The 72,089-nt window shown below is 38.4% G+C and overlaps 2 protein-coding genes and 2 long non-coding RNA genes across 7 annotated transcripts; all 4 read right to left on the reverse strand.

Annotated features, from left to right (window-relative positions):
- Positions 1-15,811: 15,811 nt before the first annotated feature.
- LOC138886882 (uncharacterized) lies at positions 15,812-26,483 on the reverse strand. 2 transcript variants are annotated; one of them, XR_011405822.1, is made up of 4 exons: positions 26,390-26,482; positions 26,047-26,103; positions 23,042-23,103; positions 15,812-15,928 (listed from the first exon to the last, which is right to left on the reverse strand). It is a non-coding gene; the product is annotated as an uncharacterized lncRNA (long non-coding RNA). The 2 variants fall into 2 exon arrangements; XR_011405821.1 differs by lacking the exon at positions 26,047-26,103 and having other exon boundaries at positions 26,390-26,483.
- A 1,570-nt stretch (positions 26,484-28,053) lies between these two features.
- On the reverse strand, positions 28,054-37,334 carry LOC104212279 (uncharacterized). 3 transcript variants are annotated; one of them, XR_011406093.1, is made up of 8 exons: positions 36,987-37,334; positions 35,982-36,071; positions 31,563-31,872; positions 31,355-31,449; positions 28,919-29,668; positions 28,640-28,842; positions 28,368-28,454; positions 28,054-28,278 (listed from the first exon to the last, which is right to left on the reverse strand). It is a non-coding gene; the product is annotated as an uncharacterized lncRNA (long non-coding RNA). The 3 variants fall into 3 exon arrangements; XR_707317.2 differs by lacking the exon at positions 31,563-31,872 and having other exon boundaries at positions 28,919-29,657; positions 36,987-37,333; XR_707315.2 differs by lacking the exon at positions 31,563-31,872 and having other exon boundaries at positions 36,987-37,333.
- Positions 37,335-40,992: 3,658 nt separating this feature from the next.
- Positions 40,993-45,579, reverse strand: LOC104212280 (probable protein phosphatase 2C 74). The gene is made up of 5 exons (XM_009761501.2): positions 44,846-45,579; positions 44,255-44,431; positions 42,035-42,208; positions 41,767-41,946; positions 40,993-41,402 (listed from the first exon to the last, which is right to left on the reverse strand). Exons 1-5 carry the CDS (start codon positions 45,425-45,427, stop codon positions 41,229-41,231), a joined length of 1,287 nt encoding a protein of 428 aa, XP_009759803.1. The 5' UTR covers positions 45,428-45,579; the 3' UTR covers positions 40,993-41,228.
- Positions 45,580-69,782: 24,203 nt separating this feature from the next.
- Positions 69,783-70,259, reverse strand: LOC138887607 (uncharacterized mitochondrial protein AtMg00810-like). The gene has a single exon (XM_070169373.1). The coding sequence runs from the start codon at positions 70,257-70,259 to the stop codon at positions 69,783-69,785; it is 477 nt and encodes a 158-aa protein (XP_070025474.1).
- Between the last annotated feature and the right edge of the window lie 1,830 nt (positions 70,260-72,089).

The raw sequence follows: 72,089 nt of genomic DNA on the forward strand, positions 1-72,089 counted from the left end.
CTCCAGCCGACACAACACTCACCTTAACCCTTTAAGCATTAAGAGTCATTTTTAAGTCTTTAAATTAGACAATGTTTCATAATAAAATCCTAGAATAACAGTGCGGAATAAAATACCAGCCCGACATCGGGGTGTCACTAGTCATGAGCAACTATCAAGGTCTGAATACAACAAAAGTCTAAAAATGTACTAAATACAGTAACACCAATGAGGGGAAGGAAGCGGTGCTGCGAACGTCATGCAACCACCTTGCTAACTCTGATGACTCCGCGGCTGAGCTATCAACACCAGCTACCGGGTTCCGATATACCTGAATCTGCACACGAGGTGCAGGGAGTAATGTGAGTACTCCAACCCAGTAAGTAATAAGAGTAAATAAAGGCTGAGCAGTAGGAAATAATGAATTTACATTTATGTTGGGTTCAATAAACACAACAGGCTTTCAAATCATAATACGAGTCAATCTTCCCTTTTAAAATCCAGCTTTTAGTAAAAATCATCTTTGAAATACCTTCCAACAGTTTCAGTAGGGGTTCAATACCATTTAAAATAATAATAGAGATTAAAGTCATAATCGGCCCCCCGGGCAAAGCATAGATCGTAAAACAGCCTCTCGGGCAAAACAGTAATCATAAACACATCATAACTTGAAAATCTCAGTGGAAATAACCCATGTCAAATCAGTGATTAATTTCTGAACATCTCATAAACCCCAGTTTAAATAAAAGTTGTTTTAAAATATTTGTGCAACTTTCCGACAGAGGCTCAATATAAAGATGAGTGAAAACAGTCAATAAATCAACATATTCGATAGAAACTCATTTTAAGAGGAGTGAAATCAATAAGTCCATAAACAGGCCTCTCAGGAAAAACACCACTCATATGCATGTATATATCTATCGCCCCTTGGGATAGCCTCTCTATCACTCGTGACTCAACTCTTACCAATCAGTACTCGCACTCAGCATTCACGCTCAATTGGTACCATATAGTAACCGCTGCGGCGTGCAGCCCGATCCGTATATCTCTAAAAAAAACTAAAATCAAAGTAACCGCTGCAGCGTGCAGCCCGATCCATGCATCGTTGTGGCGCACAGCCGATCCATATAAATAGTCGACTGTACTCACTGGGGGTGTGCAGACTCCGGAGGGGCTCCTACAGCCCAAGCGCTATATTGTTGCGGCGTGCATCCCGATCCATATAAGTATCGTTGTGGCGTGCAGCCCGATCCATATACTTATATATATATATATATATATATATATTGTTGCGGCGTGCAGCCCGATCCATAGATATATAATCCTCACAACTAGGCCCTCGGCCTCTCTTAGTCATTAACCTCAACATCAGACTCTCAGTCTATCTCAGTCATCAATCTTACAATCAGACCCTCGGTCTATCTCAGTAAAATAGGGAACTCAGCCCAAAACAATTTTCACATGTTAAGAATATAGTGATAAAGCCAGATTTGAGCAATAAACAGGTAAAACATGACTGAGAATATGCTTTCAAACAAATAGAGTGAGGAAAGATAGTAAAAATGCCCCTAAGGGTCTCAACAAGTCGGCACAAGGCCCCAAACATGGCATACAACCCAAAAATATAATAATGTCAAACAATTAACTATCAAATACGCATTAAAATATTCGTTCGGGATGGACTAGGTCACAATCCCCAGCGGTGCTCTACCCCACGCTCGTCATCCAGCTTGCAAGTCACCTCAAAGTAACACAACGACGTATAATCCGGGGTTTCAAACCCTCAGGACAGTATTTACAATCATTACTTACCTCGAACCGGCTAATCCTCTAGCTCGTGATGCCTTTGTCTCTCAAATCGACCTCCGAATGCCTCGAATCTATCCACAATAATTCGATTCTGTTAATAAAAATTATAGGAATTAATTCCATATGAAATTCTACATTTTCCATTAAAAATCCGAAATTGCACTCAAAATTCGCCCGTGGGGACCACATCTCGGAACCCGACAAAACTTACGAAATATGGAACCTCATCCACCCACGAGTCGAACCATACCAATTTTACTAAAATCCGACATCAACTAGACCCTCAAATCTTCAAATTAAACCAAGATTTCAAGATTTTCCCAACTAAAATCACCAATTAAATGCCAAAACTAGTAATAGATTCGGGTAATCTAACCAAAATTAAGTTAAGAACACTTACCCCGTGGTTTTCTCTTAAAATCTCCCTAAAATTGCCTCTCCCCGAGCTCCAATTTGGTAAAAATGGAAAATGGGATTCGTCCCATTTTCCATAACTTAACATTCTGTCTGGTATTGTTCACACTGCTCACACTATTCACGACTGTTCACCGGGTACTGTTTATGGGGTATTGTACATGGGGTACTGTTCAAGATATTGTTCATGGGGGTACTGTACACGGTACTGTTCACGGGGTACTGTTCATGGTATTGTTTGTCACACCTCCTTTTTGAGCGCCCCCGCCCCGAAGGGTTAGATGCGCGGGTGGAGTTTTTCCAATTTAAGTGACAATATTCGAAATGGGATTATTTATTTAATTCAGAGTCGCCACTTGGGAAAGGTTTGATTTTTGGTGTCCCAAGTCACCGGTTTATCTTGAGTCCCAAATCGAGGAAATTTTCGACTTTTCCGAATGAAGTCTGCGAACTAGAAATTCTAAGTAAGGAATTCTGTTGACCCGAGGGAAGGTGTTAGGCACCCTCGAATCCCGTGGTTCTAGCACGGTCGCTTAAATTGTTATAATGGCTAAATATCTGATTTAAATACATGTTATGACTTACGTGCTTTTATTAAGTTTAAACCGCTTTTATCATTATCACTTATTTTTATAGAATTGCAACGTCGTGAAAATGCATCTCGAACCACGTCACAATCAATGCGCCCGTGATCGTCAACACATTTTGACTTCGTTGAGATTTGGATTTGGGTCACATCAATGTGCACCCGAATTTAAGAATATGATTTAATTAAGCCGCGCCTAAAGAGTCTAACGCGTTATTATTTTTTGAGAAGGCCATGAGATTCACTAAACGGCCTAGCCTGAATTCTAAATATTATGATTAGTTGTTGAGGGCCCCGCAATTTGCATTTTTATTTGGCGAGGCTCGTCTCATTATTTTAGAAGAGTATCCTACAATGACTATATTTCTAGTGCATTTGTCTCTAAATCTAGAAGAAAAGGTATGTGCTAATTCAATTATATGCTTTGGCCTGATCCGGATTCTTATGATTAATTATCTATAAAGTTAAGAAAACATTATACTTTAATGGAACAATGCTTTTATTTGACAAGGAATCACATACGAGCTAACGAAATATAACACTTAATCTGAACATTTCTTGAGCTGAACTTAACCAAACTTATTTAGACTAGATTAAAGGATTTAGTTATTGGACATTGTTACTAATGGGACTTTGAGCGTGACCCTATGTACTGCCTAACGGAACCAAAAAGATTAAATGAAACAAAAACAGCATTGTATAAGATTGGAGTATACATACCCCGTATTAACAAACAACTACCAAACTAAAACACAAAGGGCTAACCCAGTCGAGTGCCAGTACATGCTTTCAAACTATTGAATTATAAACTAATCAAATTTTTTACAAACCCGTTAATGTACCATAAATATCACAACAAATACTTGAACTTCTTCAAACCTTTTCATTTCATGCTTTCGAACTGTTTTAGTTACATCAATACGGGACTCGAAATGTGTACCTGGAAGGCTGAAATGCAAAGAAGAAGAGGAGAATAACAGGGAAGATCAGCAGCAACAGGAATCAGAGTAACAGCAGCAGCAACAGATGAAACAATTGGGGTAGAATCTAGATCCCAGCTAGACCAAATCTCAGAATAGACCAACAAACGACCAACAGACTCAGTTGGATTTAGAAGGAATCAGTGTTGGACAACATATCAAGACCAGTGAAATCAAAACAGCAACTAAGAATGCAATTTCTAGTTTTTGTCTGTCTGTGTTATCAAACAGAGTTCTTTCCCAGCTTTTCTGTTTGTGTGTGTATATCTATCTCTCAATGTGTATTCCCCTCCCTCTTTCCAATTCTCCTATATGCTCTGTGTGTATCTATTTGTATGTATTTCAGCTCTCTCTTTCAAAAATTCCTCACAGTCTCTGTATTTTCTTTCTCCCCTCTAATTCTGTATATGTCTATCTCCTAATTCTGTATCTCTCCTCCTCTTTTTTTTTGCTCTCCTCCTCTTTTATAAGCCTAAACCTCAGCCCTTTATCACCCTGTTGGATTAATCAAATACCCCTCCCATATGCTGCCCCTTTTCAGTTTCCACTCAGCTATTTTAAGTATTAACCCCCATCAACATTCCCTGGCAGGCTCATTTTTTAAAAGGTTTAATACTTCTTAAACTAAAACAAAGCATGGGCAGCAGAATATATCTGACAGCATATGCTGTCAAACCATTTTTAACTCAAAATCCCTTTTATGCAGGAAACAGGCTGTGCACAAAGCACATGAGGTGCACCAATGCACATGCTGTGCATGAGTGCACATGCCCTCCAATTCAAAGTTTAAACCAAACATCCCTTTTACATTACTGATCTAAATCAACAGCTATAAGTAAGCAAAACTGGTTCTTAATTGATTCAGGCAAATGTTCAACAGAAGCAAATCGATTTATTTTGTTCAGACAGTTGAAACTAATTGACGACACATGTCGACTCGACTATATTAGCATTAACATACACAATCGTAACCAAAAATCCGACATTTAACAGTATCGATACATGGTTTGAATTATACTGACTAAGCAGAGATGCACTTGAGGAGTTAGCTAGTCAGTACAAACTCGAAACACAACCAATACACATGCCTTATCAGAATAAGAGGGGGGGATTTAGACAAACACAGAGGTTTAAGCGCAGTGGACAAGCAAAAATCAAAACAAATATGAACAGAACCCTTTTTAAAAAACAAATCACACGAAATAAAACAAAAATAAAGAAAAGAAAACAAGACTCACCTCAAATCTTTTTAAGGAACAAATCAGAAAAATCCACTGGTGTTTGAACAGACCTTCTTTAAGGTTGAATGGACTTTTAAACGAAGTGTTTCTCGGATGAGAAACACCTCGATTAAGGTCCATTAGACCTTAATCTCTTCGTTTTGAACAAAACACGGAACATGCACAGGGAAAACTAGAGTTCAAAAACTTAGATCTGGGATTCGTGTTTCCCTGGTTAGATTCGGACCAAACCAAGTATGGTTTGGTCACGAGGAGGGTCCGGGGAGTGTCTGGTATGAAACTGGGGTTGGTTGGGTTAGATCGAGTTTTGACTCGAATCTTCAAATGAAGATTCGAGGACCTGAGGGGTGATTCGAACCAAACGGTTAACAGGTCTATGTTCAGGGTGGTGAGAGGGTTCTATGGTGTTCAAGTGGAGGTCACCGGCGTTCAGGCCGCCGGGTTTCTGGTGAAGGTGTGCAGGGGCGGCTAGGGTTTGAAAGGGATGGGTTCGGTGAAGGCGAAGGCAGGGGTGTTAGCTAGGGGGGGCAGGGTATGGTGAAGGGCTTATATAGTTAGTGGGTGGATGAACCTCGACCGTTAGATCAATCTAGATCTACGGTCTGGATCTGAAGGCTTAAATGGAACGGTGTCGTTTTGAGGGTTTGGGTTCGGTCCGGATGAGATGGGTCGGGTTTGTTAGTGGGTACGGGGTGTGAGATCTTGGACGTTGGATCAGTTTGGTTTGAATGGTTGAGATGGATCGGCCTTGAAACGACGTAGTTTTGGTGTTAAACTACGTCGTTTTGTGTCCTGGGGTGGGCTGTTCGGACTGGGGGTTTGGGCTGTTCAATTGGGCTCCAGATTTTGAAATGGGCACGGCCCAAATTCATTTTACAACAAATTTTGTCTTCTTTTTCTTTATTTCTAATTTCCTAAATACACAAACTAATTAAATAAAACCAAGCACCACTAATTAACACTTAACATATTTATTTCACGCGGATAAAATGTTAAAGGTAGGCAAAATTAAACACGGCAACAAATCAGGACAAAAGAAAAAATGCGTATTTTTGTAATTTTCCATCTAACAAACGGGTCATGGTTTAAATTACGCATGACACATACATTTTTTTAATTCTTTTGGAGCGATTGTCGCGTAAAACAAAAATCACGTGCTCACAGCTGCCCCTCTTTGTTCGGAAACACGAAGAGTTTTCGTGCAAAGACAAAGTGAGCGTGTATGAGCGATTTTTGCCTATGGACTACTCCGTATGAAGCATGTTTTTTTGAAAGATCTGACTGAATCTTGCTTCAAAGATTTCCTACATATCCTGGGCTAAACAGGAATCAGGTCAATGTAGTTCGGGAAGTTTTGGTAGCTGGGACTACCATGGGATTGCAATGCTTGCTGCTACTGCTGTTGTTGTTGTCACTGCTACGTCACTGACTGCTTTATTACAACCAAATGGAAATTGGAAACTGAGCTAACTACTTGTGTGTATGTCAACTGCTAGTTACAAGATTCCTATCTATGATTCTTTTACGACTTGATCTTGGGTCTTAGCTGATTCTGCTTGCAGACTCCGATCTGAATCTTGATGCTTGCGAGTTGTGGTGATCTGTTTAATCTCTGGGATACTGAGTGAGGCGCGACTGGCAGGGTTCAGGACCTTAATTAAATGCTGGAGTCAATCCGCCTTCCTTTTACTCCGAATCTTGGGACACCTCTTTTCTTCTTTGATTTTGAGTTGAGACTCATCTCGTGGGTCATTTCGATTCGTGTGGCTCGAGGTTAGACCTGCGGGAAAAACAAACAAACGAACGAAATTTTCTGCCCCAGTTTCACTAGGAAAATTTCGTTAATTATTCACCAAGAAGTTCATAAAATTGATGAAAGAGGATATGCATGCTCAGTTCAGGGTTGGAGCCCTAACACCGGCTAGCTGGGGAGAGGTTCGGTTTGGGGTTTAAAACCCTAACGCCGAACAAACGAAGAATTCAGTTTAGGGTTTAAAACCCTAATGCTGATTGCATGGAAAAGCTCAGTTTAGGATTTAAAACCCTAATGCTGGCTGGAAGGAAAAGTTCAATTTAGGGTTTAAAACCCTAATGCTGACTAAAAAGGAAAATTCAGTTTAGGGTTTTAAAACCCTAATGCTGATTGCATGGAAAAGAGTTCTCGGGTTATGCCGAAAAGATTCATCGAGTCATGCTGGGAGGATTCATCGGGTTATGCCGGGAGATTCGGGTTATGCCGAAAAGATTCGTCGGGTTATGCCGAGGGGATTCATCGGGTTATGCCGGGGAATTCATCGGATCATGCCGGGAAGGTTTATCGGGTTATGCCGAAAAGATTCATCGGGTTATGCCGGGAGGATTCATCGGGTTATGCCAGGAGGATTCATCGGGTTATGCCGGGAGGATTCATCGGGTTATGCCGGGAGGATTCATCGGGTTATGCCGGGAAATTCATCGGGTTATGCCGGGAAGATTCATCGGGTTATGCCGGGAAATTCATCGGGTTATGCCGGGAAGGTTCATCGGGTTATGCCGGGAGGATTCATCGGGTTATGCCGAAAAGATTCATCGGGTTATGCCGGGAAGATTCATCGGGTTATGCCGGGAGGATTCATCGGGTTATGCCGGGAAGATTCATCGGGTTATGCCGGGAGGATTCATCGGATTATGCCGGGAAGATTCATCGGGTTATGCCGGGAAGATTCATCGGGTTATGCCGAGGGGATTCATCGGGTTATGCCGGGAAGATTCATCGGGTTATGCCGGGAGGATTCATCGGATTATGCCGGGAAGATTCATCGGGTTATGCCGGGAAGATTCATCGGGTTATGCCGAGGGGATTCATCGGGTTATGCCGGGAGGATTCATCGGGTTATGCCGGGAGGATTCATCGGATTATGCCGGGAAATTCATCGGGTTATGCCGGGGAGATTCATCGGGTTATGCCGGGAAGATTTATCGGATCATGCCGAAAAGATTCATCGGATCATGCCGAAAAGATTTATCGGGTTATGCCGGGAAATTTCATCGGGTTATGCCGGGAGGATTCATCGGTTTATGCCGGGAAGATTCATCGGGTTATGCCGGGAATTTGGGTAGATAAAGCTCCTTGAGTTATGCTAGGGAGATCCATGGTTTGTACCGGGGATATTCGAGGAATAAGGTCCTACGCTACCATCGAAGCATTTTTTTTTTTTTTAATCAAAATGCATGAAAATATTATGGGAAACTTACCTTTGGTCGTTTTCTGCTGCAAGGTTGTTTCAATGCTTGTGTGCTCCATTTCTTTGGGCTACACCAGCTTCATGCATGGCTGATTTGGGTCGTACCTGTTTCAATTTCCTACACAAAGAAAACATTGTCAGTTTGGAAATGGCGGTTGGTTTTGGGGGCCTTGATCGTTCCAATTGCTTTGTCTTAGCCTGATTCTTGTTGACCAACTCTGCCATTGATGTGAAACCCTTTGGACTACTCAGACTTGCGTTCCCAGATTTGTGATGATTTGCCTTATAAGGTTTTGGTTTTCCCGTCCCGTTCCGCTTGGGGATTTTCTGTGGGGATTTCATTAGGGAGACTCTGTGGGGATTTGTACAAGGGAATCTCCGTGGGTATTTGCCCAATGCAAAATCTGTGAGGATTTTTTTTTTTTTTTTTTAGATTTTTGATTGTAGCAGACTTGCGGGGGATGTGCTGGGGTGGACCTCTTTGGGGAATTGTACCAGGGGGAGACTTCGTGGGGATTTGTAACAAGGGATACCCTGTGGGGATTTGTCGGTTTTGGAAGCAAATTAACTACCATGGCCAGTCGGGGTGGGACTGACGCGCCACTGAGGTCGTACATTTATTTGCCTCTTGCCAAACGGAGCCTTGTAAAACCGGTCCTGCCACCTTTCTTTGCGGTCATTATGGAATTAAGAGTTAGATCAAAGAAAACTATGTAAAGGAGAACATATGAGTTTAAAGAGAAAAGCCCCTTTCGGGGAAAAAAGAAGGACTTATCTGGAGTGTATGCCAGTTTCAAACTGACATGACATGCCTTTTGGACTGGATGCCCGACCTCCGAGAACTTGCATTTCCTCATGAATCAAAACAGACCTATATTTTTCAAAACCTGGGAACCTTGCCAGGACTTTCTGAGGTGGAATCATCTTTTTGGCCGACAACGCCTTTTGCGGGTTTTCGTTAGTCGACCTCTCTCATTTCTCTTCTTACTGTCGCCTGCTAGTACTCTTTGCGAGTTTTTACTAAACAAGCTCTCTCATTTTCGATTTCCCTTCTCGCGTCGCCTCACGGTGCCCAAAGGTTTTCACCGACAAGACTTTCTTATCTTCATTCTCCTCATTTGTTGTATCGGACCCAAATAATTCCGTCTTCCTATTTTGGAATACTTCGTTGATTGATCAGAAGGACTTGAAAAAGGTTTGGGGTGAAAAGAATTTGGATTGAACTACAACTTTGGAACCTTTTGGGTGGGATTATTGCTGAATCGTTATAACTTCTGCCCCAGTTTTACTTTCGGGGGAATTCCTGGATTTTATTGTTGGTGTGACTGAACCCCAAGGAGAGGTTGCCTACGTATCCTTTCGGAATCAAGTCAAACGTAGTTCATATTCTTTTTTTTTTTTATATTCTTTTTTTTTATATATATATATATATTTCCTCATTCTTCCAATTCTTTCTTCTTCTCATTTTTTTATTTTTCAATAATATTTTCAGGTTCCAAAAGAGGGTAATCAAAGAAGAGTAACCAGCTCAAATAGGTTTGCAAAGGGTTGATAGTGTTTGGGTAGCGAGAATGAAAGCCTTCGTCATCTCAAACTGTGCAAAGATATCGCCAGAGTGATTTAGACATATCACTGCACCTGCTTTCCAAGCAAGGCTGACGTCGTTTCTTCCGACGTCGCCCAGATACAAATGCTCCATTTGGTAACATTTTTCGATGACGTATGGACCCTTCTTTTTTGGTACAATTACTCGTGACAAACCGCAGTTATTAAGGTTATCATTCTGTACGGGTCTAAATCCATTTACTGCTCTCAAACTCTGCTTTAGTGACGGACATTTTCCAATCCATGAACCAATTTTCTTTAGTTGTTCCTACTTTTCAAATTCTTTATATCTCAAATTTTGACTCATTATTTGAAATCTGATCGGAGTTCTCGTGATCCGGGCATGAAGTCCGCAAACATATCATGTTATTTAAAGCTGCATTTATCAGAATTGAAGAGAACACAAAAGAAAACATAGAAGGAGAAAATGAGTAATGAAACATGATTTCATTTTTTGGCGTTTTGGGGAAGATAAGGAAAAAAAAAGGTTGACATTCAGGAAATTAAAAACATGAGAAATGACGAAAACATCTGAGTCACCCTCTGGAGTTACTCGTGATGCAGAGAAAGTGGCAAGACAGGTTCATTAGGACTTCTGTTTGATCAAGAAAGGCGTAGCCTTCTAGTTTTGAAACTAGGTGCTTGGTCCCATGTACGATACTTCAACGGTACTAGTGCCTTCTCCCGGCTGGACCATGTGTATTTCGCATAGCTTTTCCCTTGTCGCCTCACATATTCCCTTGCTCTCGTCGAGCGGGGACACCTTATCATCTCCTTCTTTGTTGCATTTTGGTTCCTGTGGTATGCGTCCGACAAACACTGGCTCGTTCGACCGAGGTTGTTTGATCGCCCCCCATACCATGGAGGCCTACTTGAATACATCACTTATTCCTTTTTCTGGCTCCGGAGTTACCCTGGGTCCTTTTTCTGTATCAGCAATAGCGATTATGGCTTTAAGTGCCGGATCAACTTCCTCGTCTTCACCAATCATCCCAACTATCGGCCCGTTGTTGTGGGCGGGCAACGGATTATTGGTCACATTTGGGATATCCTCATCTCTCAACACAATCTTCCCTTGGTCTAACAAATTCTCCACAGCTTGTTTCAATGTCCAACAGTCGTTGGTGTCGTGCCCTTCTACCCCTGAATGGTATGCACATCTGACACCCCGCCGATATGATGGTGATCCCGGGTTCTGCCCGTTCGGTGGTATGGGCTGCAACAAATTCATTTGGACAAGCTTAGGGAATAGGGTGGAATAGGGTTCACCGATTGGTGTGTAGTTGGGTCTCCTGGGTGGTTCCCGAGGGCGGAAATTATTTTGAGGAGGTCGAGGATTGTAGTGGTTTCGGTGAGGAGGCTGATTCCTAGGATGTGGGGCCTGCCCCCGATTGACTGGTTGTGTCCGCTGGATATAAGGCTGGGTGCTCATGACCATGTAGGGCTGAGGAGCGTAGGTCGCATTTTGGTGGGGGAAATAATGTTGTGAGGTTCTTTCCGAAGAACAAAGCCCGGGATCATGATATTCTCCCACCTCTGCCACTGTCATGGACGTTTCCTCTTTTTTCTTCCCTCTTGCCATTCCTCCAGACCCGCTTTGGACGGCTTGGGAGGTTGCCCTTATGGCTGCCTGACTCAAAATTCTTCCCGTTTTCAAACCGTTCTCCACCATCTCTCCAATCTTAATTCGCTTCTGCGAAAGGCTTTCCCATGGCCGACATCATGTTTTGGAAATAGTCGGACTCTTGAGCCTGGAGAAAAGTAGTGACCATCTCTATCTCGTCCATGGAAGGTTTTACCCTTGACGCTTGCTCACGCCATTTGATGGCGTATTCTCTGAAACTTTCCGAGGGTTTCTTCTTTAAGTTTGACAAAGCATTTCTGTCTGGTGCGATGTCGATATTATATTGAAACTGCCCTACGAAGTCTCTGGCAAGATCATCCCATATATGCCAGCGAGATATGTCTTGGTCCATATACCATTCCGAAGTGACTCCCACCAAACTTTCTCCAAAATATGCCATTAGCAGTTCCTCTTTTCCGCCGGCTCCCCGCAATTGATTGCAGTATTTTTTAAGATGTGCAATGGGGTCACCGTGCCCATCGTATTTCTCGAACTTGGGGGTCTTGAAACCCGTTGGCAGGTGCACGTGAGGGAACATGCACAGGTCGGCGTAAGAGACGCTCTTTTGTCCGCTCAATCCTTGCATATTCTTCAGACATTGTTCAAGGCTTCTCATTCTCTTGGCAATCTCATTTTGTTCTACAACTTTGGGGTTCTGATCCTGCCCTGGTGCGAGCTCGCACTGAGGCGGTAGCGGATTAGTACTGGTAGCGAACCTAGTTGGTTCCATTGAGAACGATGGTGCGTGGAATGTAAAAGAAGAGGAGTCAAAGCTTGGCTTGTATATGGCAGGCTGTGCCGTAGCCGGGCAAGGCGATGCAGTAAAGATGTTCATGCTTGCATCAGTGGCCGACATTCGGGGATGAGGCTCAGAAGGTGATCCGGCAGAGAAGGCGGAGGTGGCTGGGTAACCAAATGGGGTAGCAGGGTAATTTATGGGGACATTAGAAGTCCCACTTGACCTGGAGAATAATTCAGGGAATCCGGGGACGACACTTGGCGGCTCTTTCCCATTGTTCCAGTCATCCAGCATTTCCAACATGCGGAGCCGTAGGATTCTATTTTCCTCCGCAGTTGCGGATTCAGGTGTGAGGACGGCTGAGATTGAGCTCTCCTCAGAGACGGGGACTGTTTGCAATGGAATTTCCGAAGACATTTCCACACTTCCTTTTGACCTGGTGAAGTAAGTGTGAGTACTGCTTCTGGTCCTAACAATAGGTAGTTGAACACCTCTCCTTGACCTCGTGAAGTATGAGTGCGAGGCCAGACTTTCACCAAACCAACCGTCTTTTCAAAAACCCTGGGTATGCTCAATGACAAACGCACGGTTAATTTGCAGCAAATAACAGATAGTTAATCTCATGTTGGGCATGATGCACCTATTCAGTTAAGTGGATCACTATATGTTTGCTGCGAGAGCATGCGTCATTCCGGCGTTTTTTATTAGTTTTTTTTTCTTTTTTTTTTCTCTTTTGTTTTTCTATTATTTTATTTTTTTTAAATTTTTTTTTTTGCAGTAAAAGAAATGTGACCGGATCCGATGAGGATTGCCTACGTATCACGATGCCTACGTGAATCAGATCATTACGTAGTTCGAAACTAACAAAAATAAAGAAGCAAGTGCTCATCTAGCATAGGGCTCAAAAGATTTGGCTATTCTTTGTTTATTTACTCATTCAAGAATTTTATTTTATTTTTTTTGGAATTTTTGAAAGAAATACTTTAAAAGAAGAAAGAAAATTTTGTTTATTTTGATTTTTGTTTTATTTTTTTAAAGAAAGACTTCTAAAATTTATTTGCTTTTGACTTGAATTCTGGAAATTTATTAAGAAAAGAAAATATGTTTGGTTGATTTTTTTTTTCGTTTTGTTTTACCTTTTCTACGGAAGAAAGAATGTATATGATGTTGCCCCTTAAATTTTGAAAGAGGGACTTTTAAGAAAATGATGTGAAATTCTGAGTTTTATTTATTTACAAAATCACTTCTAAAGAAAAATCCTAATATTTCGAAATTCAATTTTTCAAATATATATATTTTTATTTTATTTAAAAAAAACATTTTACAAAAGAGAGACTAAAAGCAAAGAGTATTTTTTTGGATTTTTATTGCTGGTTTTTAATTCTTATTACATTATTTCACATGAAAGACTTCAGAAAGAAAGAGACTATTTTTATTTGAGTTTAAGAAAACTTCTATATTATTTTTTGTTTCTTTTTTTTTATATTTTCTAAGGAAAAATTTATAAAGAAAAAAACTAAAGGGAAATATATATTTTTTTTATTTTGAAAATTGGGGCCGGAACCGATGAGGTTTGCCTACGTATCTCACATCCGGTGAGAATCAGACCCGCGTAGTTCGGTCCAATTAACCGAATTATTTTAGAACAAAACTCTTTCCTTTTCAACAAACAACTTTCCAAAAAGACTATTTTTCTATCTTTTGTTGTTTTTTTTTCTTAGTAAATAAAACATTTTCACCTTTTATTATTGCAAAATTTCAAAAGCGTTTTGACGGTAATTGGGCATTGCTATTTTTCAAAGTAGAAAATTAGTCCTATACACTGATATTTTTTTATTTTTATTTTCAAATACTCCAAAGTCAGGTAACATGCATGTCCGAGACAAATAAATGCGCGGAAACAAATAGGATGCAACAAGATGGTCTTTTCATTTCAGGTTGCTAGTCCTAGACGGACCCAACCCCTGTGTTGAGTCCCCTAAGTCAAATGCAATATGATGCAAATAAGCGTTCCTACTAGGGATCCGGCATGAAGTTTCGTTATACTAGGTTTAAACCTTGGTATTTGTTCTAGACTGTGTACCCGAGCGGACAACTCGAGTCGAGGAGGGGGCTACGTACCGGGGACCCGCGAGATCGTCCGGCTTTGTAACTTGTCCGACCTCTTTCTTATTTCAGGTATTGACACTAACAGAATAGGGAGTCTCGACCAGCGAGCTTCTCCCCGGAGGTAAGAAAAGAAGGGTTTCGGCACAGTTTATATACAGTTCAGATAATATCAAAAGCGGTAAAAGACAACATTTAGCACTTTTATGCAAAACATGTAATAAAGATCAGATAATAAAGCCAAATATAACAATTATTCTAAGCTCGAATTCTTGGACCCTGAACCAGTGGTTCTGGGACAAGTCCCCAGCGGAGTCGCCAGAGCTGTCACACCTCCTTTTTGCGCGCCCCCGCCCCGAAGGGTTAGATGCACAGGTGGAGTTTTTCCAATTTAAGTGACAATATTCGAAATGGGATTATTTATTTAATTCAGAGTCGCCACTTGGGAAAGGTTTGGCTTTTGGTGTCCCAAGTCACCGGTTTATCTTGAATCCCAAATCGAGGAAATTTTCGACTTTTCCGAATGAAGTCTGCGAACCAGAAATTCTAAGTAAGGAATTCTGTTGACCCGAGGGAAGGTGTTAGGCACCCTCGAATCCCGTGGTTCTAGCACGGTCGCTTAAATTGTTATAATGGCTAAATAACTGATTTAAATACATGTTGTGATTTATATGCTTCTTATTAGATTTATACCGCTTTTATTATTATCATTTATTTTTATAGAATTGCAACGTCGTGAAAATGCATCTCGAACCACGTCACAATCAATGCGCCCGTGATCGTCAACACATTTTGACTTCGTTGAGATTTGGATTTGGGTCACATCAATGTGCACCCGAATTTAAGAATATGATTTAATTAAGCCGCGCCTAAAGAGTCTAACGCGTTATTATTTTTTGAGAAGGCCATGAGATTCACTAAACGGCCTAGCCTGAATTCTAAATATTATGATTAGTTGTTGAGGGCCCCACAATTTGCATTTTTATTTGGCTCGTCTCGTCTCATTATTTTAGAAGAGTATCCTACAGTGACTATATTTCTAGTGCATTTGTCTCTAAATCTAGAAGAAAAGGTATGTGCTAATTCAATTATATGCTTTGGCCTGATCCGGATTCTTATGATTAATTATCTATAAAGTTAAGAAAACATTATACTTTAATGGAACAATGCTTTTATTTGACAAGGAATCACATACGAGCTAACGAAATATAACACTTAATCCGAACATTTCTTGAGCTGAACTTAACCAAACTTATTTAGACTAGATTAAAGGATTTAGTTACTGGACATTGTTACTAATGGGACTTTGAGCGTGACCCTATGTACTGCCTAACGGAACCAAAAAGATTAAATGAAACAAAAACAGCATTGTATAAGATTGGAGTATACATACCCCGTATTAACAAACAACTACCAAACTAAAACACAAAGGGCTAACCCAGTCGAGTGCCAGTATATGCTTTCAAACTATTGAATTATAAACTAATCAAATTTTTTACAAACCCGTTAATGTACCATAAATATCACAACAAATACTTGAACTTCTTCAAACCTTTTCATTTCATGCTTTCGAACTGTTTTAGTTACATCAATACGGGACTCGAAATGTGTACCTGGAAGGCTGAAATGCAAAGAAGAAGAGGAGAATAACAGGGAAGATCAGCAGCAACAGGAATCAGAGTAACAGCAGCAGCAACAGATGAAACAATTGGGGTAGAATCTAGATCCCAGCTAGACCAAATCTCAGAATAGACCAACAAACGACCAACAGACTCAGTTGGATTTAGAAGGAATCAGTGTTGGACAACATATCAAGACCAGTGAAATCAAAACAGCAACTAAGAATGCAATTTCTAGTTTTTGTCTGTCTGTGTTATCAAACAGAGTTCTTTCCCAGCTTTTCTGTTTGTGTGTGTATATCTATCTCTCAATGTGTATTCCCCTCCCTCTTTCCAATTCTCCTATATGCTCTGTGTGTATCTATTTGTATGTATTTCAGCTCTCTCTTTCAAAAATTCCTCACAGTCTCTGTATTTTCTTTCTCCCCTCTAATTCTGTATATGTCTATCTCCTAATTCTGTATCTCTCCTCCTCTTTTTTTTTTTTGCTCTCCTCCTCTTTTATAAGCCTAAACCTCAGCCCTTTATCAGCCTGTTGGATTAATCAAATACCCCTCCCATGTGCTGCCCCTTTTTAGTTTCCACTCAGCTATTTTAAGTATTAACCCCCATCAACATTCCCTGGCAGGCTCATTTTTTAAAAGGTTTAATACTTCTTAAACTAAAACAAAGCATGGGCAGCAGAATATATCTGACAGCATATGCTGTCAAACCATTTTTAACTCAAAATCCCTTTTATGCAGGAAACAGGCTGTGCACAAAGCACATGAGGTGCACCAATGCACATGCTGTGCATGAGTGCACATGCCCTCCAATTCAAAGTTTAAACCAAACATCCCTTTTACATTACTGATCTAAATCAACAGCTATAAGTAAGCAAAACTGGTTCTTAATTGATTCAGGCAAATGTTCAACAGAAGCAAATTGATTTATTTTGTTCAGACAGTTGAAACTAATTGACGACACATGTCGACTCGACTATATTAGCATTAACATACACAATCGTAACCAAAAATCCGACATTTAACAGTATCGATACATGGTTTGAATTATACTGACTAAGCAGAGATGCACTTGAGGAGTTAGCTAGTCAGTACAAACTCGAAACACAACCAATACACATGCCTTATCAGAATAAGAGGGGGGATTTAGACAAACACAGAGGTTTAAGCAAAGTGGACAAACAAAAATCAAAACAAATATGAACAGAACCCTTTTTAAAAAACAAATCACACGAAATAAAACAAAAATAAAGAAAAGAAAACAAGACTCACCTCAAATCTTTTTAAGGAACAAATCAGAAAAATCCACTGGTGTTTGAACAGACCTTCTTTAAGGTTGAATGGACTTTTAAACGAAGTGTTTCTCGGATGAGAAACACCTCGATTAAGGTCCATTAGACCTTAATCTCTTCGTTTTGAACAAAACACGGAACATGCACAGGGAAAACTAGAGTTCAAAAACTTAGATCTGGGATTCGTGTTTCCCTGGTTAGATTCGGACCAAACCAAGTATGGTTTGGTCACGAGGAGGGTCCGGGGAGTGTCTGGTATGAAACTGGGGTTGGTTGGGTTAGATCGAGTTTTGACTCGAATCTTCAAATGAAGATTCGAGGACCTGGGGGGTGATTCGAACCAAACGGTTAACAGGTCTATGTTCAGGGTGGTGAGGGGGTTCTATGGTGTTCAAGTTGAGGTCACCGGCGTTCAGGCCGCCAGGTTTCTGGTGAAGGTGTGCAGGGGCGGCTATGGTTTGAAAGGGATGGGTTCGGTGAAGACGAAGGCAGGGGTGTTAGCTAGGGGGGCAGGGTATGGTGAAGGGCTTATATAGTTAGTGGGTGGGTGAACCTCGACCGTTAGATCAATCTAGATCTACGGTCTGGATCTGAAGGCTTAAATGGAACGGTGTCGTTTTGAGGGTTTGGGTTCGGTCCGGGTGAGACGGGTCGGGTTTGTTAGTGGGTACGGGGTGTGAGATCTTGGCCGTTGGATCAGTTTGGTTTGAATGGTTGAGATGGATCGGCCTTGAAACGACGTAGTTTTGGTGTTAAACTACGTCGTTTTGTGTCCTGGGGGTGGGCTGTTCGGACTGGGGGTTTGGGCTGTTCAATTGGGCTCCAGATTTTGAAATGGGCACGGCCCAAATTCATTTTACAACAAATTTTGTCTTCTTTTTCTTTATTTCTAATTTCCTAAATACACAAACTAATTAAATAAAACCAAGCACCACTAATTAACACTTAACATATTTATTTCACGCGGATAAAATGTTAAAGGTAGGCAAAATTAAACACGGCAACAAATCAGGACAAAAGAAAAAATGCGTATTTTTGTAATTTTCCATATAACAAACGGGTCATGGTTTAAATTACGCATGACACATACATTTTTTTAATTCTTTTGGAGCGATTGTCGCGTAAAACAAAAATCACGTGCTCACATTGTTCACGCAGGTGCGGTCACTGTTCGCACGTGCGAAAAATGCAGAAACTGCCCAGAAAATTGCAGCAGCTTTTCTTTTCACTAAAAAGGCTTTAACTCTATCATACGAACATGTAATTCGATGATTCTTGTTCCTATGAGTCACAAATAATAATACGAATATAGCCCTTCAGTCGAAACTCAACTCGGAGCTCATTTACTCAGTTCAATACCCATTGCGCTCGTTAAACAATTAACTCATATTTCGTGTCAAAAACCCAATCGCGACTTGATGAAATTAGACCAAACTTTCCAGATCAGTCCAATAATTCATTATCAAAATTCCTTAAGTCTCGAAATCAAATTTCGATCTCTAGAACTAAAAATGGATCTTTGGATCATTACATGTTTATGCTCAAAACGGCAAAATCTTCCAAAACCTCTTCCAAAACTTATCCGAGACTCATGGGACCCCGACCAAACATGCCAACACACCCCATAACATAATTCAAACTTGTTCCAACCTTCGGAAAGCTCAAAACAACATCAAATCACCCTCGGATTCAAGCCAAAGAATTCCAAAACTTCCGAAATACGAATTCGATCAAAAAGTCGACCAAACGACGTCCAAATGACCTGAAATTTTGCACACACATCACAAATGACATAACGAAGCTACAACAACTCTCAGAATTCGATTCCGACCCTTAGATCAAAATCTCACCTATCAACCGGGATTCGCCAAAATATTAACTTTGCCAATTCAAGCCAAATCCTTCCACGGACTTCCAAAATGCATTCTGATCGTGCTCCTAAGTCATAAATCACCCAACGAAGCTATCCAAATCATAAAATTTCCAATCCGAGCTCATATACAAATAAGTTAACTCTTAGTCAAACCTTTCAAATTTAAAGCTTTCAACTGAGACTGTTCCTTCAAATTTATTCCGATTTTTCCAAAAAACCAAAACCAACGATCTACATCAGTAATTATACGTTACACGAGGCAAGTCATGCCCGGGAACTGGCGATAAAAGTGCAAAAGTTCAAAACGACCTGTCGGGTCATTACATCCTCCCCCACTTAAACACACGTTCGTCTTCGAACGTGCCCAGAGTTGTTCCAGAAGCCAACCAATTGCTAAATAACATTACCATGCATATACCCGGGGCTGATCCCACGTTACCCTACCTCATATAGTTTCGATAACACAATATAACTGAAATTTCATAATCCATCCTAGTCCATAAACCATAGAACCACATTTCTGCTTCTAAAATCCTCAATACGATCAGAACCTCACACCTATACTTTGAATAGACCCGAACTAGCTGTAGTAACCCATGCCTGCAACCTCAAGTGCAGTTATCCGATATACCACGTAACTCAAATGCATGTAGCGATAACTTCCATTCACAGCAGCTGCACACAACACCCGAATACCGGTAGAAACCTCTTATCAACTAAAGTCTTATTCCAACACTTCCATATACTGCCAATGATAAATGAAACACGCAATAAATCATAACCATCTCTCAAATTAGTCATCCATAAGGTTACTTCTCCTTTGGCAAGGACCATAGCAAATTTTTGAACCGAACCTCGATATTTACCAATCAAACATGCTGAAATCGAATCAGTTTGTATTTATTAATGATCCCCAATGATCTCTTCTAATCTAACACATTACTATAGTGACATGACACATCCATACAGACCTAAGCCACAACTTGCACAATACACGCATCAATACGCAACAATCCGAACATACTCAAATCATGAAAATGACTCAAATGAAAGAGTTGAACCTCAAGTTCACTAGTACAACCACAACACAAGACTGAGAACCCGTATCACATCATAGGAACAGAACACACGATTCTAACCTGCAAGGTCATACCTCTACATATATTCACTGCAATGCGCGACCTTATTTAAACACTGCTCCACATTGAACCACCTTAAGTCACTATGCTCGAAATCGACAACCACGCACAATTTGATATCTGGAACCAAAGCAATTCATCATACTCACGGTGAAGCAAATAACATACACCACGCACACCCGATAGGACATGACCGATACGTTGTTCACCGAGCAACACCAAATTACTCTTCCCGCTCGACTTCCATTATGAAACTCCGATAGAACCGCACCATAGGTGCCTATAACCAACAGATCGTATCATCTCACAACCTCTAATACCCAATCATTCCACTATAGATACTCTAAAATTTCCCTGTGCCACCAAGCAAACCCGAATATCACCAGTCGATCTAAAAAGAAGGTGCCGCAATACTACCGAAGTGCTATCAACTTAATAACATTGCCCTTTTACTAAAACATAGACTCTCGTCAAATCATTTCCAATTAGCAGTACCATTTCCTTAATTATCTGAGGCTACCCGCTGCCTAAGAGTTTTATGAACTTCCTTTCAGAACTGAACTGTAACTCATCTAGCCAAGAACTTCCATTGATCCCATCTAGAAGAAAAATCATTACATATCCTATGCTTCTCACACTCGGAGAAATTGCACCTCTCCAACCACGGTAGAAATCAATAAGAACTCTCCCAATTCCATTTGCACAAATTCAACTGCCAGGACTGAATCCTTCTAACTAGACCAAGCTAAGCAAGCCATCAAAACCCAAGAGCATTATTGCAAGTAGCTATAGGAACTCATTACCTCGAACACACATAAGGAATTCATCATATCCTTACCATACCGATTTGGTCTACTATCAAGATACCCCATCTATCTAAATTTCTTCTAATTCATCTTCAACTTGATATTCCTTCTTGCTGTAGCACCACAATTTCCTCAACCTAGGCTTATCACACGAAACCCAAGCATAAAGCTACACCGTCTAAGGCTCCTAAGCCGCTGAATACTCTTTAAGTGTTCCCCAAAGCCATTACCTTCACCTTCCCGATACTGATATATAGAATCCCATAATTAATAGAGAAAATACCACAAGTCTTGCCATCTTCCACTGAAAACTCAGTTTCTATCCATAAGTACAACTTAGAAGCCTCAAATTATTGCATGTAGAGTTTTGAACACAATAGGACCATCCTCTAAAGTCATCCACACTACTCAAACCGTAGTTAGATTGATTAAACGAAGCGAACAACCTGTGCTTCATTAGCACTCCGACACTGCAGAATGTGACCTTATTCCAATATAACCAAGCAACTTCTTGCCCTATGCACTAGGCATTCCTTACCAACCACAACTCAAGTCATTCCCCGATTCTCCTACACCCATAAAGCATAACATAGCCTTTATTGAAATTTCCTTTACTCGAGCCATAACTGATTCACAAATGCGTCTCGAACTGGGACCATTAGAGCATATAACCGTGCAATCAACTATTCAATAGCGGACTCCCCCACTTGGCTCAAAGCCATAGGTCAAACACGCACCATAACTCATAACACATACGCTTTATTGCTTCCATAATACCATAGTGGGATTAACTCAATCCTTCATAAGCTCGTGGAACACAGACCATCTGGTACTTCATATCCTCTACAAATCTCGTATTTAATCTCATAACAATTAAACACACTCTCTTAAGCGACCTAAATTAAATTCACATATATATTTCACTTGTAAATGGGATCTTCTAACGGACAACATAAAGATCACACAACTCCAGAACACTTTGCAGGAGATAACCCACCTGCTCCGCCTTAACTAACATTTATGTATACCTTCCACCATCATAAACTGTACGCAATCGCGTAGTCTTCTTGAGTCTGAACTCATACCGCAACATGATTTTTTTTAATTCACTCAAACTGGGAAACATGAAAAGATTCTTCAACGCCGATAACTCGGGGCTATACCTCGAATCAAGATGGAATTCGAGCACCTAATAGTTCTTCTATCCTCCAGCAGACCCTTCTTGTCGTTTCCAAATCATATGAGTACATCTCGCAGTACTAACATACTCATCACATAGTTACTCAACCGTCACTTCCACTAAGAGGGACAATACCGAACATATAAGTTCAAAACACTTGCTCACACAATCAGCACCTCGGTGCTCAAGCCATAGGCAAAGATCCGGCCTCAAGTCCTTCAGATTGGCCCAACATCAACTTACAGAGATCACACCTCGCCCCTCAATCGGGAAATCACAAAACATCAAGGCACATCTGATACTGAGCGATCATGCGCGCATACGAATGCGTGGAAGGAATTCAAAGAGTTACATTTCAAGCTGAATCAAAGGACGCACGATAAGAATTCAAGAATGTGAAATTTTCCTAAAGGTTCTGCAGCCTCTCGAGGATAAATACAGATGTCTCTGTACCGATCCGCAAGACTCTACTAAACCTGCTCATGACTCGTGAGACTTATGTAACCTAGGCTCTGATACCAACTTGTCACGACCCCAAACCGGTCCGGTCGTGATGGCGCCTCTCGTGAAGACAAGGCCAGCTGACACAACACTCACCTTAACCCTTTAAGCATTAAGAGTCATTTTTAAGTCTTTAAATTAGACAATGTTTCATAATAAAATCCTAGAATAACAGTGCGGAATAAAATACCAGCCCGACATCGGGGTGTCACTAATCATGAGCAACTATCAAGGTCTGAATACAACAAAAGTCTAAAAATGTACTAAATACAGTAACAACAATGAGGGGAAGGAAGCGGTGTTGCGAACGTCATGCACCAACCTTGCTAACTCTGATGACTCCGCGGCTGAGCTATCAACACCCGCTACCGAGTTCCGATATACCTGAATTTGCACACGAGGTGCAGGGAGTAATGTGAGTACTCCAACCCAGTAAGTAATAAGAGTAAATAAAGGCTGAGCAGTAGAAAACAATGAATCCACATTTACGTCGGGTTCAATAAACACACCAGGCTTTCAAAATAATAATACGAGTCAATCTTCCCTTTTAAAATCCAGCTTTTAGTAAAAATCATCTTTGAAATACCTTCCAACAGTTTCATTAGGGGTTTAATACCATTTAAAATAATAGTAGAGATTAAAGTCATAATCGGCCCCTCAGGCAAAGCATATTTCGTAAAACAGCCCCTCGGGCAAAACAGTAATCACAAACACTTCATAACTTGAAAATCTCAGTGGAAATAACCAATGTCAAATCAGTGATTAATTTCTGAACATCTCATAAACCCTAATTTAAATAAAAGTTGTTTTAAAATATTTGTGCAACTTTACCACAAAGGCTCAATATAAAGATGAGTGAAAACGGTCAATAAATCAATATATTCGATAGAAACTCATTTTAAGAGGAGTGAAATCAATAAGTCCATAAACAAGCCTCTCAGGAAAAACAACACTCATATGCATGTATATATATATCGCCCCTCGGGATAGCCTCTCTGTCACTCGTGACTCAACTCTTACCAATCAGTACTCGCACTCAACATTCACGCTCAATTGGGACCATATTGTAACCGCTACGGCGTGCAGCCCGATCCGTATATCTCTCACAATAACTGAAATCAAAGTAACCGCTACGGCGTGCAGCCCGATCCATGCATCGCTATGGCGCACAGCTCGATCCATATAAATAGTCGACTGCGCTCACTGGGGGTGTGCAGACTCCCGGGGGCTCCTACAGCCCAAGCGCTATATTGATGCAGCGCGCAGCCCGATCCATATAAGTATCGCTGCAGCGTGTAGCCCGATCCATATATATATATACACACACACACACACATTGTTGCGGCGTGCAGCCCGATCCATAGATATATAATCCTCACAACTAGGCCCTCGACCTCTCTCAGTTATTAACATCACCATCAGACTCTCAGTCTATCTCAGTCATCAATCTCACAATCCGACCCTCGGTCTATCTCAGTAAAACAGGGAACTCAGCCCAAAACAATTTCCACATGTTAAGAATATAGTGATAAAGCCAGATTTGAGCAATAAACAGGTAAATCATGACTGAGAATATGCTTTCAAACAAATAGAGTGAGGAAAGATAGTAAAAATGCCCCAAAGGGTCTCAGCAAGTCGGCACAAGGCCCCAAACATGGCATACATCCCAAAAATATAATAATGTCAAACAATTAACTATCAAATATGCATTAAAATATTCGTTCGGGATGGACTAGGTCACAATCCCCAGCGGTGCTCTGCCCCACGCTCGTCATCCAGCGAGCAAGTCACCTCAAAGTAACACAACGACGTATAATTCGGGGTTTCAAACCCTCAGGACAGTATTTACGAACCGGCTAATTCTCTAGCTCGCGATGACTTTGTCTCTCAAATCGACCTCCAAATGCCTCGAATCTAGCCACAATAATTCGATTCAGTTAATAAAAAGTATAGGAATTAATTCCATATGAAATTTTACATTTTCCAATTAAAGATTCGAAATTGCGCTCAAAATTCACCCGTGGGGCCCACATCTCGAAACCCGACAAAAATTACGGAATATGAAACCTCATCCAACCACGAGTCCAACCATACCAATTTTACTAAAATCTGACATCAACTCGACCCTCAAATCTTCAAATTAAACCAAGATTTCAAGATTTTCCCAACTAAAATCACCAATTAAATGCCAAAACTAGTAATAGATTCAGGTAATCTAACCAAAATTAAGTTAATAACACTTACCCCGTTATTTTCTCTGAAAATCTCCCGAAAATCGCCTCTCCCCGAGCTCCAATTTGGTAAAAATGGAAAATGGGATTTGTCCCATTTTCCAGAACTTAACATTCTGTCTTGTACTGTTCACACTGCTCACACTGTTTACGACTGTTTACGGGGTACTGTTCATGGGGTATTGTACACGGGGTACTGTACATTGTACTGTTCACGCAGGTGCGGTCACTGTTCACATGTGCGAAAAATACAGAAACTGCCAAGAAAATTGCAGCAACTTTTCTTTTCACTAAAAAGGCTCTAACTCCATCATACGAACTTGGAATTTGATGATTCTTGTTCCTATGAGTCACAAATAATAATATGAACATAGCCCTTTAGTCGAAACTCAATTCGGAGCTCATTTGCTCAGTTCAATACCCATTTCACTCGTTAAACAATTAACTCATGTTTCGTGTCAGAAACTCAATCGCGAATTGATGAAATTAGACCAAACTTTCCAGATCAGTCCTATAATTCATTATCAAAATCCCTTAAGTCTCGAAATCAAATTTCGATCTCTGGAACTAAAAATGGATCTTTGGATCATTACATGCTTATGCTCAAAACGGCAAAATCTTCCAAAAACTCTTCCAAAACTTATCCGAGACTCGTGGGACCCCGACCAAACATGCCAACACACCCCATAACATAATTCAAACTTGATCCAACCTTAGGTATGCTCAAAACAACATCAAAACATCAAATCACCCTCGGATTCAAGCCTAAGAATTCCAAAACTTCTGAAATCCGAATTCGATCAAAAAATCGACCAAACGACGTCCAAATGACCTGAAATTTTGCACACGCATCACAAATGACATAACGAAGCTACAACAACTCTCGGAATTCCATTCCGACCCTTGGATCAAAATCTCACCTATCAACCGGAATTCGCCAAAATATTAACTTTGCCAATTCAAGCCACATCCTTCCACGGACTTCCAAAATGCATTCCGATCGTGCTGCTAAGTCATAAATCACCCAACGAAGCTATCCAAATCATAAAATTTTCGATCCGAGCTCATATACAAATAACTCAACTCTTAGTCAAACCTTTCAAATTCAAAGTTTTCAACTGAGACTGTTTCTTCAAATTCATTCCGATTTTTCCTGAAAACCAAAACCAACGATCTACATCAGTCATAATACGTTACACGGCGCAAGTCATGCCCGGGAACTGGCGATCAAAGTGCAAAAGTTCAAAACGACCGGTCGGATCGTTACAAGACGGCAAGGCTGTTATAGACAATTATACATCCAAAACTGAAAGCCGACAAGGCCACAAACAACCCAACTAGCATATTGTCTACAGACCTCTAACAGAAACATAACTGTACAAAGATGGGACTGAGCTACGTCATACCCATATACATATATATGTACAAACGTATCGTACCAATATCAAAAGCAGCTCCGGATCAAATGGAGCACGCCAACTCTCGTTGATCAGGGTTCCTAAGAAGCGGGACCGTCAACTTGCCTACCTGCACCTGCAAGCAAGAAATGCAAGCCCCGTGAAATAGGGAGTCAGTACGAAAAATGTACTGAGTATGTAAGGCATGGAAATTAGTACGTAAAAGACATAGATGAAACATGGATTACTGAAACACATCTTTAAATCTGAATAACTTTGTAAATTTTGGAATGTTTATAATGTCATGCACGTGCATGTAAATATCATGTCATGCATAGGTATGAGTATACATAATATCATCAAGCCACTGAGGGTATCCCATCATATCGTCTCGGCCACTGTGGGCAACATCATCAACATATACCAGCTGATCAGGTAGTGGTGCGTATATAATGCCATAACCTCTTCCCATATCCCATATACATATACATATACATACATATATATGCGTATATAACGTCGTTTGAATCATATTTCAGCCACTGTGGGCAACATCATTATCATATACCAGCTGATCAGGTGGTGGTGCGTATATAATGCTATAACCTTTTCCCATATCCCATATACATATATTTACATATATATGCGTATATAACGCCATCTTGTCATGAGTCAATGCACATGTATAAATGAGTGAAATACATGAAAAATACATAATAATCTCGATATTTCTTTCGAATAAACTTTTCCAACTGCATATTATTCTGAGACCCATGAACAGAAGATAATAATAATTCTCATGGGGAATCAAGAATATAGACACCCTACCATTTTTATGAATAGTGTAATTTATAGAAACTGTGTATTTGTTCGTTTCTTCAGTATAATTTGGACCATGCCAAAAGAAAGAAGGGAGGGCCTTAACATATCCGTTTCCTTGAAATTGGAACGAACTTGTTCTGCTTCTAACGTTTTTGTATACTAAAAGCAAAGATGGATTAAATCTTAAATGTTGAACTTGAACGTTTTCTTCAGCTTCTATTGTTTTGTGAATCAAAATGGGTCTAAGCAAAATTTTGCCCCAATGTTGGTTTTGAAGCTTCTGTTTCTTATTTGAACAGAATGTAACAATTAAATTTTTGTCTTTGAAATGAAATTGTTTATCTCATTTGATTTGATAAAGCCTACCACAAAGTCTTGGTAAGACTTTGATTTTAAATCTTGACACATGTAAAACATGAATTAATGACTCATCTTATACAAAAGGGGAGGGGGGGTGCCACGTTCCCCCTTGGTAATTGATTAAATTTTTATCTGCTTATTAGTTAACTGGGTAATGTTCTGTTACCAGTAACTAACCAATTACCCCCAAACTTTAAAAATTGCCCCGAATTACTTAAAATTCTATTTATTTTTATAAATACTTCATATATACTTTATATATTATACTACCATGGTCATATGGTGCCTTGCATGGTATTAGTTCCTAATTATAGGGTATTATCGCTCGACCCCGTATTTTATTCCAAATTAGCCACTTTTAATGAAACTCGTTTTCTTTAATCCATGTACTCCTTTACCCTTCATAACACTTGTTTATCGCTTGTTATAAATAGCGTAAATATGTTAACGTCAAGATGACCTCATTCCCGAATCTACATCAACTAACTAAAGACAAAACTTTTAACGTGCGAAAACGCGAGATGTAACAAAGACCGAATTGAGTAATTATTAAAACAGAAAGTATATGAAACTGAGTCAATAATTAAGAACAGACAAATGATAACAACAAACTTTAAATTAATAACTCGTACAATTTTATTAAGAGTATCCGCATACGAGGCTTTGTATACTCGATCAACTTTTCTTTTTCTTGTAGCCAGAAAGACGTCCCTGCTTGAAAGAGACTCAGAAGTTTCTTTCTTTTTTTCCTGATTATATAAAAAGTGGTATAAAAATATTGCGGATTAAAGTTAATAAGTTCATATTTAAAAGAATAACAAGAAAAAAAATATCAAACCTCACATATTCGAGCAAAACTTCTTTTGCCAGCAGTGTGTGGATATTTCAAATTTTTGCGATTCTCGGTATTGGTTTGGGACATTTTCTGCAAATCAGCCAATGAATACAGAGTTGTCAAGTTCAATTGTCCCAACAGATTCAAATCAAGCTTAAATTGTGCACTAGGTTATGTAACTTAAGTGCATTTGATATATAAAGATAGTTAAGTAATTTCTAATTAAACATAAACCAAACATTCTCAGCAAATCATGAGACAGTACTTAGTTTTACCTTGTAGGCATCAGAGTTCCAATAATTAAGAAGATCCCTAAATTGAGATTCAGGAATATCAACCGGCCTTTTCTCCATCCGAAGCTCGTCATTCTCATAGGCTTTATAATGGTCGTTAAGCAGTTGATTCTTATACTTTCTCCAAGCATTCTGAATTGATTCAAAAACCCACTTTTTGCAGCATCAGGAATATCATATTTTCCCTACAAATTTAATTTGCTACAGTTAGGTTAGTGTAAAAATATGAAATATCTACACAGAATATTGCGAACATCAAACCTTGATATATTTCCACATATTTTCTTTTGTTTAAAGTTTCCTCCAATTAAACACATTAAGAGGACAAAAGGCCGCATTCCTTGCTAATGTGCCGAGGTAGCTACCCAACTCTGCTACAACATCATCAGTAGGACCTATGGGTTGATTGTTCTCGTTTAGCACAATTAGCTTGCGCTCTTTCCTACCATGAAACACTTGGCATCAGAGTTTTTCTTCTTTTTCATTTTTCGGCAGAAGGACCTGCATTAATATTAAGTAAGAATAATCACCATATATCACGTCCATATTGTTTGTTAATTTAATGAAATAAAATTTATATGTTCTTGATTTGTTCCTCGGATTGTTCGTTTGTTTCATGATTGGAAGAATCCTCAAATTGTTCATGTATAATTTGTGAAGTACGAGTGGTGGAATCCAGTGGCAGTTGCTGCAATTGTTCACGCATTGCTTGTGATGCAAGAGAGGTAGAGTTCTGTGACTTTTACTGCACATGTTCATGTACAGTTTGTGTTGGAGGAGAAGCAGAAGGCTGAGGCAGTTGCAACAATTGATATTCCACTTGAGCTCCTAATCGCGGAAGTTGTTTTTCAATTAAATTCAGATGATGCTTGTCATTTGTCCTTGTAGCTTGAACAACTCTTTTTGTTTTCAACGATGAAACTTTTTGGTTCAGCAAAGATGCAAGTGATCTGGCTGCAATGCAATTTTTAGCTTTTTTGTTTTTACTTGAGTGCCCTTCCTGATTCATGACTATTCAAATTCCAGTCAAATTCAGAAAGTAAAATAAGAAATAAGTTTATTTGATATAAGTAATGCTGGTATACAATTTGATGCTTCCTTTGACATTGATGTAACTACAAATACTTTAAAATCAAAGGAGCTAAAACAGAGTTGTCAACCAGTAATCAAAGGAGCTAAAACGGAGTTAAGCAGTATATGCTCATAAGGCCAGTTCTGTAATAAATGATCTTCAAAAATGTAAAACAGGTACACAATTCTAATCACCTTATTTCTTTCTCTAGAATGCAACTCTTAACTTTCATCGAAATTCAAACAACATAGTAACATATAATATCTAGCTTACATAACAGAGAGGCACTAGCCAAAAACTCAGCAACATCTCAAGGGACTATTGCAATTCTTATTATGCCCACAGGGCAAAGATATTATTACTATATATATATTATGAATAGATGAGTTGTGTTGATTGTGTGCCTTATCTTATGCTTTGAATAAGGGAGAGTTGATTGACTGGACCAATCTATTATGCAGTTCCATATGAGAGAACCACAGATGTGCAATCTTGTATGCCGTACTGTTCTTAATGCAAAAACTGCAAAAGAGTTAAAGGAGAAGATTGAAGATGAATATCGGGTCAACATGTGAGAATTATCCTATGAAATCTCTATATATTGAATTTGTTTCCTCTTTTCTGGTTGTATAGTATTGCATCTAACATGCGGTGTGACGTTTTAACAGGATTTTGGATAATATTCCTCTTGTTATGCCCATAAAAAGGCCTGACCTGGACACTACAGTCTATCAGCATGGTTTTCATGTTGGTCTAAAGGGACAATATGCTGGAGTATGTATCAGATTATTTCAATTTTTGCTTTGGTGGTTTCGGTTTGTAAATATGGAGGCATTGTGAACTTATTTCCTCTGCATTTTCTCGTTCCTTCAGAGCAATGAGGAGAAGCATTTTATCCATAATCATCTGACATTCGCTGTCAAGTTTCACAAGGATCCACAAACTGATGTGGCTAGAGTTGTAGGTTTTGAAGTGAGACCATTTAGGTAATAATGTGTTGTATGATTGCTATTGATGAGCAAAACTTCACTGTCATTCCCATTTAGTAAGGCGAGTTATCTAGGGAAATATCATTAAACAGATACCAATTGATCTCCCTAAAAACAAGACTAACAGGAACAGAAGACTACCCGATTCAAACTAGGTGAAGCATGTCAAAATTCATGGATGAGCACTTCTCAAAACACGACAAGAAAGGAAAGAATTTCACTATGACACCTAAATTAGATTAATTTACTACTCAAACAGTATGGAATCCAAACTGAAATCGCTAATACACGACATGACCAAAATTGAGCAAAATCTCGCAACAGCTTCAAAACATTAAACTAAACTATCCTAAACAACAATAGGCAAGGAACATCGATGAATAACTCCAGGAAAATGCAAGTAATTGAACAGATAAATTAAAAGGCAAGAAAAAACTGAGCTTTAGTCCATTGAGGTCGGAGAATCGGACAGAGATGAAATGAGGAACAGATAAAGACATTGTTTTGGAGGTTTTATGTAATAATAGGCTTAATTAACACAGAAAGTGTTCAATTTCAGGCAATAATAAACAAAGTGCAGTGCACTGCTGGAGTCAGAAAATTAAATTTAGATTTCTTAATGACGAATTCACCTACCTCTATCTAACAGAAATGAAGAATTCTGATTTTCTGATTTGCTGATGTATATTAACGTCACCAAGAGCTGCTAAAATATTAGAAGATCCCAAATCCTGCAAAATTGAACCATGTTAGACTAAAATACTAAAGAAATAAAATAAAAAATTATTAAAATTATATAAACAAGAGTAATTATAAAATATTGATAAAAAATATTATTACTCACACTAAACAGAATATATTTAAAAGAATATAAGAAGTTTCTTCTTTAATCATCTGATACCATCCAGTCCCAATCAGTATCATCAAACTCATTCTCCTCTTCCGATGTTTCTATAATTGTATCATGTGAATGTTGTGCATTAGATGGAATATCAACGACATCAACGGGTACATCGTTTCTTAAGCATCCAACGTTAACATCAACTAATCCACTTAAGGAAACAATGTCATCATTAGGCTCCCTCCAAAATACGTCTTCAATATTGGAGCAATTCTCTTCCAAAGAATCATATAAATCAACAGGGACTTTATTCCTTGCATAATAAACATCTTTCTCAATAGGATACTCCACAAAAAAAAAACTTGATAAACTTGTGATGCTAACACAAAAGGGTCATATGTACTACATAATTTCTTAAAGTACACACGGGTTAACCCATATTCATCTATTTCATTACGAAACCAATCACATCTAAATAGTACAACACTAAAACAACCCCAATAATCAATCTCAATGATATCCTAAATAGCTCCATAATAGATAACCTCACCATGGATGGGAATTTGGTCCCTAGAGCTAGCAAAGCTATCGGTTGTTGCCGATAAAGTCACTCCATTGTTTTGAGTCTTGCATCGGAAATCCCGTTCTATGGTATGAAATCAGTATCCGTTAATGAAATATGCAATATATCTTTTGGCGATCGCATTAGGCCCTTTAACTAGCCATCTTACATAATCGAGCACTTCAATATTTTTAACTTTCTCAGCAAACCAATTGTTGAATTCCCGACTATGATTTCTTGCCCTTTCCCATGCATTTGATCTATTGTGATTACCAATTAAATTCTTATGTTCCCTGCAATGATGAATATTTCAAGATCAATCATATCATTAAAAAATGAAGTATAGAATAAGTGTTATATAATTTATCTTACTCGACAAACTTTTCCACTAGTTCATCTCCAGTATTGAACAGAGCATATCGATGTGCTTCATAACATAACTGTGGATCTATGTGAAAAGTATTTTTCTTCTAACTTCCAATTGGATGGCCTATAACAGGGAATATATATGACAAATTTTGAGGGCACTCATCATCTACAGTTGGGTATCTACTGAATCTTGTCTTCACGCTGTCATGTAGGTATCTTGAACAAAAAGTCAAACACTCTTCTGGCAAAAAATCCCTCTGCTATCGATGCTTCTGGATAAGATCGATTACGAACAAATGCCTTGTATTTACATAGGTTCCTCTCAATGGAATACATCCGACGAAGATGAGCTGGACCTCCAAGCTTAATTTCATTCACCAAATGTGGCATTATATCGAAAAAGGTTGGATGAAATTTTTTTTCAAGCTCACAATTTATCTCAACAATTTCAGAGTTCATTTTTTCAAGATCTCTTCGCCTTATGACCTTACTACATATGGCTCTAAAAAAGTTACCCAACCTAACCAAGGATAATGAAATACTCTTAGGCAATGTCTTTCTAACAGCAACCTGGAGCAAGTAATGCATTATAAAATGAGCATCATGACTCGTGTACCCTGATATTTTCATCTCCTTCACTTGCACGCATTCTGAAATATTTGAAGCACAACCTTTTGGTAACTTGGCATTTTTTATGACGGTACAAAATAAACTTTTCTGTTTTGGTTCCATGTAGAAACAAGCTTTAGCCAAACTCACTGTTCCATCATTATCTTCTCTTGATTGTAACTCCTTTCGTATCCCCATTTCTCGTAAGTCACAGCAAGCATTTACATGATCCTTTGACTTTTTTTTATTTCCAATAAAATCCCAAGCAAATCGTCACATATATTTTTCTCGGTGTGCTTCACATCAAGATTGTGCCTCAATTTGTTATGCACCCAATATGGCAATTCAAAAAAATAGATCTTTTTTTCCACGGACCCTTGTTATCCGGAGGTCTTTTCTTTTTACCCTTTCCAAAAACATTGTTGAATTCAAGTAGCTCTTGAAATACTTCTACACCCGACAAAGGAGTAGGTGCAGGTCTATTCTCCTCCTTACCATCAAATGACTTTTTATCTTTCCGCAAAGGATAATCATGAGGCAAAAATCTTCGATGGCCCATATAACACATCTTATGACTGTGTTTGAGATATAGAGAGCATGTATCATATTTACAAGTGCGGCATGCCAACCTCCCGTTGGTGCTCCATCTTGAAAGCATAGCTAATGCTGGAAAATCACTAACTGTCCACAACAAGGCTGCACGCATTTGAAATGTTTGCTTTGTCTCAGCATCATATGTTTCTATCCTAGTTTTCCATAGTTCCTTCAATTCTGCAATAAGTGATTGTAAGTACACATCTATATCATTTCTTGGAGATGAAGGACCTGGAATGATCATTGACAATACGATATATTCTAGCTTCATGCAAATCCATGGTGATAAATTGTAGTTCATTAACATGACATGCCACGTGCTATGAGAAATGCTCATGGTTCGAAATAGGTTGAAACCATCACTTGAAAGACCCAACCTAACATTACGTGGATCTTTGGAGAAGTCATGATGTAGAGAATCATCCTTCCAAGCTTCTCCATCAGCAGGATGCCTCATATTCTCATCATTAGGTTATTCATTAGCATGTCATCTCATTGCAATAGCTGTTTCAGGACATATGAATATCCTCTAAAGCCTAGGCTTCAAGGGAATGTACCTTAAAACCATTGCAGGAACTTTAGAACTTGTATTAGTCAATGCACGATTAGAACTTTTCCATCTAAAAGACCCACAAACAGAGGCCTTTGCATTGTCATTCCAAAATAGCATACAATTATTAGGGCATGCATGTATTTTTTATAATGAAGACCCAAATCTTTTATCATATTTTTAGCCTTGTTGAAAGACTCTGGCTGCTTAGCAAAGGGAAATGCCTCTTTTAACAATTCTAACAAGTCTGAAAAGGCTACATTACTCAACCCATGCAAAGACTTAAACAAGTATAACTGGATAGTGAAACTCAGTTTGTTGAAGTTTTCACACCCTGGATATAATTCTTGTTTGCCTTCCTCTCTTTAGATAGAGCCTCTCTCATCCCTTCTTCTTGTATCGGCTCACCTTCTACATTTCTGAATGTATCATGAAGTAATCCATCAATATTATCACGCATGTTAAAACCTTCATCATTATTGCTTTGACGAGGTGTAATTCTAGAGGAAAATCCTTCACCATGGAAAACTCATTCGGTGTAATCATCAACAAAGCCATTAACGACCAAGTGATCCTCCACCATATTTCTATAATGGCAATAGCGATTTATGCATTTTTTTGCATGGGCATAATATTTCATTTCCTTGGGAAGTTCGTTCAAATGCCTTATCAAGGAAATCATTCACTCCACGGATATACTCATCCGTCCATCTTAGGAGATGCATCCAACTTTTATCTACATTATGCATGGAAATCCTATACGACAAAAGTAAATCAATATAATTTACTCAATAAAATAAGGTACGTACTAATTTGACTTTGGCTAAAGCTAAAAGGGGATGAACTCAAGGAGTTACAAATAGTAAAGCAATTCTTGCATTGAGAAAAAAGCTATAAAATCATTAGAGAAGAGATCTGTTCTTAGTATCAACGAAAGTTCAAAATAAACCACAAAAGGTGTTCACATGGCACATTTTTGATAAGTACAACAACAACAACAACATACCCAGTATTAACTTTTACAAAGCCATGATTTCCAACAAAACAAAGCCATGATTTCTTTGCATACACTATAAACAATCAAAGAACTAAGTATTTATATTTCCAATTAATTTCCATTATCTCACATATTTTATTTTATTTTAAATGTGACAGCTTAATTATAACCGTTGATTATGTTTGGGATCGATCAAATTTTAAGTTGGTGATTTGTAGCGACTTTTGACCTAATTAAAGAACGCTTTGAAGCTAATTTTTGTCTATGCTGGCTGAGTTTATTATCTTTTTTTGGTTGTATTATTGTTTAATCACTAAGGATGTATTATTGATTAATCCTAATTTTGGTTTGGCCTTGTTTTACCTTTCTAACTCTAATTTCAGCCATTCTTGGCAAAACTCAAAACACAACTAATTCACTTATAATGGCATTTCCAAAGACAACAAGACTGAACACCTAAAGACTAAATAATGGTTTCAACATCCACTATATGTTATCAGGCCGACAACTCAGAGCTGAGAAACTATTTGATTTTTAGAATGAAAATATCAGGATTGTGATAAAACATCAAAAGACCTCATTTTTCTTCCTTCTAAACCAATTCTACTACAAAACTTAACAATAAAGAAAAAAAAAAGTTTCTTTCTTTATTAATCTGAAAGAGGAAAAACAAACAAAAGATTAAATTTTAACATTAAGAAACTAACACAATTACAAAAAGAAACGACTTTTGAAACTCACCAGTCCCAACAACCTCTTAAAAAGCCGGAGAAAGGGATTCTTCAAACACCAAACTTGAGGAAATTGTTAAGGAAAAGAACAAACAGTCACCTACAAACAGAAGAGTTAAATCTTGGTTATAGTAAAAGCTTCAGATTGGAGAAAAGTTAAATCTTGAAGCAGATTTTTGCAATGAAGAAAAGAAAGTTTCTCGGTAAGAATGAAGAGTCTGTTAAAATATTCAAGCTTCTAAATATTATTTTTTTATTTCACAAAATTACACTACCAAAAAGTTGGGATTTATTTCTGCAAAAAAGTAACATTATTGTTGAATACAATGCTGCCTAGATATACATTGTTTCAAGTTCAAGCCTCTCTATGGTGAAACAATAGATCTAATGTAGTATCAATAGTTTTTAGAAATCACGCATCAAAAGTTATCCCTTTTGTTTGTTGTCCAAGTCCAGCACTATTTCAAGGTTTTTAAAGTTAAGATTCACAAGTACATGCTCTATTTTCCACAAGTTGTTACACGCGTCATTGACACTTGTAAGATAAATATGTTTTTCTGTATCTCATGTACATATCGTGCTACAGAACAACAACCACTTTGAGCTTCAAACATGAAACATTTTGTCACCAGAAAAAAATCAAAGAATGGGGCACAAAAGAAAACTAATAAAGATGCCCAAAAAATGCACCCAAAATCACAAAAATTAAATAATTTTACATGTATTCCTTAAACAAAACAATAAACCCCATGAAGTCTACACGTGAAATCAATACATATCGATGAAATTAAAAACAGGGCCACAAATCCAAAAAGGGGAAGAACAAATAGGGAATAATACTAGGAAGAAATAGTGAAATAAAGAAGCAACTAAATTAGTAAAATGGAGGAGATTTACTGAATATAGCAAAACTTAGGCTTTGAGATTTAGAGAATACCCCTTTGTACCCTTATTTGACAAAAATTAAAGAGAGCACATTAAAAGTAGGCGAAAAAACCTGAGAGAAAGAAAGTACCTGTGATTTCACCCGCTCAATCCTAAGTCGTGGAATGATGTTAGTTTCTTTGCTTCCTTGGAGTTTCAGACGCCAAAAAATTTCAGAAATTTATTCTTCGAGCAGTCGAATATCGCCAAAAAGGTTTTTACACAATTTCGTTTTCTCTAACAAAGAGATTGAAATATGGGTTTTCTCCGAGCAATCGATGCTGGTTTAACAGGGGAAGAAGATGGTCTTTTGCATGGTGTTTTAGTGGACGTTTTATGGCTGAAAGACGGTGGAAATTTTGGTCAGAGATGGGCGGAGACGCGTCAGAGGAGATTTAGGGGTTTGGGACTTTGGGGATATCGACGACTGCTAATACTATATGGAGTACTTAAATTAGAGATTTTTATGTTTTTATTTTTCTAATTAATTAAAAAAATAGAAATTATTTTTGTTTGGCGGGTTTAACAAAATTTAGGAGGGAATCTGATGAGGAGAACAAAAACTGTTTCGTTACCAGTTTTCCCAAAAATCCATTCTAAACTGTCCCGGTTAAAAAGTGCTATGGCAACGATTTAATTTCAATGGTAACGGTTTTACATCAAAAGTGTGCTAATATAATCCACATTCTACTGGAATGGTTATAGCCGTTGCTATATCTGTTCTATCGTAACAGTTCTATAACTATACGAAAAAACTGTTGCAATAGGCTTATTTTCTGGTAGTGTACCTTGGACTGAGTAGAACCCACAAAACCTAGCCCTTCTTCATCCAAAATTAGTCCTCCAACGCAGCTACAAGAAGGAAAAAGGGAGACTAGCAAGTTGTCCGGGATTTTTGGCACTAGAATCACATCGTTACACCCGAAATAACCTAGGGTTTGTGTGAGATTTTTGGGGAGGAGTTGTAGGGGTTCAATGTGGATTTCTTGGTATGAAATATGGCTTAAATAAATGAGTTTATAAGCCCTTAAAAGTCCTATCTTGGCCGACTTTGGAGCTTTTAATTGAGGTCTCTCCTTTTGGCAAGTAGGTGATGCACCTACTTGTCACCTGCTAGTCTGCGCAGTCTCGCAAAAATATGAATACATCTCTACTATAATGTTGTATCAATGAACGGTTTACTTCGTTGGAAACTAGACTCATAGATCTTCAAGTAGGTAGGTAGATCATTCCGTAATTCCATGTACATTGGTAGATGTGCTTAGCTACATTTGACCTAAGTTTCAGCATATTTATGAATGTAACTTGTGATGACCTTTGCCAATTTTTGTTCCACAACTCGCTTGAATTCAAAATGCAATACACAACTATCATACGACTAAAATAACTCATAACATAACCTCCATATTATGTTAAGAACCCTAATTTCACCCCCAAAAGTACATGTTATAATATTCCCAACTTGTCGACATTCGACGAACCTTATTTTCTTTAATTTATTTAGCTTCTAAGCCTTTCAACCATCTTGGTACTTGTTATACATGATCTTAAATATTTGTAAACTCCATTGTAGCATGATTAAATTACTTTTTGTTATTTCAAGATGATCTCATTTGTGAGCTTACATCAATTGACTTACGACGTACTTTCACGTATAAAAATATATGGTGTAGCATCATCTTCTCTTGTAGAACTCAGAAGGACTTCTAGGCCTTCTAAACCTCCTGTATGGTTCACTGACTATGCTGTGCAACATAAGAAGTATTCCTGTCAATATTCTGTATCACATTATCTGTCTTATGATTAACTTTCTTCTACATACCAGGCTTCTCTAGCTACTTACTCTACCATTGTTGAACCTAGTTCCTTCAGAGAGGCAAGTGCTGATCCTAAATGGGTGGAAGCCATGCAAGTTGAAATCTCAGCCTTGGAGGAGAACAATGCTTGGTCCAAAGTAGACCTACCTCAAGGGAAAGTTCCTATAGGATGTACATGGGTCTTTAAAGTCAAATATACGTCCAATGGTGAGGTGGAAAGATATAAGTCCAGATTGGTAGCCAAGGGCTACAATCAACAAGAAGATTTAGACTATATAGAAACTTTCTATATAGTCTTTAGTATATCTGATAAGATGGATATCCATAATACATTTCTGCAGGGTGACATGGTAGATGAGGTCTACATCCACTATTCCAGGTGGCTTTTCAACTGGAGGGGTGGTGGTGAAGGACTATGTTTCTGAGGATATACAACTTGCAGATAAAGAGAGCTATCAAAGATTGGTAGGAAGGCTTCTGTACCTAACTATGACAAGGCAAGATATAACCTTTGTAGTATAGGTACTTAGCCGATATATGCATGCACCTAAAGTTTTTCACATGGATACTACAAGAAGAGTAGTAGGATACATCAAGTCCACACCTGGATTTGGTTTATTTATGCCCACTAGGAGCTGCAAACACCTTATAGCTTACCGTGATTCTGATTGAGAAGTATGTGTGGAGTGTAGAAGGTCAGTTACTAGATATGTAGTGAAGTTTGGTGGAGCACTAATTTCCTGGAAGTTTAAGAAGCATGGACAGTATCTAGGAGCTCAGATGAGGTAGATTTACGAGTATGGCAGCCATAGTAGCTGAAATTGTGTGGATGGTTGGACTCTTCAAAGAACTAGGAGTGAATATCAATCTACATGTATCCTTATACTGTGACAGCAAAGCATCCATTCAAATTGTTGCACACCCAATATTCCATGAAAAGACTAAACATATAGGTGTTGATTGACATATTGTAAGGGAGAAACTCGTGCAAGGATTAATTCAAACTCAGCATGCTGGAATAACAGAACAAATTGCAGATGTATTAACAAAAGCACTATGCAAACCACATCATGACTAATTACTGAGCAAGCTGGGAATGAAGAATGTATTTCATCCCTCAGCTTGAGGGAGAGTGTTGAGAGGTGTGGGTCCCGCCTATTTAATTATATTGTAGTTAGTAGATAGTTAGTTATAACTACTTAGTGGATTAGTAGTAAATTTAGTTGTTAGCCCTTATAAATAGTACTCCCTCTGTTCCAGTTTATGTGAACCTATTTCCTTTTTGGTCCGTTCCAAAAAGAATGAATCCTTTCTAAATTTGGTAACAATTTAGCTTAAAGTTACAACTCTACCCTTAATGAGAAGCTTTTATAACCACACAAATACTCTAGGTCCCATTTGGACTTGTTTAGGACCACAAATTCCAAAAGTCTTCATTTTTTTCTTAAACTCCGTGCCCAGTCAAACAGGTTCACATAAATTGGAACGGAGGGAGTAATACTTTCACAGATAAATAGAGAAGTTGTACATATCACATTTGTAGTAAATGGAGTAACTTCTTTCTCCTTCATCTCTTTCTCTCTTCTCTCTTCTCTCTTATCTCGCCCATAGCCAGAGCTCCTTAACAGAAAGTCGCCTTTGCAAGCATAAGTACATAGGTCAAATTTTTTCCTTTTTGCTTTTGTGAATAGTTTTTTCTCGAAGTTGTTGGCTAGCTAAGAGAAGGAGGAAGATGAAGTCAGACAAGAATTGAACCTTGCACATTTAGATCGAGCGAGCTTCCCATTTGATCCTTGTCACTTATTTTTGTTTTTATTTTTTGTTTTATGTTAAAAGGGAACTATTATTAATACTTAAGGTTGCACTACAACCGTAATGGTACTACTAGTGGAAGTATCCATGAGCGCAATAGTAATAATACTAGAGTTACTCATGATTCTCATAAAATATATTAGCGAACCTTGTTCAAACGTTAATTCTTCTCATTTACATGAAATACTATGAGCTATTCCAAAGTTAAAGTACAAATCTAAAAAATAATTAAAAGAAATAAAAATGTAGAGACTTCACTTTCAAGTTTAACAAAATACTACTATTAAGATGGAATGAGGATTTTTCGACCGACTCAAGGAATCAAAACTTTTTCTTATGAAAGAGTCATGATAAACCATCTCAACACATTTAAGATTTCGTAAGAACCTGCCATTTGCGGAAACTAATAAAACAAAATATTATTGTAGTCTATGCCAAGAATAGATCCAAAAGGAAAGAAGACATGTGTGAGTGAATATAGAATTGTGAATTCCTGTATCTCCTAGCTAGATGATTCATTACACATAAATTTAAGAAACTAATTCTTACTTAGTGGCAATAATCTTAGGCCACTTTCTGCTCATCATCCCTGTTTCCTTCTTTTATTTGTGATATAAAGAAGGACACTCTATAAGCTATTTACACAAGGATGATGGAGGAGCCTTTTTGGGAAATATCCTATAAAAATTAACATTAATGGCCGCTTAGAATAAGTTGATTAAATCATAATTATTGCCTAAAAAGCTTTTAAGATTGATGATCATGACTGTTATGTCATCAAGGTTGCCTCTTCTTGCAGATATATCTACAAGCTTCTTACAAGCCAATATAGAACTCTTTTCTTTTGCTACCACATCTACTGCTTCTTGGTCACTTACCTGCGTGAATCAATATATATTTTCAAATTAATTAGTTAGAGTTGTAGAGTCAAAGGATTTAGATTATATACACTGACAGTGTAAAGATATTAATTTGGAGGGCGGTCATCCATACAGATGACCTAGGATCGATTCCCCCTCAATGCCTTTAGGGTTGTGCCTCTGTGCGGTTTACATTCCCTGTGTGGTTTACAGGCTATTACACAGTAAGGGGTTTACCCAGTGCGCACAGAGTACTCACCATAAGGTGCTCACCCGAAGGGCAGAGGCTGTGGCAAAGGCTGTAGCAGCTGGGGGTTTCCTGGGGTTCCAAAAAAGTTATACAGTTACTATCATTCTTATCAGATTTATTTTAAAAATGTACCTTATCCCACAAGCCATCAGAAGCCATGATGAGAAATTCACAATCAGAAGTTAAAGGAAGCTTCACAACATCTGGCTCAGAAATGATCCATTCCTTTAAGTAATTGTCTCCAAATGCCCTTGAAACTGCAAGTGATCCATTCACCCTCCAAACTCCATTGTGACAATACACAAATCCACCCTGCAATTTTACAAGAATTATATATTATTACTCAAAACTAACTTGACAGAAACATAATTAGCTATAAACATTAAGAATTAAGACTTACTGCATTTTCGACTCGGGCACGTTCATCTTCCTTAGTGAGACGATGGTCATTTGTTAGTCTAACAGCTACTCCTCCATTCCTACTCAAAACTGCTCTACAATCTCCCACGTTTGCTACATGGAGTTCTCCATCCTTCAACAGTGCACTAGCTACACAAGCTCCACCATTTTGTCCCTGCATATGCAAACACATTATAAACGTTAGTAACGGTTGGCGTAACTGGTAAAGTTGTTGCCATGTGACCATGAGGTCACGGATTCGAGTCGTGGAAATAGTCTCTTACAAAAATGCAGGATAAGGCTGCGTACGATAGACCATTGTGGTCCGACCCTTCCCTGAACCCCGCGTATAGCGGGAGGTTATTGCACGGGGCTGTCCTTTAGTAATGCTTGGATAACTAGTTTTGAAGTAATACCCTTATGATTTCTAACGGTTGCCTAGCTAGCTACCTAGTTTCCTTGAGTTTAATTTCCTTGCACCAACAAATATACAAATATTTACAGAATGGGGCTAAAATGACGTACAACAATATGTAATTATTTCTAGTAATCCTAATTTATAGTAACTCAAAATATGCATCGATTATACTGCCGGATAATGTAGAATTTTATGTTGTCTTGTGTATATAAATACTAATATCTTTTTTTTTCCTTTCACTCCTTTTTTCTCTTTCTTGATTTATAGGTTTAGATCCCCGTGGCGTGACTATTAGGCAGGCCGGTCCTTCCATAAAGCAAGTAAAACAACCATTTTAGGCTTCATATTTGTGGGGACCTCATTTTTTTATTACACCTAATAGACAATGTATAAGTTTAAAAAAAGTTTTGTAATGTGAAAAAGTTTGATTTCTTTCTTTAACAAATAAATATAGAGAAGAAGGATTTGCAACTGCTATGATTTCTACCAAGAAAATTGCATTTGAAATGAATATCGAACCCGAATTTCGCAAGAAACGTGTGATATATAGGAAGTAAAAATTTGATGTGCAATGTTGATAATGAAATCTCAAAATCTTTCGAAGAGTCGTTTAGAGTTGATTACTTTTATACATAATAGACAAGGCTACTTTTTTACTTCAAAATAGATTTGAACAATTCGAAGCATATGAAAATATTTTTGGTTTACTATTTAGTAGTAAAAACTAAGATCGCTAGATATTGAAAATTTGAAAAAATATTGCCTTAATTTTGGTTGTTCCTTAAAGCATAATAATCAATTCGATATTGATAGTTTAGATTTATTTTTTGAATTAAAAATATTATGGAAAATAGTACAATTAGAAGATAACAATTTAATTGATACATTTAATCAAATAAAAAGATTTAATTCTTTTTCAAATGCCTAAATTGCTTATGAAATAATGTTAATAACTCATGTTACCGTTGCTTCAACGGAAAGAAGTTTTCAAAATTAAAACTGATAAAATCTTACATAAGAACAATAATGTTACAAGAAAGATTAAATGGACTAGTTATATTGTCAACTGAGAAAGACTTATTAGGAGTTATTGTTGGTTAGAAAATTATTTATAACTTTATATCTAAGAAAAGCTAAAAAAATAGATTTCAAATAAATAATGAAAAAATTAAAAAATTAAGGCCCCTCGTAAAGTTTGGCTTTAGGCCACAAAATTTGTCGGGCCGCCCCTGCTATTAGGTCGTAGCTTGCTTTTGTTCTTTTTTTTTTTTTTTTTTTTGGGTATAACCTCTTCTCATTTCTGGCATTTTCTGCCTTGCCACTAAAATTATGCTAGTTATTGTTAGTCTCTTTCCATTTTTATTATTTTTGTATACTTTTTTGGTGGGGTTGGGTGGGAATTAGATGGATGCCTTTAGTGGTATTTGAACTCCACAGCCATGTGGTACAAGATGGAGTTGCAACCACTAGGTTCTACCTCTGAACCTATTATTCTTGTTCTCTTAACTTTTTAGTTTATATCTACTCTTTTGTTTCTCTTTTTTCTTTTGAAGAGAAATAACAAATTGCGATGACAAATTCAAGAATAAACAAGGTAGATACAGTCAATACATACATCGCATACTTTGTCAACCTACCATTATGACGACAGTCCAAATTAAAAGAATCTTGAATCGCCTCATTAACTATTAATGACTATGACTTTGACCAAGTCTGGCCAACAATTCTTTTAAATGACCCAAAAATGGAAAAAGAATAAACTAATAAGTAATAGCCATTGTCACACGTTAGTTGTATACGTACCAGATTAAGAAATTCTTGGTCTGTGAACGAGTAACCTTCGCGTATGGCAACTTCTATGTACTTTCCTTCCTTCTTTTCAACACGTTCTAATTCTTTTACTATGTTTTTCCCTAGATTTTCAGCTACGAATTCTGCTGCAGCTTTGCCTCCATGTCCGTCAATCACAACAAAAAATGCCTATTAAGAACAAGAAAAAAAAACATCTAATAAAAATTTAGTTGCAATTCCAAAAATTGTGGACAATAAAATAATTTAGAAGAAAAAACATGTTAATAAAGTTTTGGAGTGATATTAGACATACGAGGAATCGTACAAAGATAATACATGAAATTACTAACAAAATAACAAATTTTTGTATTTCAAATATGCTACTACTAAAAAGTTCATGAAAAGTGAATGTGTATAGGACTATCTGTCTTGGAATAGCATGAAAAATTTGTAAAAAGGACATGCAGACTATTATTCTAAGGAGGAGAAAATCATACATATATAATTCTTGGCATATGTGGAAATATATGAAAGAAAAATCTAATTATGGTTTAACATTTCGGAGGCTATGAATAAAATCAAATAAGATGATTTATGACTTACTTGATTATGGTCACCTAAAATATCAAGCATGGCACCTTGGCCATCTTCCATGACTTCTCTTCTTCCTTTTCTACAAGCAACCGAATAATTTCTTCCTTCAATCTCAAATTCTGTCTTCTCAAATTTCTTACCAACCTCACCAAAATCCAAAGAAGGAACAAATGATGGTACCATAAGCTTTGCAGGTCTCTTTCTTGAATTTGTAGATCTCCTACCTTCTTCATTAATACCCGAAAAAGCCGGTATTTCCATCATCATACCACCACTGATTAATCCATCCACATTTTGATCCTTATCGGAGATCGTTGAATCATTGTTGAGGAAATTCTTATTCGTGGGATCGTTAATTCTTGGTTTTTTTGATTTTTCTAGCTTCGAAAAGGCTTTTTCCTTATCTAAAAGAAGCCATCGACCGAGCCACGGAAGGGAAGATGGAGAAGGAGGAGAAGAAGGAGAAGGAGATGGGGTTGGTGGGGAAACAATAGCCATGCGAAGTGTTTTCCTAAGCCTACGAATGAAATATAGAACGAGAGAAACTAGTGAGAAACGCATGAGAAATTCTTGAATATCTACTACTATCATTTTCGAATTGTAGCTGCAGGTTTGAAATATTTCAAATGCAAAGAAGAAAAGAAACCATTATTAGAGGGAAAAATTGCTGAGAAAACAAAAGAAAGAAAGAAAAGATTTAGAGTATAATTAAGAAGGAGAGAAAAGAATGGTTCAGTTGAGGAGAAGAACTGGAATCATGATATAAAACAAAATTTCAGGTAGGAATTGTCCTTAAAAAGGAAAAAAAAAAGGGATGGGGTTGGGTAGGGGTGACTTAGGGTGGGGTGAGGTGGTGGTTAGGGGTGGGTTAATTGCAATGATTTGATTAATAGGTCAAAGGATGAAAAGGACAATATACTTTTGGTTTTTGGTTACTACGATCTTGATTAACGGGTCAAAGGTGACAAGGAATGATTTATTAGTATTATTATTTTCAAAGAGTTCTCATTTCAATAAGAAACAAACAGTTTTGTTTGTAGAAAGCTTCAATGCCAAGGAAAAGGTCCTACTGTGACATAGCGCGAGCGGCCAATGAAGCTACGCCTACAATTTTTTTTTCAATCTTTTGTTGTTTTCTTTCACACTACAAAATTAGCACATTAACAGTATGTTGAGATGATTTCCTATGAACGGTGTACTTTGCTTCTCATTAACGTCTTTTTGGCGTGAAACAAAATCAAATGAATCCAATAAATTTCGAATACATTATATTAGTGGGAAAGAAAAAGAAACATGTTCTATGAAATGAATTTCATATTTCCGTTGCGCTTGTGCATGCAAACAAAAAGAAGGAATAGGTCACAAAATCGCAGACAAGGAAGTAACTCCAATAACATTAACATTCTGAATTCCCTAGAATATTGGTCCTTCATGCTTATTAGTCTCGGGGTTGTCCAAAACTCACAGAGTATTCATCCTAAGTTATAATTATGTCTCTCGCTCTCACTTACTTTAGAAGGAAAGAAAATATTTTCTAAACTTATAGTGTATAATAAGTCATAAATATTCTTATATGAATCAGGTCATTAAGCCATATATATCTAATAAACACTTTGTGTTTGGTCAATCTATTCAAAAATTATTTTAGTATGTCAATGTTAATTGTGTCTTGAATTTTATGAATCCTAATTATAATGAGATTCCTAGTATTTTTAGTAAAGACATAATCCTTACAGGTTTAGGAAACCCATTGTTCAAACAGATTCAGGAAAGAAACATATATTGTTCTTGTAGGATTGAAAAGATCTTTCTCTTATAGGTTTAGGACTATTTGGGATGAATATATGTCACGATCTAAAAATCCCACCAAAGGTCATGGTATCGAACCGCTTGCTAGACAAGCCAACACTCAATTACAACAACAAAATCCAATTATTAAATCATTAATTGAGGCACGATATCATTAGCAATGCTGAATAAGATTCAAAACAAATATCATAAATACAAATGTCTAAGAAAGGGTCTACCACGACCATAACTATCTAACAACACCCAAAACTTGGCATCACAACATCACAAGTTTCCTATAAGAGTAAATAATCTCAATTGAATGCAATATCTATCTGGAAAGAAAATACATATACAGATATAGATAAAAAGGAAAGGGGGATCCATGTGTTGTGGATCAGATTAAGTAAAGCAGCTCACCACGAAATCTCCAACCAAGCTCCTAAGTAGCTAAATGACTACTACTAGTACTTGCCTCAGAATCATCGCAAAAATATGCAGAAGTGTAGAATGAGTATAAAACTACTGTATTCAGTAAATATCAAGTCTAGCCTCAAAGAAGTAGCGGCGAGAAGTCGACACTAACACTTAGAAGCAACTCAAGAAGCATATGAAACATAATTAGAACAAGAAATAAAGCATGATATCATCAATCGAGACTACCAGTATAAACATAACAAATCTAAAATTTAGACATACTTTTCAGACGAGAAATAAAGTACAATATTAGTTATCTCAATTCCTTTCATAATCATGATATGTATCAGTCAATATTCATACATATATAAGTGTCCCTGCATGAGTCTAGGCTACCAATAAATGCTCATGATCTAATACCAAAACCTCACTGTACAATTCTATATAACTGACATTGGCCAAAAGTCTAAATTAGCACCAATCTGGGTGCCTTCGTTCATAGGGCCCATAATAACATGTGTAATCACCTGACTCCGAAGGAATGATCCAATACAAGTATCGTTGTGGTGTGCAATCTGATCCACAAATAATAACATTGTAGCGTGTAAACCCGGTCCAACCACAATATTATTCTTTAATCAATATCCACTCATAATGTCCTTGGTGCTAAAATGTTAACTTTCCTTAATATCCTACTCTCCAACTCATGTACGTGCATACGAGATGATATAATGAACACGCACCGGGATATAATAACAAAATATAGATGAACAATATGAATAAGAGACTACTACGGTTGATTATGCAATTCAACTTTCTATAACAGTTCAATGTATTTTCATTTAATATTCTTAAGTCTGATCATGTTATCAAACATGAGCAACAAGAGCCAATAATCACTAAATCATGAGTCAAGTAAGACTAAACTATGATTATGGCCAACTCAACAAGCCAAAACCCTAAGTATAGTTTCTAAACTTAGATAAGCTTCAACACATAGTCATAGAATAAACAGAACATGAATAGACAATGCACATTATCCAAATAAGGTATAATATAAGCCTAACTTTGTCCAGCTATGGTCAGAACTTACTTATGCATCCACTCGTCAACTCGCATATACGTGATATCTAAATAAGGTAACAAGTAGCAAATAAATCGCATATGGAGAGAATTCCTTCTTACAAGGATAGACAAAAGACTTACCTCATCCCGACAAGCTTTAAATCAACAACAACTACCATTTCTTTTAAATCCAACTGCAAACGATTGGAATATACTCAAATATAACTTAATAACATCAAACAAAGTTATATGAATCAATTCCAAGTAATACGGCTTCAATCATTAATCAAATCCCTAAAAGTCAATAAAAGTCAACTTGGGCTCACATGGTCAAAACCTAAGTCTAGGGGTAGATCTCGACTATCAATAACCTCACGAGTCCAAATATATGATAAGATTCCAAAATCGAGTCCAAAGCGAAACTTAGATCCTAAAACTACACTATATTAAAGTGTAAACAAAAATCTCAAATTTTTCTTTAAAATTCCTTATTTTAGGTGTAGAAATCTATGGAGAATCAAGGCATATAACCAAATCCAAGTAAAATTTACTTAACTCCAATATATTAGTGAAATACCGTTTCAAATCTTCTTATCTAGAAGTATATGGCACAAAATATGAAACAATGGGCAAAATCTTGAAATACACAACTTATAAACTTTGAACCGAAGTACCCTGTGCGATCGTGATTCAGTGCTCAACAATGGCGAAGCACAAAATACTGCTTCCCAAGATACACCTACACGATCGCAAATAAAGAACCACATCGAAAGACAAAACAGTCACATATCACCATGAATGCGAAGGTCAAAATCTCCCCAGCCAGCTCAACCTCTTTGTGAATGTATGATCTCCCATCCGAACACAGAAGCCAGCCCACAGAGCTACATGAACGCCAGATGTCTCCCATAAACACGTAGCTCAAAGACCTCAAAATACTCTATGCGACCATGAATATCCTACCACGATTGTGATGCTCACCAGAGACACCAGAAATCAGCAACGCAAACCAAAATGGTCTGAAACTACCTCGAAACATGTCCAAGCCCCATGATACCCTGTCCAATCATTCCAACATGTCAAAATACCTAATCCAAACTTATTCAAGGGCTCAAAACATAAAAAATAATGACAAAATTGAGAATCGAAGATCAAAATCCATGGGTACAAACACAAGTTTCTAAGAAGTTACTACTGCTATTAATAACCGTGACATTTTAGAGCCTTTAAATGCCCTAAGTATTTTAGCTAAGAGTATTGGTAATCTATCATTTTGTGCTTTTTGATTAGGTGACGCGCGTAAGAGCGACTGACTTTGGTTCACATTGTTGGAATTACTTTGTTGTGTTTCCCTAATGGGCTGTGATTAATTTTTGTTTCCCCCAATATCCTCATAATAGTGTCCCAACGGTGAAAGCCTTTCTCTCTCTCTCTCTCTCTCTCTCTCTCTCCGACTAAAATTCAACTGTCATTTTCCGGTCACCCTACCAGTGAAGACACCGACAACCACTGAACCGACTAGGTTAGTTTTTAGATCATCTCTCTCTCTCTCTTACCACTCCCATCTCTCCTCTTTATTCTCTCCTCCTCACCTCCCCAACCCTAACAGCGGTCACCAATCCTGGTGATTATGTTTCGACGGTGAACTTTATTCCCGTGACTCTTGTCTCCTCTCTTTTCTTGTTTCTTTTTTGTGTGTTAGCCCCGTCGTTGGCCCCTTCTCCCCTTATTTTCTTCTTCGTTTTACTTGGATGCAATATGTTGTTTCGACCCTTTCCCACACTATTTTTTCTCTTCTTTTTCTCCTATTTGCTTATGTTATGTCTTCAAATCACTAGTGGTAGCAGTGACAGCCCTTGCCCTTGCTATTTTTGGTTCAGTGGTCTTTTGTGTGTCTTAAAAGTAATATTCGGTGGCTATTGGAGATGAGTGGGATACGTGCGCGCAAACATAGCATAACAACTAGGACAAGCGTCAGCAAGGGCCCGTGGGAACTTGTACGTGAATGCGTCAGGTGCTGCAACAACGTCATATACATCAAGACTCTACTCCAAGTGCTATCCTTAGGAGTTGGTACCTCATGTATTCCTTTCTTCTGTGTTATTCAAACCTTCTCGTGTTCATTTAAACATTTTATCAGTGTGTTTATTTTGTTACTATGACTAAGATCTTGTAGTTGCAGCTTATTTTATTACTTTTTATCCCTTAGTATACCGTAAGTTAATGTGGTTATGGGTGAGGATGGTGGACTAAGAATATGTCCTCTGGTAGTTCGGGGAGTGGGGTAGGGGGGAATGAGGTGGGGTAGGGAGAAAGGGTTTTAAGGGGCACAAAAGTGCTATTAGGTTGAGAATTAGATCTTTGACCACATTGACATTGACAGGGAAATCTATAGAATTAGCTAAGATTATCTAGAAGAGAAATATTAATATAGCTTGTGTCTAAGGTGTGTAGGGCTATGGTGCAGGAGGCGGACGGGATAAACTATGGTACACAGGAGGTAAGAGGGGCAGGAACGAAGTGCGCATCTTGGTGGACAAGGATCTCAGGAAGGTGGTGGTGGAGGATATGCCGTTGAATGATAGGCTGATGGCTATTAAATTAGTGGTTAAAGGGCGTACTTTGACTATTATTAGAGGTTAGGCTCCACAAGTGGGCTTGGATGAGGAGGTTAAAAGACGTTTTTGGGAAGGTCTAGATAAGGTTGTTCATGGTATTCCGCCCGTTAAAAGGATATTCATAGGAGGAGATTTTAATAGGCATATTGGGAGGTCTGCTGGGGGCTATCATGAGGTACATGGCGGCTTTGGCTTTAGGGTCAGAAACAGAGGAGGTACTTCGCTGTTGGATTTTGCTAAGGCGTTTGATTTGGTGATAGCAAACTATAGTTTTGAGAAGAGGGAGCAGCACTTGGTTACCTTCAAGAGCACGACGGCCAAAACCCAAATTAACTCTCATTCTCAGGAAGTGTGATAAAGGTCTGTGAACTAATTGTAAGGTTATCCCAAGTGAGAACCTCATGACCCAGCATAAGCTTTTGGTGATAGAATTTGACATCATGCCGAGGATGAAAAAGAGGGTTGGGTGTGGTTAACCGAAGATCAGGTGGGTATCTCTGACTAAGGACAAGGCTCAGAAGTTGCAGGAGAAGTTATTGGTTGTAGGATCTTGAAGGAGTAGTGGGGGCGTGAGTAGTATGCGGATGAGAATGGCAGACCGCGTTAGGGAGGCTGCAAGAGAGGTGTTAGGGGTCTCAAAAGGTTATTCTGGAGTCCACAAAGTAGATTGGTAGTGGAATACGAATGTCTAAAGGAAAGTAGAAGCTAAGAAAGCAGCATATTTGAAGTTAGTAGAGAGAACGGACGAGGAAGAGAAGAGGACCATCAGAGAAGGGTATAAGAAGTCTAAGAAGGAGGCGCTGCTGGCAGTCACGGAGGCTAAGACTGCAACTTTTCTTTGTTTGTATGAAGAACCGAGGGAGAAATGCGGGGACATAAAGTTGTTTCGGCTTGCTAAGGCGAAAGATAGGAAGGCTCGTGATATGAACAATGTGAGGTGCATCAAAGACGAGGACCATAGAGTTTTAATTGAAGAGGAATAGATCAAGAAAATTTGGCAAACTTACTTTCATGAACTCCTAAATGAAGATGGAGAAGGAAGAATTGTTTGGTGGAGCATTACATGGATATGAAAAAAGATTTGCATATGGTGTTTATTGACCTAGAGAAAGCATATGACAAGGTCCCTAGGGATGTCCTTTGGAGATTCTTGGAGGATAGAGGTGTTCTTGTATCATACATTAAAGTGATTAAGGACATGTATGATGGATCTAAGACTTGGGTGTGGACTATAGGATGATACTCGAAATATTTCCCGATTGGAATGGGGTTACACCAAGGACCTACGCTCAGTTCGTTCTTATTTTCTTTAGAGATGGATACACTGATGCATCATATTCAAGGGGAGGTGCCATTGTGTAGTTATTCACCAATGGCATAGTACTGATTGATGAGACGCGAGGCGGTGTCAATGAAAAGTTGGAGGTTTGGAGACAGACCTTAGAGTCTAAGGGTTTTAAGTTAAGCAGGACGAAGATGGAGTACCTAGAGTACAAGTTCAATGTAGTGACAAAGGGAGCATATATAGACGTGCTGCTTGATTCACAAGTCATCCCTAAGAAAGGAAGTTTCAAGTATCCCTGGTCAGTTATCTAAGAGGATAAGGAGATTGACAAGGATGTCACACACTGTATAGGGACGGGGTGGATGAAATAGAGGCTAGAATCTATCATCCTGTGTGACAAGAATGTTTCACCAAAAACTTAAATGTTAGTTCAACAAGGCGGCGGTTAGACCAACAATGCTAAATGCGCTACCAAAACTTAAAAGTTAGTTCTACAAGGCGGCGATTAGATTAGCTATGCTGTATGGGGTAGAATGCTGGCAAGTCAAGAAATCTCATATCTAGAAGATGAACGTAGCTAAAATGAGGATGTTGAGGGATGTGCGAGCACACTAAATTGGATAAGATTAAGAATGAGGATATTCTGGAGAAAGTAGGTGTGGCCTCTATGGAGGATAAGATGCGTGAAACGAGGCATAGATGGTTCGAGCATGTGTGAAGGAGAAGACTCAATGCCCCAGTAAGGAGGTGTGAATGACTGGCGCATGCAGGTAGGAGAAGAGGTAGAGGCGGTCTAAGAAGTATTGGGTAAAGGTGATCAGGCAGGACATGGTGCGACTTCAGCTTACCAAGGACATGGCCCTTGACAAGAGGGTATGAAGGTCGAAGATTAATGTAGAAGGGTAATAGGTCATCGTGTGTATTTTCTGGTATGTTCTAGGTTTATTAGGGTTAACTGACTGGTACATTGTCTTCGATTCTTATAGTGCCAATATTAGGGCTGTTTTAGTACTATCTTCCGCTTCGGTTTTCTAGTACCTTATCATGTTATTACTTGTTGTTATTGCTTTTGCTATGCTATTGCTATTGCTTTCTTCCATTCGTTTTTCTCATGTTCTTACATTGCATGTACATTTTCCTGGCCATGTTCTTTTTATTTACTTGTTCTTATTGTTCCTCTCGAGCCGAGTGTCTTTCGAAAATAGCCTCTCTGCCCTGCAGGGTAGGGGTAAGGTCTGCGTACACATTACCTTCCCCAGACTCCACTTGTGGGATGCCACTAAGTTGTTGTCATTGTTGTTGAATATCAAAATCCATCATTTAACTTCCAAACGTTCCAACTTCCCTGAACGCGTCCAACAATGCCTAAAATCCGGTGTCACAACATCATGAGCATCTATAAGAGTAATCAATCTCAATCAAATGCAATACCTATTTGGAAAGAAAGTATAAAGATAGCGATAGATAAACAGAGAAGCGAGACTCCATGTGCTGCAGATCAGATCACGTAAAGTAACTCACCACTAGGTCTATAACCAAGCTCCTAAGTAGCTGAATGGGTACTACTAGTACCTACCTTATAATCTGCACAAAAATATGCAGAAGTGTAGCATGAGTACAAAATCACAGTACTCAGTAACTATCAAGACTAGCCTCAAAGAAGTAATAGCAAGAGGTCGACATTGACACTTACTAGCAGCTCAATAAGTATGTGAAATATATTTAGAACATGGAATAACACATGATATCATCAATCGAGTCTACCCGTAGAAACACAGTAAATCTAAAATTTAGATATATTTTTCAAATGAGAAATAGAGTATAATATCAATTATCTCAATTTTTTCATAATTATGATATATGTCGGTCAATGTTCATACATATATAAGAGTCCCTGCATGAGTCTAGGTTACCAATGCATGCTCACGATCAAACACCAAAACCTCACTGTATAAATTCATATAACTGGCACCGACTAAGTATCCAAACTATCGCAAATCTAGGTGCTTATACTCAGAGGGCCCAAAGTAACATGGGTAATTAACTACCTCCAGAGGATGGATCCAATCCAAGCACCATTGCAGCACACAACCCAATCCAATTATTATATCATCATTAATCAATATCTCTCATAATGTTCTGGATGTTAAAATCCCAAACTTTGCTCCATTTCCAACTTTCCAACTCAGGTATATGCATATGAGGTGATATGACAAGGACTAACTAGGACATAATAATAAAAGGCAGATGAATAACAATACGAATAAGAGATGGATATGGATAATTAGGTAAGTTCAACTTTCCACAACAGTTTAATATATGTTAATCTAATATTCTTAAGTCCGATCATGATATGAAACATAAGCAACAACAACCAATATCACTAAATCATGAGTCAAGTAAGGCTAGAATATGAATACGGCCAAATCAACAAGCCAAAACCCTAAACATTGTTTCAAAACATAGGTAGTATTCAACATGTAGTCATAGAATCAATGAAATATGGATAGACAATTCACATGATCCAAATAAGGCATAATATAAGCCTAACTCCGTCTGGCTATGGTCATAACCTTGCCACACATATACACTCGTCGCCTCGCATATACGTGGCAGATAAATAAGATCACAAGTAGTTAATAAATCATCCATGAGAAACATTTCCTCTTACAAGGATAGATAATAGACTTACCTCATCCTAGCAAGCTTTAAATCAACAACTACCATATTTCCTTTCACACCCAACTCCAAATTACTTGTATATAGTCAAATATAATAAATTATTTCAAATAATGCTATAGAAATAACTTCCAAGAAATAAAGCTTCAATCTTTAACGAAATTCCCAAAAGTCAACCTAGGCCCATATGGTCAAAACCCAAGTCTAAGGGTAGATCGAGACTATCCATAACCCCACGATTCTAAATATATGATTAAATTCCAATACTGGGACAAAATCAGTACTCAAATCCCAAAAGTACACTCTCTTAAAGTGTAGATAGAAACCCCAAATTTATATTTAAAATTCCATATCTTAGGCGTAGAAATCCATGGGGAATCATGATATATAACCAAATCCTAGTGAAAATTACTTACCTCAAAGGCTCAAAATATAAAAGAATAGGCAAAATTCTAAAATACACAAATTATAACGTCTACCCAGAAATACCCTTCGCAATCGTGATAAACAAAATGTTGCCGCCCAAGACATACCTATGCGATTGCGACTGAAGAAATGCAATTTTGACTGCCAAACAGTCACACACCTTCATGAATGCGGCATCACATTCGCGAACGCGAAGGCCAAAATCTCCCCATTCAGCTCCGCCTCTTTGCGAACAGAATTTCTCCGATGCGAACTCGGAAGCCATCCCCACAAAACTATGCGAATGTGAGCTGTCCCTTGTGAATGCGAAGCTCAAAGCTCCCAGCCGTCAACACACTCTCTGCCATTGCGACTATCCTCCCACGATCGCGAAGCTCATCAGAGACACCAGAATTCAGTAAAGCAAAACTTAACCGAAATGGTCCCAAATGGCCCAAAACATAACCAAGCCCCACAAGACCTTGTCCAATCATTTCAAAATTTTAAAATACCAAACTCAAACTTATGCAAGTGCTCAAAACATCCAAATAGTGACACAACTATGAATCAAAGACCAAATCTATCTCTTAACTTCCAACATTCCTATTTCGTTGAACGCGTCTGAATCACATTTAGACATTCCGAATACAACCAGACTTTGCAAATAAGTTTTATCAACCATTAGGATATATCCAATGTCTCAAAACCATAATCAGAGTCCCATAACACTAAATTCAACTTTCAGTCAAACCTATGAACCCTCCAAATCTTCAAATTGCTAACTTTCTACAACTAGAGTCAAAACCTTCTAGGAGACTCCAAATTTGAACACACACCCAACTAAAAAATCACCATAGAAACCTATTAAACCATCTAATATCGGTTTCGAGGTTGTTTACCCAAAAGTTAAACATTCGTCAACTCTTTCAACTTTAAGCTTCCATAATAAAAATTTCTCTTCCAAACCAACACTGAACCTGTAGGAAATCAAAACTAACCTACACACAAGTCGTAATAAATTATATGGAACTACTCAAGGTTTCAAACCAAAGAACAAAATAATAAAGCTTATAACTGTTAGTCGAATTGTTACAACATATAAGGGTTTTCGTGTAGGATTTATAGATTGTAATGTGCTATTTTTATTATTTATAGTGAAAAGATCTCTCTACTTCTATCCCAGTGATTAGGCTTTGCCGAACCTCGTTAAGTACTTATATTATTTTTCCTCTCTATTTTCTTTGTGTGTAATATAAAAGTATGGGGGAGGGGGGGGGGTGAATTATAGCTAATTAAATTTCTAGTTGACTAAGTGTGATTTTACTCGACTAGGTACAATATCAGTAGGAATCAAATAAACGAACAGAAAGGTAAAGAAGGCACATCAGTTTTTATACTAATTAAGTATCGGTATGGTACCTACCTCCAGTTCTCTTCCATCACAAGGGTTCTCTTAGATCTTTGATAAAGGATTACAATAGTGATGGTTTTAGTATGTTCACTATCAACGATATTCAGCAACAATGATTTTGTAATGTTGACACAACTCTCTTTTGTGTTCTAACTCTTTCTTTCTTTTGTGACACTTGTAGACTCAAGGATACAGTGTTTGTACTAAGAACTAGAAAGGCTTAGAAAATAGTTTGTGTAGCTGCGTGAGTCTTCTTATTGTGATTGGAAAACTTCTTATAGGAGATTTTGGGAGATGTTGCAGATTGATCTTGTTGAGGCACTAAAACCTCTAAGAGATTTGACCCAAGGGGTGCCTCCGAATCCTGCACTTGAGATGGGCTGGATTCATTTATGTCCTTCCTCTTTCATGTCTTCATTTCATGGAGAGATTTGAGGCTTTGATTTGGTTGGTCAATCTTCTAATATAGTACTTGATGAGAGGCCTGATATTCTCGAGCTACACTTGATATGTTTCCTTTGTTAAACATGATCGATGTCCTTTGATTGAGACTGAGATGGAGGGATTTTTTTGGTTTGGTTTTTGATTGGTTGACTTCTTTTGATTTAGTATCGTCAAATTCTACCCGATCTTATTTCTTTTTGTTGATGTCCTTACCAAAAGGACTTTCCTTGAAGTGGTTCCTTGATTCCTGCAATCAAATTAATATGATTAGTTTTGCACTATTATCATCATTGAAACTTAGATGTGACAATCTCCCCTTTTTTGATGATGACAACAAAGAGAGAGTAAACAATTACACTTCCATTTCATTTAACTTGAGATGCTTGCTGCCCTGAGTTGTTGCTAGATGTACTTATCACTGTTCCTCCTGACTGGTTGATTTACTCCCTCAGAGTTTTCTCCCCCTTTGGCATAAATCAAAAAGGAAAGAAAATGCAGACCAGATATACAAAATATAGGAGATAATAAATAGATAATATGCAAACTAGTTAGGGTAACAGAAGTGATGCCTTCAACAGAGGCATAGAGTGATGGTTCATATAGACCAATGCAAAAATAAGCCATAAGACAAAAGCAAGGAAAATGTTGTTTTAATACACACACACGCCTTAGTTTCTCCCCAGGAAGTACTTTAAGGTATTGATTACTTTGGTGCAGAAGGAGTCATAGGAGGTTTCAATGTCATTGGCGAGTTTGTCCATCTTTTCTATCATGGAGTTGGATGCCCTGTTTCCTTGCCTCCGCGTGGCTCTCATGTTCATCCTAAGCTTGGCCACATCTATACCTGTTTCCTTGGTGACTTTTCTTATTTTGTCCACCCGTTCTTTCATCTCAATGAGCAGGAGTCTTACCCCATCTAGATTGTGCTGAATCTGATGAAGATTGTGAGAGGCAGTAGACTGAGACTCTGGTGGTTCAATGGGAATTTCAAAGTGCACTGGGACACTTTCAACTTTGGCGTGCCTGACCCATCCATTGTCACTTAATGTGTAAACCATCATACCAAATGCTGTCTTATCATAGGTACTGGTAATGTGCTTAGGTGAGAAAGGAGACAAATCAACCTTCATAACTTCAAGAATATGTGAGATAAGCAGGTCATAGGGTAGACAAGTAGCAAGAGAGGATATAACCCTGATACTCTCAAGCATATACTGACAAATCCACACAAACTAGTGAAGTCTTTTATTGTTCAGAAGACAGTGAAGAACAAAAATATAACTGGTAGACAAAGTGCCATGGGACACAGTTCTAGGAAGTAAAGCGGCTATCATGTGGGCCAAAACATGATGTTCTAACATTAGATTTTTGGGACCAATGGTAGGAGGATTATCAAACAGAAAGGCTTTTTCTTCTTCTAAGGAAACTTGAAAATCTTTTGGCTAGGAATTTTGCACAAAAACATCATACCCCTTAAATTTAGAAGAAATTTTTTTCTCAAATTGATAAGAGTCAAGAACAATTCGAGTGCCTACAACTATGGACTCCAAGTCATCTTTATCATTAACAAACAGATTTGCATAGAACATTCTCATAGGATCTTCATACAGAGAGTTCCCAATAGTATTGAACAGAGAAGAAAGACGTTGAAAATAAAAAAAATAAAAATTACATCACAGTATAGATTTTGCATAAAAGAAAGACTTATAGAGCATCCATAAGCCATAGATTTTGACTTATAATACTCAAACCTTGATTCCTCACTCGATCCATATAAGATTAGTTTGTCCTCTAACCCAAATTCCATACTCCCACTTTCCCTTTCTTGTGTGCAGGCTTTTTGGGGGTTTGCTCCATGACCCTCTTTCCTACCTTTTTCTGGCGAATGGGTAGATCCTCAAAAGATTCACTGCTGTCATTGTCTGATTTGAGAAAGTCTGAGTCGATGGATGATTCCTGGTCTACAGTTTTCTCAGGGTTGTGGGTTTTCTAAAAACGTCTGCTTCATCTGGTGGAAATGGAAGAGAAAATGTTTCTTTTTGCCATGGTGAAGGAATTTATTTAGAGGAGATGAAGAATGAGAGGGTGAAGAGGGGTCTTATCTAGGCGTCTGGAAGGCGAAAGGGTTGCATTGGTTAAGGGAAAGGACACATTAAGAAGGAAGTGAAACTTCTGAGGAGATGTTTCGGTGGTATTGATGGTAACGTAATATTTATACTCACATCAAAATAAAAACACTTCAATAATTAAGCAAACTTAAGAAAGGAAATAAAATATTTTAATCAGATACAAAAAATTTTCTATACAAAATATGCATAATGCCAATCTTTTTTTCGCAGTAAACAAAATCTTTCTTCTAAAATGAAACGACCCGACCGGTTGTTTTGAGTTTTTGCATTTCGCTCGCCAGTTCTTGGGCATGACTAGCCCCGTATGATGTATTATGACATGTAAATTGACGGTTTTTGTTTTTAGGGTAATTAGAATTAATTTGGAAGAACAGTTCTCAGTTTGAAGCTTAAAATTTGAAAGGTTTGACCAAGTTTTCACTTGTTAGCATATGATCTCAAATTGAAATTTTTATGATTTGGTTAGCTCCGTTAGGTAATTTGGGACTTAGGAGCGTGATTGTAATGTATTTTGGAGGTCCGTGGAAGTTTTAGGCTTGAATTGGCGAAATTGGAATTTTGGCATTTCCAGTTGATAGGTGAGTTTTTGATATAGGGGTCGGAATGGAATTCTGGAGGTTGGAGTAGGTCTGTTGTGTCATTTGTGATGTGTGTGCAAAATTTCAGGTCCTTCGGATGAGGTTTGATAGACTTTTTGATCAAAAGCGGAATTCAGAAGTTTTTGGAACCTTAGGCTTGAATCTGATGTCATTTGGTTGATTCGATGTTGTTTTAGGTGTTTCGGAGATTGGTATAAGTATGGATAGTGGTATAGTACTTATTCGTGCTTTTGGTTGAGGTCCCGGGGGCCTCGAGGTGATTTCGGATGGTTGACGAAAAAGTTGGAGTTGGGGAGTTGCAGCTAAAGCTGCTGAAGTCTGTCATAATCGCACCTGCGACTTGGGGACTGTAGGTGCGGGCTCGCAAAAGCGCCCAGAGGGTCGCAGATGCAGAATTGGGTGAATTGGTGTGGAGGAGCAGGTGAGGAAGTTTCATTGCACCTACAAGACCGCAGGTGCAGAAGGGTATGCGCAGGTGCGGCCCTAGGGGTTTAAGTGAAAATCACTGGAGCGGTTTGTTGAACACAGAAGCAGCTCGTAGGTGCGGAGAATGGACCGCAGGTGCGTAAACCCTAGGCTAGAAAGTATATAAACCCTCCTTCACTATTTTCAGCCTTTCTTCACCATTTTATGTCGATTTTAGAGCTTTTTGGGAGATTTTGAAGAGGGAATTTAAGGGAACTTCGTTGAGATAAGATTGTAAAACCTAAAACTCGTTCCTATGGCAATATTTTACTGATTAGGCTTGAAATTAATGGAAACTAAGGGTTAAAAATTGGGGGAATCAGGGCTTGGTATTCGAGACCTTGATTTGAGGATTTGAGGGGTCATTTGTGGGCAAATTTTGGTACTTTTGATATGAATGAACTCATGAAGGATTAAGGATTCTATTGATGTAAATTTTGTCGGATTCCGAGGCATGGGCCAGGGGGTCGGGTTTGGTCAATTTCGGGATTTTTGACATAAATTGGTTATTCCGAGTGGGCTTTGTTCCCTTAGCATATTTTGATGGTATAAATCTGTTTTTGGATAGATTTGGAGCATCCGGAGGCCGATTCGAGAGGCAAAGGCATTGCGGGATAGAGTTTGACCCGGATAGAGGTAAGTAATGATTGTAAATGTTTGTCTTGAGGGTATTAAACCCCGAATTTCATATAGTTGTGCTACTTTGAGGTGACACACATGCTAGATGATGAGCGTGGGGTCGTGCACCATTGAGGATTGTGACTTAGTCCGTCCTATATGATTGTTAAACCACGTATTTGATTTAAAAATGTTTGATTTCATTGTGTTTTGGGAAGTATTATCATTTTTGGGCTGAATCTCATATTTTTGCATTATGCCAACTATTTTGGACCCTTAGGGGATTTTTACTACTATCCCTTACTGTTTTGACTTCATATATGTACTTAGTGATGCTGTATTCTACTATTTTTTAACTTAACCATATTTACTCCATTTTGATATTTTAAATGATATTTTGGATTGAGCATCATGTTTTACTATTGCCCGAGTGACATAAGAGATTTTTGACTAAGTGAGGCTGAGGGCCTGTATTGTGAGGATATTATGGGATCGGGCTAGGCACCGTAGTAGTATGGTACTAATTTATGATTATGAGGATGAGGCCTGTGTTGTGAGGATATTTGGGATCGGGCTGCGCACCGCAACAGTGTGGTACTAATTTATGATTATCAGGCTAAAGGCTTGATTTGTTACGCCACGAGGTGGCTTGATATGAGGGCGAGAGCCTGTTTGATTATGCCACAAGATGTCTTGTTATTGTGCTTGGGCCGTAAGGGGCCCCTCCCTAAGTCTGTACACTTACAGTGTGCGTGGGTACCCAGTGTGAGTGATATGATGAAGCCCGAGGGGCTGTTGTTGTTTCATGTTATTACCTAAGGGGGTTTCTTGATCCATGTTTGCCGAGGGGCGATTCTTAATTCATGTTATGCCCGTGGGGCTGGCTATGAGGGATTGTGAGGTACCCCGAGGGGCTGGTTCTGTTCATATTATGGCCTAGGGGCAGTTTATGGTACATGTTTTACCCGAGGAGCTGTTTATGTTTTCTATCATTTATAGTCACTATTTTATCACTCGCTTGAAACCATTGAAAGCTGTTTCAAAAAGATTTTTATCGAAATTAAGCTTGATTTACGAGGTAAATGATTTATGTACTGCTTTGGAAATGATCTACATTTATTGTAGTGTTGTGACATGGTTTATGTGTTTTCTTACTATTCAGCTTTCATTTACTTTTATTACTTACTGAATTAGCGTACTCACATTACTCCCTGCACCTTGTGTGCAGATTTAGGCATTTCTGAACCCGTTAGTGGGTGTTGATTGCTCAGTGGCGGAGTCATCGGAGTTAGCGAGGTAGCTGCCCGACGTTCGCAGCACTGCTTTTCTTCCTCTTGTCTTCCTTAGACTATATTTAGTACATTTTTAGACTCTTTGTTGTATTCAAACCTTAGTAGATGCTCGTGACTTGTGACACCCCGATGTCGGGCTTGTGTATTTATTCCGCTCTATTTATTTAGACTTACATTATGAGATATCTGATCAATTAAAGGGTTAAAGATGATTGTTATTTATTAAATGATTAATTCAGGAGTTGTGTCGGCTGGCCTAGTTTCATAATAGGCGCCATGACGACTGAGTCGGTTTTAGGGTCGTGACAAGTTGGTATTAGAGCCTAGGTTACATAGGTCTCATGAGTCTTGAGCAGGTTTAGTAGAGTCTTGCGGATCGGTATGGAGATTTTTATACTTATCCTTGGGAGGCTACAGAACCTTTAGGAAAAACATCACATTCTTGAATTCTTATCGTGCGTCCTTGATTCAGCTTGAAATGTAACTCCTTGAATTCCTTCCACGCATTCGTATGCACGCATGAGCGCGCCGTATCAGATATGCATTGATTGCTTGTGATTCCCTGATCGAGGAGCAAAATGTGATCTCTATGTGTTGATGTTGGGTCAGACTCGAGGACTTGAGGCCGGGTTTTGCCTACAGCTTGAGCACTGAGGCGTTGATTGTGTCAGGACGTGATTTTGGATTTGTATGTCCGATAGTGTCCATATTAGTGGGAGTGATGACTGGATAGCTATGTGATGAGTATGATGTGACTACGAGATGTGTACACATGATTTGAACAAGACAAGAAGGGTCTACTTGGGGGTAGTAAAAACTATCTGGTGCTTTATTTCCATCATGATTTGAGGTTTATCCCGAGTTGTGGGCGTGTTGAAGGACCTTTTCATGTTGCCTAGTTGGGAAGTGAAGTATATTTCACATTGTGATATGATTTCAGACTTCGGAAGATTAAGTGACTGCGTAATGTTTATGACAGTGGAAGGTTATAAAGAGATGTTAGTTTGAGGTGAAGCAGGTGGGTTATCTCCTACGAAGTGTTCAGAAGTTTGTGTGATCCTTTATGTTGTTTATTGGAATATGTCTGTTACCAGTGAAATATATGTGTTGCAATTTGAATTTGGGTCGCCTAAGAGAGTGGGCTTGACCGTTACGAGGGTGAATGCGATATTTGTAGAAGATTTAAAGTACTAGATGGTCTGTGTTGCATGAGCTTATGAAGGATTTAGTTCAATCTCACTATGGTATTATGGCAGTAATGGAGTATATGCATTATGAGTTATTGTGTGTTTTGATCTATGACTTTGAGCCAAGTGGGGGAGTTTGCTATTGATTAGTTGACTGCACGGTTATGTGATATGTTGATTCCAGTTGGAGACATACTGGTGAATCAGTTATGGCTTACGGAGGTTAAGACCGGGGATGGCTCAAGTAAAGGAAATTTCAATAAAGGTTATGTTATGCTTTATGTGTGTTTGAGAATCACGGAATGACTTGAGTTGTTATTGGTAAAGGATGTATGGTGCATAGAGCGGGAAGTTGCTTGGTTGTATTAAGGTGAGGTTACACTCTGTGGTGTTGGAGTGCCATTGGAGCACAGGTCGTTCGGTCCATTTGATTGGTCTAATTGCGGTTTGAGTAGAATGGATGACTCTCGAGAATGGTTCTAATGGGTTCAAGATTTTACATGTAATAATTGGAGATTTTCAAGTTGTATATTTGGCTAGAAACTGAGGTTTGCATTGGAGGGTGTCCAGACTCGTGGTATTTCTATATCATTATGAGATTCTATATATCAGCATAAGGAAGGTGAAGGTAATGGCTTTGGGGTTCGCAGGGAGTCACTTCAGGGTAGGTATTTTGAATATGGTGTGTTTGGGAATATTTAAGAGAGAATTCGGCGGTTTATGAGCCTTAGACTGTGTGGTTTTATGCTTCGGTATCGTGTGGTGAGTCTGGGTTGAGGAATTGTGGTGTTATAGCAAGAAGAAGTATCAAGTTGAAGGTAAATCAAAAGGAACTTGGATATATGGGATAGCTTGGTAGTAGGCCGGATCGACATAGTAAGGATATGACTAGTTCTTTGGGTGCTTACAAGGTAATGAGTTTCTACAGATGTTTCGCGATAAATTTCTTAGGTTTTAGTGGCCTGCGTAGCTTGGTAGAGTTAGAAGGATTCAGTCCTGACGGTTTAGTTTTGTGCAAATGGAAGTCGGAGAGTTCTTGATGGTTTCCACCATGGTTAGAGATGTACATTTTCAACGAGTATGAGGAGCGTTGGATGTGTAGTGATTTTCTTCTAGATGGGATCGAATGGAAAGTTCTTGGCTAGTGAGAACGTAGTTACTTGTGGCTCGGAAGGGATATGAAGTTCTCATGTTTATCCTAGGATTGTATGGTATATGTAGTGTGTTGTGTAGGATTGAGATTTTCATGTGTAAGATCACAGTTTAGTTTAGAAAGGATGGTCACAATTTCTTAGGTAGCATGGACAATTCAGATGACTAGATAAATGAGATCACTGATTGGTGTGGCTTGATGAGGGTGTACAGTTAGCAAGGGCGATGTGTTTGAGTTGAGGATACTTCATTAGTATTGTGTCACCCTGTTGTTGGATTGACTGCTGATATTTGAGTTTGCTTGGTGGCACAGAAGAATTATAGGAGTACCTCTCATGAGATGATTGGGTATTAGAGGTGTGTTGTATATTCGGACGGTGGAGTTGGGATCAGATATGGTGATTCGCCTGGTGTATGAATTTGGAGACTAGGTGTTCTCATAAACATGTTAGGTCGTGGTTGTGAACCACGTATATTGGTCTTGTGTGGTAACGATTGGAGGTTTGGAGACCCGAGTGGATCCTTATTGCTTAGTATGCTAGATTTTGGTGTGATATTGGTATGGACTGGTTGTCTCTGTGTCGTGTTATTCTAGGATGTTGTGCTAAGGCAGCGGCATTGCCTACGCCGGGAATGAAACGGATTAAGTGGCGAGGTTCGACGGATTATACACCTAATAGGTTGGTTTCATTTTTTTGAAGACCTAGCGGATGGCTGTGAAGGGCTGTCTTTCTTATTTGGCCTTCGTGATGGATGTCAGTGCAAAGACTTCTACCATTGATTCAGTTCTGGTGGTAAGGGATTTTTTGGATGTGTTTCCTGCTACCAGGCATGTCTCCAGACAGGGTTGTTGATTTCGGTATTGATTTGGTGTCGGGGACCATATCGTATGGCACCGATGGAGTTAAAAGAGTGGAAGGAGCAACTTTAGGAACTCCTTGACAAGGGGTTCATTGGTAGGTCAATATGGATGTGTGTTCTAAATCGAGTCGGCTTGGTTGACTCCGAGTTGTATTGTTGAGGGATGTGTTGATTCGATTGTTATTGAGCTTATTAGTGATCTGGGAGATCTATGAGTTGTCTTTCCGTGTTGCAATACGTTAGGAATTGTTTGTTATAGGCACATGTGGTGCGGTTATATTGGGGCCTCTTAGTGGAATTCGAGCGGGAAGAGTATTGGGTATTGCTCGACAGATGGCATATTGGTTGTGTCTTTTTAGGTTTGTGTAATGTTATGTCAATTGCTTCGCCGTGGTTATGATGATTTGCTTTGGTTCTAGACATCAAATTGCACGTGGTTGTCGATTTTGAGCATAGTGACTTGGGGTGTTTCATGTGGACCAATGTTTGGATAGGGTCACGCATTGCAGCAAGTTATATAGAGGTATGATCCTTCGGGTTAGATTCATGTATTCTGGTTCGACGATGTGTGATGAGTTCTCAACATTGTGTGTGGTGGTACTGGTGAGCTTGCGGCACATCTCTCTCATTTAAGTCATTTTCATGATTTGAGTATGTTCGGATTGTTGCTTATTGGTGCGTGGATTGCACGAGTTGTGGCTTTAGTTTGTATTGATGTGTCATGTCACCAGAGTAGTTGTGTTGGATTAGAAGAGATCGTTGGGATCTATAATGAATAAAACGGATTCGATTTCAGCATGTTGGAAGGATAATATTGATGTTCAGCTTAGAAATTTGCTATGATCCTTGCCAAAAGAGAAGTGGCTTCACGAATGGTTGATATGAGGAGTGGTTATGACTTTCTACGTGTTTCATTTATCACTGGCAGTATACGGAAGTGTTGGAATGAGGCTTTATTTGATAAAAGGCTTATTATCAAAATTCGGATATTTTGAGCAACTGTCGTGATTAGAAGTTATCGCTACAAGTGTTTGAGTTATGTGGTATATCAAGTAATTGCACCTGAGGTTGCAGGTATGGATATTACATCTTGTTCGGTCTTATTCAAAGATAAATGTGAGAATCTAATCTTGTAGATGATTTCATAAGTGGAAATGTTGTTCTAAGGTTTATGGGCTAGGTTGGATTGCAAAATTTTAGTTACATTGTGTTATCAGACCTATATAAGGTAGGGTGACATGGGATCACCCCCGAGTATGTTCATAGTAAGGTTTCACAGCGATTTGATGGTTTTCGGAACAACTCTGGGCACGTTCGAGGATGAACGTATGTTTAAATGAGGGAGGATGTAACAACCCAACCGGTCGTTTTGAGCTTTTACACTTCGCTCGCCAGTTTTCGGGCATGACTAGCCCCGTGTGATGTATTATGACTTATGTAAATCGTCGATTTTGGTTTTCAGGGTAGTCACAATGAATTTGGAAAAATAGTTCTTAGTTTGAAGCTTAAAATTTTAAAGGTTTGACCAAATTTTGACTTGTTAGCATATGATCTTGGATTGGAATTTTTATGATTTGGTTAGCTCCGTTAGGTGATTTGGGACTTTGGAGCGTGATAGGAATACATTTTGGAGGTCCGTGGAAGGTTTAGGCTTGAATTGGCGAAATTGGAATTTTGGCATTTTCCGGTTGATAGGTGAGATTTTGATATAGGGGTAGGAATGGAATTCCAGAGGTGGAATAGGTCTGTTATGTCATTTTTGACGTGTGTGCAAAATTTCAAGTCATTCGGACGAGGTTTGATAGACTTTTTGATCAAAAGCGGAATTTAGAAGGTTTTGGAACCTTAGGCTTGAATCTGATGTCATTTGGTTGATTCGATGTTGTTTTAGGTGTTTCGGAGATTGGTATAAGTGTGGATAGTGGTATATGACTTGTTCATGCTATTGGTTGGGGTCCCGGGGGCCTCGAGGTGATTTTGGATGGTTGACGGAAAATTTGGAGTTGTGAACTCTGTCATAATTGCACCTGCGGCTTGGGGACCACAGGTGCAGGCTCGCAGATGCGGAATTGGGCGAATTGGTCTAGAGGTGCAGGTGCGGAAGTTTCATCGCACCTACGTGACCGCATGTGCAGAAGGGAATGCACAGGTGCGTCCCCAAGGGTTTAAGTGAAAACCGCATGAGTGGTTGGTTGAACGTAGAAACGGCTCCGCAGGTGCGAAAACCCTGGGCCAGAAAGTATATAAACCCTCCTTCGTGATTTTCAGCCTTTCTTCACCATTTTTAAGTCGATTTTGGAGCCTTTTGGGAGATTTTGAAGAGGGAATTCAAGGGAACTTCGTTGAGGTATGATTGTTGAACCTACAACTTGTTCCTATGACATTATTTTACTAATTAGGCTTGAAATAAATGGAAACTAAGGGTTAAAAATTGGAGAATTAGGGCTTTGCATTGAAGACCTTGATTTGAGGATTTGAGGGGTCATTTATGGATGGATTTTGGTACTTTTGATATGAATGAACTCTTGAGGGATTAAGAATTCTATTGATGTAAATTTTGTCAGATTTCGAGGCGTGGGCCCGGGTTTCGAGTTTGATCAATTTCGGGAATTTTGGTGTAAATTGGTTATTTTCGAGTGGATTTTGTTCCCTTAGCATATTTTGAAGGTATAAATCTGTTTTTGGATAGATTTGGAGCATCCAGAGGCCGATTCGAGAGGCGAAGGCATCACGAGCTAGAGTTTGGACGGGATAGAGGTAAGTAAGGATTGTAAATGTTTGTCCTGAGGGTATGAATCCCCAGATTTCACATCGTTGTGCTACTTTGAGGTGACATACATGCTAGATGACAAGCGTGGGGTTGTGCATCATTAGGGATTATGACTTAGTCTATCCCGTATGACTGTTAAACCGTGTATTTGATTGAAAACTGTTTGATATCATTGTGTTTTGGGAAGTATTATCATATTTTGGGCTGAATGCCATATTTAGGCCTCGTGCCAACTGTTTTGGACCCTTAGGGGATTTTTACTACTATTCCTCACTACTTTGACTTCATATGTGTACTCAGTCATGGTGTATTCTACGGTTTTCATAACTCAGCCATATTTACTCCGTTTTGATATTTGAAATGATATTTTAGGCTGAACATCATGTTTTTCTGTTGCCCGAGTGGCATGAGAGATTTATGATTATGAGGCCGAGGGCCTATGTTGTGAGGATATTATGGGATCAGGCTGCGCGCCGCAGCAGTGTGGTACTGATTTATGATTATGAGGCTGAGGGCCTGATTTGTTACACCACGAGGTAGCTTGATATGAGGCCGAGAGCCTATTTGATTATGTCACGAGATGGCTTGTTATTGTGCTTGGGCCGTAAGGGGGCCCTCCCGGAGTCTGTACACCCTCAGTGAGCACCAATACCTAGTGTGAGTGATGTGATATAGCCCGAGGGGCTGTTGTTGTTTCATGTTGTTGCCCGAGGGAGTGTTCTTGATCCATGTTTACTCGAGAGGAGGTTCTTGATTCATGTTATGCTCGAGGGGCTGGTTACGAGTGATTGTGAGGTAGCCCGAGGGGCTAGTTCTGTTCATATTATGCCCGAGGGGCGGTTTGTACATGTTTTGCCCGAGGGGCTGTTTATGTTTTCTATCATTTATACTCACTATTTTATCACTCGTTTGAAACCATTGAAAGTTGTTTTAAAATGATTTTTATTGAAGCTGAGCTTAATTTACGAGGTAAATGATTTGTGTACTGCTTTGGAAATGATCTACATTTAATGTAGTGTTATGACGTGGTTTACGTGTTTTCTTACTCCCCGCGCCTTGTGTGCAAATTTAGGCATTTTTGAACCCGGTAGCGCGTGTTGATTGCTCAGTGGGGGAGTCATCGGAGTTAGCGAGGTAGCTGCCTGACATTCGCTACACTGCTTTTCTCCTTCTTGTCTTCCTTAGACTGTATTTAGTATATTTTTAGACTCTTTGTTGTATTCAGACCTTAGTAGATGCTCGTGACTTGTGACACTCCGATGTCGGGCTTGTGTATTTATTCCACACTATTCATTTTGACTTACATTTTGAGATATATGATCAATTAAAGGCTTAAAAATGATTGTTATTAATTAAATGGTTAATTCGGGAGTTGTGTCGGCTGGCCTAGTTTCACGATAGGCGCCATCATGACCGGGTTGGTCTTAGGTTCGTGACATAAAAGAGGTTTTGTAAAAATATGAGCAAGTTGAGATTCAATACTAATGAATTCTAATATATTCTTACCTTTTGCAAAATGGTCAGGGATAAAATGATGCTTGATTTCTATATGCTTTGCTCTAGAGTGATGCACATACTTTTTTGACATACATATCACACTAGTATTATCACAAAATATAGGAGTGAAGGTAAGAGATAAATCATAGTCAAGAAGTTGATGCATGATCCAAAGAACTTGTATACAACAACTTCCAACAGCTAAATATTTTGCTTTAGTTGTTGACAAGGAAACACAATTTTATTTCTTGCTATGCCAGGAAACTAGTGCATTTCCCAACGTTGGCATGTGCCACTAGTACTTTTCCTGTCGATATTATTGCCTACAAAGTCTGCATCTGAAAAACCTTTTAAAACAAAATTTTTAGCGTAAGCATACCATAATCCTAATTTAGAGGTCCCAATAAGATATCTAATAATACGTTTAAGTGCAGTAAGATGGGATTCCTTTGGAGCCGACTGAAATATTGCACATTTACACACACTGAACATTATATCTGGTCGACTAGCAGGAAGACATAATAAAGATCCAATCATTCCTCTATACATTATTTCATCAACACTTTTTCCATTATCAACTTCTTCTAGCGTAGTTGTTGGACTCATTGGAGTCCCAATGGATTTAGAATTCTCCATGCCAAACTTCTTTAAGAGTTCCTTGATGTACTTGGTTTGACTAATATAGATCCCTTTTGGAGACTGTTTGATTTGCAGTCCAAGAAAGAAAGTTAGCTCTCCCATTATGCTCATTTCGAATTCTCCTTTCATAGCATGAGAGAATTCTTCACATAGTACAGAGTTAGGACTTCCAAAGATAATATCATCAAGATATATTTGAGCAATAAGATTACATGAATTTTAGTGCTTAATAAACGGAGTTGTATCGATATTACCTCGTTTGAAACCTTGATTTAGAATGAGGGAGCTTAATTTTTCATACCAGGCTTGGGGAGCTTGCTTGAGTACATATAGAGCTTTAGTTAGCTTGAGTACATGACTGTGAGGGAGTCATTTACAAATCCAGGAGGCTGCTTCACATATTCTTCTTTAGAGATGTATCCATTTAAAAAATCACTTTTCACATCCATTTGAAATAGTTTGAATCTTTATGAGTAGTAAAAGCAAGTAATATTCAAATAGATTCCAATCATGCTACAAGTGCAAATGTTTCGTCGTAGTCGATTCCTTCTTGCTGAGAGTAACCTTGAGAAACTAGCTGTCCTTTATTTCGTACCACTTGTCTGGATTCATTCAACTTATTTCTAAAGACCCAGTTAATTCCTACAATAGAAGCATTTGATGGTTTTGGAACCCATTTCCACACTTTATTTCTTTCAAATTGATGAAGTTCATCTTTCATTGCTTTGATCCAATAAACGTATTTCAGTGCCTCATCAACTTTCTTTAGCTCAAGTTGTGAAATTAAAGCCATGTGAGAGTTGAGCTTCTGAGATTTTCTGGTAGTGATGCCTTCCTGTGAATATACAATAATGAATTTTTGAGGATAACGATGTTCACTTTTCCACTCCTTTGGGACGTTTGTGGTTGGTTCCCTTTCCTTAGTAGTCGACTGTTCTGTATAAGAAGATTCTTGAATTTCAATGTGCTCCTTAGTTGATTGATTTTGCTGACTGGTTGGCTCATCTTGACAGTCTTTTCCTATGACAAGAGACTTTGGGATAATAGAAATTTCCTCATCTTCAGGAAGTTTTTCATTCCTTGATCGAGGGTTAGTATCAACAAAAACAACATGAATTGATTCTTCAATGCAGAAGGTTCTTTTATTGTAAACTCTATATGCTCTACTTGAGAAAGAGAGTATCCAACAAATATACCTTCATCGCTTTCTGGATCAAACTTACTCAAATTTTCCTTTCTATTATTGTGGATGAAACATTTCATCCAAATCGGTGAAAGTAACTGATGTTTGGTTTCTTACGCTTATATGGAGTCTTTTTTTGAATGGGTTGAATCAAATACCTATTAATAATATGACAGGCTATGCTCACAGCTTATGCCCAGAAGTGGTGGGGTAGAGAGTTTTCCACAATCATGGTTCTTGCCATGTCCTCCATGATCACTTCTTATAGTGGAAATGTAGTATCCTTTCTTATGTTGAACCTTCTTGCAGAAAACTTCAAAGTTCCTTAGAGCTTCATCGTTATGACTTAGAAAAATAACCCAAGTGAAACAAGAAAAATCATCTACAATAACAAAAACATATTTTCTACCACCAATGCTACCAGTTCTTGTTGGACCAAACAAATCCATATGCAAGAGTTGAAGAGGTTTAGTAGTAGAAACAATGTTTTTGATTTTGAAAGATGAGCGAGTTTGTTTTCCTAATTGACATGCATCACATATGTGATCTTTTGAAAAATCTAGTTTCGAAAGACCAATGACAAGATCATGTTTGGTGAATTTTTGAACAGTATGCATGCTAGAATGGCCATGCTTTCTATGCCATACCCAGACATCATCAATCATAGATGCTAGACAGATTTGATTACCAAGATTATCTATATTACTGATAGTATAGATATTTCTGTCTCTATTACCAGAAAGAATAAC

Source organism: Nicotiana sylvestris, chromosome 3 (genome assembly GCF_000393655.2).
Source record: "Nicotiana sylvestris chromosome 3, ASM39365v2, whole genome shotgun sequence".
NCBI classification, from domain to species: Eukaryota; Viridiplantae; Streptophyta; class Magnoliopsida; order Solanales; family Solanaceae; genus Nicotiana; species Nicotiana sylvestris.

Excerpts from the sequence above, each read along its gene's own strand:
- LOC138887607 (XM_070169373.1), bottom strand. The coding sequence starts at position 70,259 with ATGGGAGAGCTAACTTTCTTTCTTGGACTGCAAATCAAACAGTCTCCA.
- LOC104212280 (XM_009761501.2), bottom strand. The coding sequence starts at position 45,427 with ATGATAGTAGTAGATATTCAAGAATTTCTCATGCGTTTCTCACTAGTT. Across the intron at positions 44,432-44,845 it reads TTTTAGGTGACCATAATCAA|GCATTTTTTGTTGTGATTGA; the intron begins GTAAGTCATAAA and ends TGTTCTTAATAG. Across the intron at positions 42,209-44,254 it reads ACCAAGAATTTCTTAATCTG|GGACAAAATGGTGGAGCTTG; the intron begins GTACGTATACAA and ends TTGCATATGCAG.